Source organism: Crinia signifera, chromosome 1 (assembly GCF_055691185.1).
Source record: "Crinia signifera chromosome 1, ASM5569118v1, whole genome shotgun sequence".
Lineage (NCBI taxonomy): Eukaryota > Metazoa > Chordata > Amphibia > Anura > Myobatrachidae > Crinia > Crinia signifera.
The window spans coordinates 461,078,312-461,150,400 of record NC_139217.1 but is presented as its reverse complement, the minus strand read 5'-3'; the positions used below and the strand labels follow the sequence as shown (position 1 = coordinate 461,150,400).

The following is a 72,089-nucleotide window of genomic DNA, read 5'->3' as shown; positions in this document are numbered from 1 at the left end:
GAGGGTGGGAGGGGGGCATGGGGCGGGGGCTGAATCATTAGCATATGGGAACGCCCAGCGTTTCATGTTAATGCGGCCGTGATGTACATGCGGGGGCTGTACGGACATGCGGGGGGAGGAGGGACATGCGGGGGGAGGACGGACATGCAGGGGGAGACAGATGGCTTAGAAATAGCCTTAAAATCACCCCATGTGTATGGGCCCTAAGTCTTGATATGGAATCCATTGATAACAAAGTATCATATCCTTACATGTGGGCAATGTTATTCCAGTAAGGTCTCCTGCTGCTCCAAAAACAGGAAGTTTTGTTCTTTGTCGTCTTTCCACAGCTTCTGCCGTATTGTCAATCAGCAAAGTGACAATTATGTGGTACTATCAATTCATTCTGAAACGTGGGGAAAAAAGAACAATGGCCTTAATTCAGGTTGGCTCACACCTTAACGCCGCCCCGCCGAACGGCCTCCCCCCGGGCTCCCGAACCCCATGTTTCCTCGCCTGCGGCTGGTTGCAGGACCAATCATTCGATGGTCGCCAACCATCGAATGATTTCTCCTGCCATCGGAAATAAAAGTCAGTCTGAACTGGTGTTTAATTCCCCCGCAGATCGCCGAAGAGGGGGCAGGCGCTGACAGCCGCATCGGCCCACCTGTGTTCCCAGGGGTACGCCCATCAATTTCATGGGGACACCTATAAAAACGCTGGGCGTTACCCTGCTCCAAACTTAGCTGTGGACACCGGGGGACACCGTGGACGTCGTGGGACCATCGGTGCACCACCAAATATTCCAAAATCCAGAAAAATCCCTTATCCAAAATGCTCATGGTCCCGAGAATAAATAGTGTGCCAGGCGCAGCGAGATGGTGTCAGTGTGAACTGTGTCAACAAAAAAGTGAAAAAAACATGTTGACTTAGCAATTGTCGACCTAATGCTTATGTTGAACTTTCATCCATGTCGACCTTAAGCATGTTGACTTATTTCAGATGTCGACCTGACCCATGTCGACCTTAAGTTGGTCCATCCAATGACCCCTACCCCATTTGACAGGCTGTGGAGCAGCTTTGGTGAGTGATAAAAGTAAAGAGAGATAAACTACTGAGCGGGTTATGTCATCGTAAGGCGGAGCCTGAGCCTGCACTGGGAGACGACAGCATCTCCCAGCACTGGAAACGGCATTGCGGTGAACAGGTCCGGGTCAGCTGTTTACACTGCACAGCAAGCCAGGTTGAATCTGTGTTCAACCCTGCTCGCTGCCCAGGTTGAAATGACCCGGAGAGCATTTACACTACCTGCAAACCCGGGATTTTGCGTGTAAAAACCCGGGATATTTAGACTAGTGAAAAGTTTTTTTTTTAGTAAATCTCTCTGTGTATAAAAAAACAAAATGATTTTATTTAGTACTTTATCTCTCTCCTCTTCCCAACATATGCAGAGCAATATCCTTGAGCTATAGATATATTTGCTATTACCGAACAAGGAGTCATATAGGTTAAGAGGCATAAATTGTGGAAACAAACAGTTCTCCCAAACCCATTTGTAGAATGATTTGGCAGAAGAGCTTACAAATCTGCTCTTTGTATGCTGGCTGATTGGGAGACACGGTCCCCTGTGGGTTTTCGACTATGTAAATGTTTATGCCAGGCAATTTGTACTTTCTATTGACATTTAAAACATGACTAATCCTCCCTTTCAGCCCTATTGAGGAGCACACTGACACTTCTGCCCCATTGTGACCGCACTAAGCATTTCCTCCCTGGTTTATTGTAACTTTCTAATGAGCTAGTTGTGAAAGAGAGTAAACAAGGTAATTCTATAAATGTTATGTATGTTTCCATTGTTCCCCTGAACAACACCAGTGGTTTTAGTGTTAGTAAGCAGATACAATTACACCTCGGATTATAAAAGAGAATACTGCACACAAATTAAGACATTTTCTTCCCCTTGGCTCATTAGATGATTTCCTTAGTTGACAGGTCGGAATAGATGGGACAATGACTGTCGTAGAGTGTTCCGAAAATGTTTGGTCGCAGATATCAATGGTCTTAAATGAACACGATGTGTGACATCTGTGTTTATGTATTGGGACAACCCCCAGAGCATCCCCAGGACTTGCTCGAGATATACGTAAGTTATTAGGGGGCCAGATTCTCTAAGCTTCAAAAGTGATAAAATGTAGAGGGATAAACAGCCAGCCAATCAGCTCCTACCTGCCATGTCACAGGCTGTGTTTGAAAAATGTCAGGTAGGAGCTGATTGGCTGGCTGTTTATCCCTCTCTATTTTATCACTTTTGAAGCTTAGAGAATCTGGCCCAGGAACTCTTCTACTCTTTGGTCAAAATGAACAGAAACGAATGTGGACATCTGACTGGCTTTAGAGGAGACGTCCACCTGTCCACACGTGGGTCTGATCGTGTCCCTCCGTTATTAATGTGTAAGCAAATACGTTGATTATCGCTGTAGGCGAATCATACGCAGAGCCTGGAGGGCAGAAGCTGCCAATCATAACAATAACAATCCATGTAATCGCATGTAGCACCGGCATTCCTATGGGTTCAATATATTGTGTCAACATTCATAAATGTCAACGATCAGCATGGCCAGAATGTCGACAATGTTAGTTTGTGGTAAGTCTAACCATAATCCTAACCCCTTCTGGTATCACTGATAATAACCCTACCCCTAACCCTAATGGTAACCCTAACAGTAACCCGAACACTAACCGTAACCCTCCCTCCCCCCACTCACCCCCTTCTCTCTACTCACCCCCTCACCACTGCAGCTTCTTCCGTCGCGCTGACGATCCCGGCTTCCTGGACCTGCTGTCAGTCCCGGCGCTCCCGCTTCTCTTGTTAGAATGTCCCACACAAAATGGCCACCGACTTACAACAGACCATTATTTAGGATGCAAGCGGAGGTCTCCGCTTCCTCTAGCATCCTTAATAACTGTCTGCTGTGACGGGGCGGCCATTTTACAAATTACACTCTAACAGGAGGAGCAGCAGGAGCGTCCGGGACTCGGCATAGATGCGGCTGCGGCGGCCCCATTAACAATAGCTTCCGCGTCGCCCAACGTTACCTAGCGCCTCCAAGCAACCGCAGGGTCTGCGGAGCAATTGTTACACCACTGCTGTCACCCACTACCATGTTGGCTTGTGGTGGAGGAGGGGGGGTCCAAATTATAAATTTTGCACCTGGGCCCACCACCCACAAGTTCTGCCACTGATTTTGTCCATGGTAAAATGTATGATTTCGACATTTTAACCATGGCCAGATAATAAATGTTGACATTCTGGGTCATACTCACAGGACACAGGAGAGCGATGTGAGGTCACTGTGTGCCACTGTGCGCACCTCTCAGAAGTACAGAGGAGCAACATCACTGATTTCCCAATGCACCCTTGCTCTATACATCCAAAAATATAATGGTTGGTCAATTGGCTTCTACCAAAACAAATGACCCTTGTGTATATGGGTACATGGGGTTGGGAACATAGGCCCTTATTCTGATTGACGCGTACTTTTCCGCATACTTTCGGATCGCGTCTTTACGGCGTCTGCGCATGCGTGGAGAACGCAACGCGCATGTGCCACGCCTTGACTCCGTACCTGTTCGGGCAAATCCCGTACAAAACTGTTCACCGCAATCAGTCGGGAAATATGGGCGTATTATGGGCGTCATGCGGAATGACACATGGGCGTAGTTTCAAAGTGGGAAAAACTGGGAGGAAACATGGGCGGACACGGGGGAGTACACTTATGTTGGGGGGCGTACATTCGGATAGCACTCCGAATGCACGCGACCAAAACCGATAGAAATGTGCGGTGTCCAAAAGGCTACTATTGCTTTGCGGACACCACTCGTTCCTGCGGTAGGCGAACGGACCGCCTAATGACTACAAGCATTAACACCTGAACCCAATAGAATCGACTCCTTTACTCATTACTCACTAATAGGACGCTTGTCAGTGCTTTAATTGAAACCATTGCTGCTTCAATTGCTGTAAGGGTTAATGTGTGCAATGCATGTGTTAGGCATGCTTGTAAGGATATATTGGCATCTAATAGATTCCAATTCCAAATATGCATTTTTGTATGAGGATAGGTAATTGAATAAGTGGGTCATGTGATGTATTGCAGAATAGACATAATAGTGGGTTTTTTGGCGTAAATACACCGCTTACGTGCGGTAGCACCGCTTGGCTCCCGTTCGGATGCGGTATTCCCGTGCATACTCTGTAATACTCTGTAATACCGTGCAGAATCGGAGTGTTTCTCCCGCACACGCATGGTTTGTATGTCGTCCGTAAACACGCCCTGTTCTTAAAGAGTGAGTCCGTCCGAATGCGGAGGACACGTGGGCGTTTCTACGGACGATGGCCGCACGCGGCAGAACACCGTGGCGTGCGGGCCGCACCGTAAGAATTCGGGAATATCCGCACCGATCAGAATAAGGGCCATAGTTGTCTAATTAGCAAGAAAAACTGTTGCTTAAAACAAGCGTTTTTGCATCATTGATGTATGACAGTTCTGTAGGAAAGAGTTCCAATAAGATAACACATTTATCATCTCCGTTAATGTCCAACTCCTACAACATCGCACTGTAGAGAGTAAAGCAGGGTACCCAGTGAGATATCTACTTGGATGGGGTGCCAGTATCGGAAAATTCCTATACATTTGCTGATGTCAACAGCAATGAACGATGGTGATGAAATGAACGATGGTGATGAAATGAACGATGGCGATATCCACCATCCTCCTGCACGTACAGATGGTGGATGATATCGCTAACAACCCGTGGGAGCATGCATCATTAATGATATCGTATGTACACAGTCACACTGGTCAATATGCGCTTAAATATCGTTTAAAAAGGTCTTATCGTCCACATCGTTGACTAAATCATCAAGTGTGTTTAACATTGTCTGCTATGCAGGTAGCAGAAAAACATTAAGAAATTCCTTGAAGCCTTGAATGTAAAGAATGTGACGCTCATTGATATATATATGATTGATGTTTTGTACATGATGTCTCAACAAAAAAGTTGTTAAAAAAAAAATTCCTTGAAGGCTTCCTTATATAATGTCATCTGGGAATGGCGTTATATGAGGAAATACCTATTTCAACCAAAAAACTAAAGGACCAGAAGGATCTCGTCCTTTCAATCCTTGCAGCCGCCTGTGGCTCCTCCCTCTATCAATCGGCAGATGCCCTGCCAAGGGGATATGTAACGAATAAACATCCCCTCACATGCCTCCGCTGCAGGAGAAATCATTCGATAGTCGGTAACCATCGAATGTTTTCTCCTGCCTTTGCAAATATTTGCATGTGCCCGAACGAAGATGGCGGTTGGCTGACCTCCTGGGGGTCCTCCATCGGCCAGCCCGTGTACCCATTCCCAGTGGCGTAACAATGGAGGGTGCAGGGGTTGCGGTTGCTATGGGGCCCGGCGGGTGGGGGGCCCGAGGCTAAGCTAGCAATCCTCTGCACCCTTGTAATTTTTTTTAAATAGCGCTGCTGTGCCAGTGTCCCGTGCCCCCAGTGAAGTCCGTTCTGCGGCTTACAGGACTGGAGAATTACAACAGAGCAAAGCGAGCGCTGGAGGAGGCAGTCCACTTTCTAGTCTAGGGACTAGTTAGCACTGGCACGAAATAGAAGAGCGCCTGACCTGTGTGTCACTGTGGAGACAGGCGCAGCAGTGCAGTGACCCGGCGGCATGCAGTGGAAACAAGCGCAACACCGCGGAGAGTGAGACCTGCCGATGTGCATTGACTGACAGGCACAGCAGTGCGGGGTCTCAGCGGTGCGGGGACCCGGTGGTGGGGAGTGGAGACCCGGCAGTTTAACAGGTACAGAGCGGCACCTTTATTAGGGGAGGGGGTACGCAGCAGGACCTTTACTGGGAGGGGGGTGCTGGTTGTTTAGGAGGTACGCAGCAGCACCGTTACCAAAAAGAGGGAGGGGGGAGGTACGCAATCTCTCACTCCGACTCTCTCACCTCTTTATCCTGTCTGTTTTCCATCCCTCTCTCTACCTGCGCTGTCTCTCCCTCCTGTCACCCTCTCTCTCTAGCCCTGTCTTTCCGCAACACTCTCAGTCTTCTCGCCCCCTCTACCCGGCACAAACTCCCTCTCTCTCCCTGATGTCCTCTATCTTTAGCCCTGTCTCATCAAAGCAATCTCCTTTGCCCCGTCTCGTGCAGACACTCTCTCTCCCCATCTCTTGCCGACACTTTCTCTCCCCCTGTCTCTTGCCGACACACTCTCTCCCCCTGTCTCTTGCCGACACTCTCTCACTCCTGCTCGTACTTTTATTCTCCCTCCCTCCTTTTCCAAAAAGCCCTCTCCCCATTTATCTCTCCCCAACACCCTTTGTCTCTTACTCTATCACTCTTTCTTCTGCACCACCCTCCCTCCCAAATATGGGCATTATAGTGGCAATGGGGGGGGGGGGGCTTTCCAATATTTTGCTATGGGGCCCACATCCTTCTAGTTACGCCTCTGCCCATTCCCGTCACCGTCCGCCCCTGGCTCTCCCTCCAGCCCTGTTTCGAATGAACATGAATTAGGCCCAAGGTTAGATGTGGGATTTAAGGGAAGGAATTCTAGACTTTCGTATAGCTAGAAGGCAGAAGGCAGGCGGAATGCAGCATACAGTATGCCTCCTGTAAGGGTCATTAGTGTACAACAATAGATAAAGCTTTAAATACGGATTATCCTATATAAACAATAGACTTACTGCCTTGTGGAACCTGACCAATATAATATTATCACAGGCTTATTAGTATAACAAACACACACAAGAGAATCCAGTTCAGCAACTTACGGAGAACCCAGCTTGGGACAGAGAAGGAGCAAAGAACCTCATTTCCTAATTTCCACGTGAAAAGTAAACAGTACTGTATTAAATGTGGTCATCTGTCTATACAAAGGAAGTGCACAGGTGTATTGTCTAAGTATACGGAACTGTATGCTCTCTCTGTGTCTCTCTCTCTGAGGGTGAGTCTTGTTGGCTCTGTAGGCAGCGAAAATTTCCTCGGTACCATGCAAGGGGATCTGTCCTCTAGCATGTGTCCGCTATTGGGAGAAGACCGTCGAATGATTTTCCCCTGCCTTCAGAAATAAAAGTCAGGCTGTTCTAACTATTAGTTCCTTTGGTGTCCGCCGAAGAGTGAGCGGGCGCTGTCCGATCATTAAAGAATCCCTCCCCCCCCCCCCTCTCTGTCTCTTTCTCTCTCTCTCTCTCTCTCTTGCTTATTTTGGAACAAACATTCGAAGAATTTACCACTACCATTGAAACAGTTTTCTATACAATGTTGCCCTGTGCTCCGATAATATCCTCATTGCTATCATGTCTTAAAGACCAAATGGCTCTACCATTAGGCAGCTTTAGACAGTTGCCTAGGGCGCTGGGTTCTGTGTGTGTGTGTGAGGGGGGGGGGGGGGTGTTGGGGTGGCGCCACCAAGTCTGCCTATCAAAAAATCAAGGATGTCTATAGGGATCCTTATTGTACTTGATGCAGGTGGCGGCTGTGGAACTTCTAAAGCTGGCCATACATCAGAAAGATCGATCTTAAGATCGATTGCGCTCATGATTGTGTACAATTTCCCTTGAAATCCCCGGCAGTCCTTGGTGGTTTTTGGACACACAATCTACACACAATCCATCTTATAATCAGTCATACAATCCATCTGCTGTATGATTGTGTATACAAGATGTGCACACAATCTGCATACAATCCATCATACAATCAGTCATACAATCCATCTGATGATTGATTGTATGATTTGTGTACACAAGATGTGCGCACAATCTGCATACAATCCATCTTACAATCAATTGAGATTGTATGATTGGGTACAATATCTTTCTGATGTATGGCCACCTTAAGACCTCACCACCATACTTAAGCTGGCCATACATCAGAAAGATATTGTACCCAATCATACAATCTCAATTGATTGTAAGATGGATTGTATGCAGATTGTGTGCACATCTTGTGTACACAATCATACAATCACTCATAAGATGGATTGTATGACTGATTGTATGATGGATTGTATGCAGATTGTGTGCACATCTTGTGTACAAAATAATGCAGCAGATGGATTGTATGACTGATTGTATGATGGATTGTGTGTAGATTGTGTGTCCAAAACCACCAAGGACTGCTGGGGATTTCAAGGGGAAATTGTACACAATCATGAGTGCAATCGATCTTAAGATCGATCTTTCTGATGTATGGCCAGCTTTACCCTTGAGGCATACTTCCCTACTTTGCTGCAACCTCTTCCTTGTACTCTGTTGTTGGTGGTAAAGGGGAGGGTGCTGGGGCCTACAGGGAAAGCAGGGGACTTCTGGGGGCTGGGAAGACCTTTGGATTTTGGGCACCTCCCTGCCATTCTTGAATGTTAGGCAAGTATGCCTTAAGCGGTTGGAAAGTGGCATTGGTGGCAGTATGGGGGGTAGGCAATAGGTTGAAAGTTTTGCCTAGGGTGATAAGAAGCCTTACACCAGCCCTGGCAGAATTATGAACTGGAGACGTCACACGCCGCCCCCAATTCGGTGAAAAGCGGCCATCTGGAAAAGAAAGTATAGACTTACCTTTCAGACCGAATGCTGGAAAAAAATCCTTCGGTGGTGAGCGACCATCCCTGCCTAGGGACCGAGAACGCTGTGCAGTACCCCCAAGTTCACATGAGAGCCCCGTGATTTCGCAGCTGGAGCTGGCATTATTATCACAGGGCTCACTAATATTTTTTCCACATTTCTATTTTTAGTAAATTTGTCAGGATTACATCTCCTAAAGGTGAAAATGTGGGAAATGTGATCTGCTTACTAAATAAAAATGCAAATTAAAGGGTTTGGAGAAGTTTTTTCATGAAAAAAACAATGCAAAAAGGGTGTGAAAACACGGGCGAGAGTTAATGCCGGAGTTCAGTGCGAGATGTCTGCCAAAATCGGACGTTAAAAATAAATAAAAAATGAACACATGTGGGACAGGTACGTGGAGGTGTATTTGATGTGGGACAGTTACGTCACATGGAGGTGTACATGATGTGGGACAGGTTCAGTATGTGGAGGTGTATGTGATGCGGGACAGGTACGTGGAGGTGTATGTGATGCAGGACAGGTACGTGGAGGTGTATGTGATGCGGGACAGGTACGTGGAGGTGTATGTGATGCAGGACAGGTACATGGAGGTGTATGTGATGTGGGACAGGTACGTGGAGGTGTATGTGATGTGGGACAGGTACGTGGAGGTGTATGTGATGCGGGACAGGTACGTGGAGGTGTATATGATGTAGGACAGGTACGCAGAGGTGTATATGATGTGGGACAGGTACGTGGAGGTGTATGTGATGCGGGACAGGTACGTGGAGGTGTATGTGATGTGGGACAGGTACGTGGAGGAGTATGTGATGCGGGACAGGTACGTGGAAGTGTATATGATGTAGGACAGGTACGCGGAGGTGTATATGATGTGGGACAGGTACTTGGAGGTGTACTTGACAGGTACCTTGAATGTTGTATTGGTGGAGGGAGTTTTTTGACCTTGTAGATGAGAGAGTTAATGAGTTGAGTCTTTTCTAACCTTAATAAAAAACGAATAAAAGCACTTAAAAATACTCTAAAGACTTTCTTTTTCTGAAAAATGCTTGCTTCCATTTTTCAGACATTAATTTAAAAATGACCATAAATCAGCAATGTGACACCTTTACTCTTAAAAGTTGGATGTATATAGTACATTTCTCTAGTGCTATACATCATCCCCATCTTTATGTTTCATGTTGAGTATGTTTAATAGGTCCATTTTATTCTTGCAATCTAAAATAAAAATTAAAAGTTAAGTTTAAAAAAAATATTTTTTTCAAGCAGTGCCCCCAGAAAAAGAGAGTACTTTTTTCTCTTTCCCTCTAGTACCTTACTAGATCCCCCTGTACATTCTTTATGGCCAATGGCAGCCTTGTATATGGTCCTGGTATCCCAGTTGCCAATGTTTGGGGGCTCAAAATGGTTTTCCCCACTTTTTCCTGCACTTCGCCCAGGTAGCTTTTTGTAGCATAGTCTCACTGCCTCGCTGCCATTTCTCATTGGATCCCGCATTTCTCGGCTGATGTAGTAAACGACAAATATAATCAACAGTGACTCTCTACTAAATCAGTCCTTAAATAGTCGCCGAAATCTAATCTTCTTGCGTTTGGTTACAAGTTACAGAAACCGACAGAGAAATGTAATATGCTTGAAACAATGAACAACATAAGAAACAATGTATCAATACATTTCTACAAATACTGCAGAGATTTCCCTCCCCGGGTCAATGATTACACATCAGCAATAATTACATTTTCCAATTATAAAGACCTTTATTAGACCTAACATTATAAACACATTGTTGCTTCCTTTAATAGGGTACATCGTTTCCCCTAATGCGGGCATCAGGGTTACACTTCAGATGTAATTGTAACTGACAATTAGGTGTTAAATGAGAGGACGTGACCATGTGTGAAATTAAATGATTGACAATAACAGTTTCCTGAGCCAACATTAACCTTTCAATTGGTGTATTTGGCACACGGACAAAAGTGCAGTTTTTCGGCTGACAAAGCCAAAGATTGATGCTTTTCTATTGACAAAACCTGGAATTAACAGAACATTGGTGATTATTATTATTTTATTTATAAGGCGCCACAAGTGTTTCGCAGCGCCATACAAATGAACAGTACAGGGAGACAAAACAAAACATTACAGTAAATAAATAATAAAATAGACTACAGGGAAAAACAACGCCACGGTTTAATACACATTACAGGTTAAGGGGGTTATTCTGGTTGACATGTAGCGTTGCGTGTAATTTTTCGCCCATCCGCCACTTGCAAATGCCCCTGCCCACCTTCGCAGGGCGATTTCACCTACACGGTTGCAAACAGATTTTTTTGCCAAACATCCATTCGTAGCTTATGGGTTGACACCCCCATCATTCTATGGTCACCGCCCATGGAATGATGTGGTTAGTACATGCATAGGGTGCATAGGGTGTAATAGATGTATTATGGCCAGTGGTCAGGACATGTTGGGGTGTAGTGTCCTATGTCTGTATAGGTGTAATAGATGTATTATGTACAGCGGTCAGGACATGTTGGGGTCAATGTTCCCTCTAATTTTACGAAGGCTGTGTGCGGCTAAAGATTTTGGCTGTGCAACTTTGGAATGAAATTTACATTTTTGTGCGTCACTTATATATAACTGGAAAATGACGTTCAGCATATGTGTTAACTTTACTTCAAAATTATATTAAACATTTAAACATTCAAAATAGAGTACACAATGTAGTTAATGGGTGAAACACACATTAATTGAGTCCACAACTGCAAAAAGGACCACTGCTGCTTTGTGCGCTCAGTTGTAATGTCTGTGCGCACACTCATCGAGGTGTGTGCGCGCGCACGTGCGCACAGCTTAGAGGGAACACTGGTTGGGGTGTAGTGTCCTATGTGTGTATAGGGTGTAATAGATGTATTATGGCCAGTGGTCAGGACATGTTGGGGTGTAGTGTCCTATGTCTGTATAGGTGTAATAGATGTATTATGGCCAGTGGTCAGGACATGTTGGGGTGTAGTGTCCTATGTCTGTATAGGTGTAATAGATGTACTGTATTATGGCCAGTGGTCAGGACATGTTGGGGTGTAGTGTCCTATGTCTGTATAGGTGTAATAGATGTATTATGGCCAGTGGTCAGGACATGTTGGGGATGTAGTGTCCTATGTCTGTATAGGGTGTAATAGATGTATTATGGCCAGTGGTCAGGACATGTTGGGGGTGCAGTGTCCTATGTCTGTATAGGGTGTAATAGATGTATTATGGCCAGTGCTCAGGACATGTTGGGAGTGTAGTGTCCTATGTCTGTATAGGGTTTAATAGATGTATTATGGCCAGTGGTCAGGACATGTTGGGGGTGTAGTGTCCTATGTCTGTATAGGGTGTAATAGATGTATTATGACCAGCGGTCAGGACATGTTGGGGGTGTAGTGTCCTATGTCTGTATAGGGTGTAATAGATGTATTATGTACAGTGGTCAGGTCATGTTGGGGTGTAGTGTCCTATGTCTGTATAGGGTGTAATAGATGTATTATGACCAGCGGTCAGGACATGTTGGGGGTGTAGTGTCCTATGTCCTGTATAGGGTGTAATAGATGTATTATGGCCAGCGGTCAGGTCATGTTGGGGTGTAGTGTCCTATGTCTGTATAGGGTGTAATAGATGTATTATGGTCGGCGGTCAGGACATGTTGGGGTGTAGTGTCCTATGTCTGTATAGGGTGTAATAGATGTATTATGGCCGGAGGTCAGGACATGTTGGGGGTGTAGTGTCCTATGTCTGTATAGGGTGTAATAGATGCATTATGGCCAGCGGTCAGGACATGTTGGGGTGTAGTGTCCTATGTCTGTATAGGGTGTAATAGATGTATTATGGCCAGCGGTCAGGACATGTTGGGGTGTAGTGTCCTATGTCTGTATAGTGTGTAATAGATGTATTATGGCCAGCGGTCAGGACATGTTGGGGTGTAGTGTCCTATGTCTGTATAGTGTGTAATAGATGTATTATGGCCAGCGGTCAGGACATGTTGGGGTGTAGTGTCCTATGTCTGTATAGGGTGTAATAGATGTATTATGGCCAGCGGTCAGGACATGTTGGGGTGTAGTGTCCTATGTCTGTATAGTGTGTAATAGATGTATTATGGCCAGCGGTCAGGTCATGTTGGGGTGTTCTGTCCTATGTCTGTATAGGGTGTAATAGATGTATTATGGTCAGCGGTCAGGACATGTTGGGGGTGTAGTGTCCTATGTCTGTATAGTGTGTAATAGATGTATTATGGCCAGCGGTCAGGACATGTTGGGGTGTAGTGTCCTATGTCTGTATAGAGTGTAATAGATGTATTATGGTCATGGCCAGTGGTCAGATCATGGTGGGCAAGTGTGATGTCATGCTGGACAGCATTTGGCTGTTATAGGGAAGTTAGATTTCTAAACTGTGGCGTATAAATAACAGATGAATAATTGTCTATAGAGTTTGTTAGGAAATATCTTATCTTCAAAGTCCCCATACACTGTACCGGTCTCTCTTTTGTCTGCCTGAGAGCCGCCGTTTACAGTAATGGCTCCGGTATCAATTTTCATAATAATTATTCAGAATGAAATCTTCACACTCAGCGACGCAGCTCTTCAAAGGCATTCAGAGTAGATAGGATGACAGCAATGTTGTGCGGTGCAGAGGAAATACTGTACTTTATTAAACCCTTCAAAATAACATGAGCACTTTGAAGAATATTTACAGTCCATGAACAAGTACTATAGAGTTAAAATACTTCCTGCAGAACTGGTGAAGTACAGTGCGACAGATCTCACATGATGTTCTAAAGACAAGGGATAAAAGGCTGTATGAAGTCGTCGGGTATTAAAGCACAAGATGCACATACACACTGTTTGCCCCATGAGGGCGTCCTGAGAGTCATGCTGGAAATGGCAGTAACTGGGGACTACAGCTTGGCAGTCACGTACTGATCAGGGGCGTAACTAACTATTTAGCGCCCCCCCGCCGCACCTAACCTGCCCCCCTTCTTACCCGCGGTCTGCGTCTCGCCCGACTCTCTGTCGGGACCTTCCTGACGTCACGGTCCCGGCCGGCTCCTGCTGCTACAATGAAAACGGACTCTTAGAAAATGGCTGCCCCCATACTGCAGACAGAAAACTGTCCGCAGTATGGGGGCAGCCATTTTCTAATTGTCAGTTTTCATTGCAGCAGGAGCCGGCCGGGACCGTGACGTCAGGAAGGTCCCGACAGAGAGCCGGGCGAGACGCAGACTGCGGGTAACAATAGCCCCGCAGCCCCCCTGGCGGCGCCCCCAATTTCTCTGCGCCCCCCCCCCCCCCCGCCACCGCGGGGGCTGCGGAGCTATAGTTACGCCACTGGTACTGATGGTATTATTCAATATGGGCATTTTCTCTAACCTCAACAACTAAGGGGCTTATTTGTCATTGGTGGATATTGTACCCCAAAAGATATAATAAACATCTATTCATCCCGATCCCAAAAATGTCCGCCACCTTGGAGGAGACAGATGCTAGCAGTCCTACTGGATCTCTAGTGACTGTCAGGGGAGCGCAGTGTGTACAGTGCTACCCAAAGGCGCTGGATTCCAGGAATGCTTAGACACCTGTAACCCCTGGAACAGGCATGCAACCCCCTGTAAATGAGCAAGAAACCCCAGGTAATGAGCATGTAATCCCTGACAATAAACAAAAAACCACTGGTAACGAGCATGGAATCCCTGGCAACAAGCAAGAAACCACCGGCAACAAGCATGTAACCCCCTGGCAACAAGGAAGAAACTCAAGGCAACTAGCATGTGACCCCTGGCAATGAGCATGTAACCCCTGGCAATGAGCAAGAAACCCCTGGCAACAAGCATGTAACACCTGGCATCAAGCATATTACCCCTCGCAACGAGCATGTAACCCCCGACAATGAGAAAGAACCCCCCGGCAACATGCAGGTAAAAAAAAAATCTATATATAGTGCATGTATGGTATGATGGGGGGGCTGGGCGCCAGAAACTTTTTGGCAGGGCGGTGCCACATTTCTAGTTACACCCCTGACATGGTGTCCTTTTCATGTCTGCACCATATTTGGGAAGAAAGCACAAGCAAGATTGCTCAGACGCCATTTTCACAGATTTTGTGCAAGCACAATAGCCCAGACCAGCAAACTATGCCTTACGCCAGGGCTGGGCAACACCGGCCCTCCAGATGTTAGTGAACTACACATCCCAGGATGCTTTGCATTAGTTTTGCTATGTGGCCATGCTGAAACTGATGCAAGGCATGCTGGGATGTGTAGTTCACTTACATCTGGAGGGCCGGTGTTGCCCAGCCCTGCCTTACGCAGTATGCCCTGGTGCATCTCTTATTTGGAGAGCGGGATTCCCCCAGGGGGACGCACACAGAAGCTTCTCATCTGATAAAACAAAGCTGAAATATAAATTGGGTGGAACTAAAAAAAAAAATTTATTTTACTAAAACAGCAAAAAAATATCTTCTATAGTAGCCCCGCACTGGGGAGAACTAAGCAAATCTGTGTTCGATGTTTCTGCTGCTACAGTATAATGGGCACACAAATATATATAAGAAACTGTAAATAATACATAAGCGTATGGGACTATGGGTAAACTACTAAGGTCGACAGGGTTGGGCGGTCGACACAAGCATTATGTCGACAATAGGAAGGTCAACGTGAGTTTTTGCGGAGGTTTTGTCCTGAATGTCGACACTGTCAAAGTGAAACCAGCGATCACCTGCAGAGCAGCAGTGATCTCTAGCTCCCCTCAACTGCGGAACATGTGTACTACAGGTGGGGCAGATGTAAAATGTGCAGAGAGTTACATTTGGGTGGAGTCAGGGCCTTCTTAACCCATGGGCTTACTGGGCAGCTGCCCTAGGGCCCCACAAATCTAGGGGCATTCGAGCAGGGGTCTGCTGGAACCTCAGGAGTTTCTTGCTAGATTGCTGCCCGGCTGCTTTGGTTGCGAATTACACAAAATCAGAGCTGCCGGGAAACGTTCTCTACCGGCTGCAGCCAATCAGTGACTGGCTGTAAGCTGCTAATTGCTGGATGGCGAGAAAGTTATGATTTTTTTTTTACTTAAGTAGGGGCCCCAGTGTACTGCTTGCCTAGTGCCCACAATGCCGTTAAGATGGCCCTGGGTGAGGTGTGATCAAACTGAAATCAGTGTAAAAATAAAGCAGTCAGTATTTACCCTGCACAGAAACGAATAACTCATCCAAATCTAACTCTCTCTGCACATGAGTGTTCTGATATAGGCAATGTTCTCACTTAGGGCCTTATTCAGGCATGGCTCAGTAAGCTGTGAAAATCGCAGCTTACAGAGCACTAGAGAGGTCAACCAGCCGAATACCCACCACCCACCCACCCACCCACCCTGGCAGGGGCTGAATTCGGATCACTGCATGTGATCCTGAATCGGGCCTTTTTACCTCTAAGGACCTGAGATTCGGAACACGGGGTTATTCAAACCTGATGGCACGGCTGCTAATTTTCAGTGCCCTGCTGTCAGGTAATCGCCACCCAGCCAGAGTGAAATCCTGCCCAGTGGAAGTCTGCGAAAAAGGCCTGAATTACCCCACAAAGATTCCACTTTAAACTTAAAGTAAAACCCCTTTCTAAGCTGGTACTATTTAACTTTAATTAGTGTATATTTAGCAACCGCCCCATTCATGACCTCATTCAGCTCCCTCTTTCCTAAACAATCGCTAATTGCCGGCTTGTAACATGTTTTGTTGCAGGACAGTTACTGTTTGAATAACTTCCCCCCCCCCCCCAGCGACTGAGTTGTTAGTTTCTGCCATGATAAACATTTCCTCAACTTTCCATTTCTTTGGCTACAACAGGTTTCGGAGTCACTGACCATTCCCAGTTCATTAACTGATTGACCTCGGCGTTAACACTCCTCATCCAGGGTTGTCTTGGAAACAAAGCTTCCTGTGCGTAATCCAAGATTATCCAGGCCTTTATCCCGCATGTGACCCTTAATTACTTGCTAAATTAGAATGGTTTTCTGAAAATCACAAGAGGAGGTTAATGTGGTCTTCCAGATCTGGTCAAGCTAAGATGACACCGAGTTTGCAGGGAATTCAGATGAACTGATCCCTGAAGGCGTCTGTTTTCAGCGAGAAGACAGAGCGCGCCAGTAGGAGCCAGTAGACCCTCACAAAGGGTCTGTCGCTTACTCTCCAGTGGTCATTATCCCTCTATTACCTAATCTCATCGACATCATTTGCTGCTGTGAATAGCGAAGGGTTAGTTGGGATTGCGTGAATGAGGGCGGTGTGTTGGGGGCGCTGTGTAAATACACAAACAAGGTTTCTCTCAAATCTGCCTCATGCCTCTATTAAATGGACATATATATTAGTGGTGGGCAAGGGTTACAATTTGTAATCGCGGTTAATTGCATGAAATGTTTGCGATTAACTGCGGTTAATCGCACTGATAGGCACATAAGTGCCCAGGGGGGGGGGGGGGGTGTTTACTTGCCAGGGGAGGTTTACTTGCTTGTTGCTAGGGGGGTTTACTTGCTTGTTGCCAGGGGGGTTTACTTGATTGTTGTCAAGGGAGGTTTACTTGCTTGCTTCCAGGGAGGGTTATGTGCGCCATGCTGGAGGGGGGGGGGTTACTTGCTCGTTGCTAGGGGGGTTATGTGCTTCATGCCGGGGGGGGGGGGGTTTACTTGCTCAATGCCAGGGGGGGGGGGGTTACTTGCTCCATGCCAGGTGTTGCAGGTCCACAGCACTCCCAGAATCCACACTTCCGGGTAGCGCTGGGCACTCTGCACTTCCCTGACAGACGCTAGAGGTAAAGGAGCACCTCTAGTGTCTGTCTCCTACACAGCCGCGGCCATATTTGGAGAGGCGCAGGGTCTCCATCTGGACGGAGACTCTGCACTCCTGCAGCACAGCCCCATTTGTTTCCTGGTGCCCAACAGGCCCGTCTCCCGATCCCTGCCTCCGCAGAGCCCCCCCGCTGGCCGCGCCCACGCACTTGGCCCCCTGCGTTAAATATTTTAATTGCAGTTAATGTGCTGACGCGTTAACGTGATATTAAGGAGTGTAGGAGATACACGTTAGGACTAAAGGTGGCCATACATCAGAAAGATATTGTACCCAATCATACAATCTCAACTGATTGCAAGATGGATTGTATGCAGATTGTGTGCACATTGTGTGTCCAAAATCCACCAAGGACTGCCGGGGAATTGAAGGGAAATTGGACACAATCATGAGCGCAATCGATCTTAAGATCGATCTTTCTGATGTATGGCCAGCATAAGGATGCTGGCCTACCCTTTTTTACACACGTCTGGACTAAGAATGCTGGCCTACCCTTATTTTGAATGCGCAATGTCTGCAAAACTTTGGATGTAATTGAATATTTACAAAATTAAGGAGTCCAACTAATGGGACCTATTAACTACTTATATCCTAACCTACTCCTTTTTTACGTAGAATCTTACCCCTGAGGAAGTCATGATGACGAAACACATTGGGTTTGATTTCATCGAACATTGATTGCACGATTCAATTGAATGATATGTCTTTTTCTATTGTTTTTAATTATATTTTTTTACACGTTAAATGTGATAATACCCCAATTGGTTGGAGTAATTGTTTTTACCATTTTGAAAACGGTCTTAAGACCAAAACAAGTCGATTGTGCCCTAGGTGATTGACCAGCCAAAACCAAAAAATGTTTTTACATTTTTTTTTCTATTAATGTTTACCTATCTGTGGAAGAATTCATGAATATTGCACATCTTCATTCATTCTGAACTTTCCCCGGATTGGAAAATAATATTGTTATACTTATCTATTAAAAGAACTTTTTACAACTCGACCTGATCTAAAAAAATTTAGTTGGACAACTTTGGGAGTATAAACTAAAGTGTGACCCCAGTGGCGGGGAGGTGCAGAGAAAGTGTGGGCGCCGGGGGGTCTGTGGGGCTATAGTTACCCGCTGCTTTCTGCCGCTACCTGGCCTGCCGTCACGGTCCCGTCTCTCCCGGCACCGGCTCCTGCTGCTATAATGAAAAGTGACACTTAGAAAATGGCTGCCTCCATACTGCAGACAGTTGTTCAGGATGCTAGAGGAGGCGGCGGCCTCCTCTAGCATCCTTAAAAACTGTCTGCAGTATGGAGGCAGATAGATTAGACATTAGATAGTTACGCCACTGTGACCCATAAAAGGTACCGCTATATGTGTGGAACCCTACAGCTTGCAGTAAGTGAGGTATGCCTACTAACATTAAGTTGGACACAAAGGTGGGAACTTTTATTCAGGAATTTACCCACAAAAGAAACCTTTACAGCACTTCCCATATTCCTCTAGGGGTCAGCCGGGTACGTCCTCAACCCCCTCTCACTTTTTACTGTAAATTAACTAAGGAAAAGAATGCTATATATTTAACTATCTACAGCATCACATTAATAAGGCATGTACACTGGGTTATTTTGCTTGTATTAAGTTTACATATGTAAATATTCATCATAATTAGATAAAGCTGCACATTGGATATTTTATTTATTTATTCTTTATACCAACTATTACATCACCACGTACAATGATGGGGGATGATGAAACCCAGAAGTTCTCCTAAGGTGGAACGAGGGCTGTATAAGCCCAAGTGTAGTTAAGAGACTGCGAATTTGAGCTTGGTTTAATAAAGTTGTTTAAAAATGACTAGGCATAGAAGGAGGGGTTATTCAGGGCGGGAAGCCCCACCAATGGGAGTCCTGGGGGGTGGCACCCTGGAGCAAGGGTATATAAACAGGGTAGTAAGCTATAACAGCCCTCCTTGATTTTTGATCTGTGAGGGATCTGTATCATCAGAGATAAGTGCAGCGCTGCTAAATAACTGTACCTTTGATATGTCTGGGCGTCCTAAAAGATCAGCTCCGCCGCCCCGCTGGCTGGCGGATGCGGCCCGTCCACTCAGCCATGTCCCTGGTCGCAGGGGCGGTGGAGTTGGCGGTCAGGCGTCTTATAGTGTGGGGGCCGGGGGATCGCGGCCTACCTCGCCGGCCGCGAGCGGAGGTTCGGGGGTTAACCAGCAGGTCTGCAGGGAGATGGTTGCTCTCCCCCCTGATAACACAAGCGAGGGAGAGGTGCCTGGCTCCGGCGTGCGGGTATCTCCAGGCTCCGGCGACAGAGCGCCGGGTCGGGCAGTGCTGGCGGGGGGCGGGGAGCCTGGACAGGCGATCCCGCTCCCTTCCGTGCCCGCGCACAGCAGCGTCACTGACGGGGCGGCATTGGGGGCAGCGGCGGGCGCCGGTTTTTGCTCTCAGGCGGCGTCCACTGACGTAGTTGTGGAGCCGCCGCAGGGAGAGGGGGGACCCGCAATGCACGCTGGGACCTCCGTTCGGCGGAACGGAGGTGACACCAGCGACAGGGAACACATGCAGCCGGGGCTAGGGGGGGGGAGTGGGCCCCCCCCCCCCCTGGCGATGACCGCCCTGGGGCTGAGGTTAACGTGGTAACAGAGGCAGGGAGGGGGACAGGTGCCCCCAATGTTAATACACCGGCTGGTAACACACAAGGGGGCGTGGGAGAAAGGCAGCAAGGCAGGGGGTCAAGCCCTCTCATGCACATCACAGGAGGCCCCCCAGCTGGTGGTAGCAGGGACAGTGGATACAGACACTGGGATAGGCAGATGATATATGAAGTAAGGGGTGCAGGCAGGCCGGGGGAAATTCGCCAGCAGCTGGGTGAGCCTTTTTATGATCACCATCTGATGGGACAGCGAGGGCAGACACAACACGGTGTTTTTACTCCCTGGGCTCAGGGATACGGCCCGCAGAATCAACCTCTAATGCCTCCAGGCCCTTATTTTAACAATACACCAGGGGGCCTGGTCAATCCATTCCCGCAACTTTTTAATTGGGGTCAGCAGGGGCAGGGGCAGTGGCCCAATCAGACACAAACTGGTGGGAGTTACGGCGGGTCCCAATACCCGTACTGGGGATCGGGGCCCGGCCATCCCATGAACCAGGGGATGCATCAATACGGCCACTTTCCACCGCAAGGGCCCTACAATATTCCACACTATCCTATGCAGACATACGGGGGCTGGGCCCCCCCGTCACGGGAGAGCCCCTCAAGGGGTCAGGGTCTTCCATTTAGGCAAGGTGAAGGGGCGGGGGAGTTTCAGAGAGAAAGGGCTCCTTCGGTTGACGCACATGTAGCGTCAGACACACAGGAAAGGCGATCGCAGGCGGTGTCAATATCCAGCCAGTCCATTAATGATAGTTGTGTTGTTTCAGTTTCGGAGGCACGTTCCACATCACCGCGATTGCGGAGGGAAGATACGTCGGGCGAAACACCAGCAGTGGCGACTACAGTGCAAATTACGACAGGGGAAGTCACGCCAGCCTCCCAGTCGGCCAGGAAGGAGGCCGAAACACCCGCGAGGGAAAAGATAACTGGGTCGGAAGCGACTGCCAACGAAGGGGGTGACGCACCTCAGAAGGATGTTGGCGACGAGGAGGATTCCTCTTCTGGTGAGTCAGCATCTTCTGCTTCATCAGGCGATAGTGACGAGTCGGGCGCTGAGAAAAGGCCGCGCAAGCTTGCCAAGCTGGTAGCTAAGCAAGTAGCCAAGGAGGTTAGGGGCAAGAAACGCAGGCGTAAGGGTAGTCCCGTAGCGACAGGGGAAACACCCGGGGATGCATCGCATTGTTCCAACACAGCAGTAGCCAGGGGGCTTAGAAAAGGGGTCAAGGAAAAGATTAGAAAGGGCAAATTTATTGACCTTTTCACAATCACTACAGAGATGAAGAAGGATTTTGACAAAGTCAAAAAAGATTCGCCCAGTGGCGAAGCCTCCTTCAAAGGGTTCCATAATTGGTTGAAGGGTTTCCTGGCATTTGCATCATCTTACCTCACCATTAGGCCGACAGAATACCTGAACGTCATTAGTTACCTTCATCTCATTAATGAGACTTTTATGAATTATAAAGGTCCGGCTTGGAGGGAATATGATGAAAAATTCCGGCTTTGTCATGAGGGTAAACACATTATGCCGATGGGTTCTAAACACGTTGAGATCTGGTGGGAGGTGATAGTAAAGAGTCAACCCATGACAGAGTCAGCAGGGAAAAAGTCCTTTCAAGGTGGGAAAGCGTCTGGGAAGTCTGGGGGGAAAGGGCGATGTTTCGCCTTTAACGATGGAAAATGTGACAAGGGTGCAAAATGCCGGTTCAAGCACGAGTGCAAGATATGTGGAGCAGGGCACCCGGCTAAATCATGCAGAAGCGGCAAAGCAGCTAGTGCGGGAGAAGGCGCATCTGGCGCTAAGTAAGGCGGACACTCCCATTAATTTGCAACAGTTGGAACACTATTTAAGAGGATACCCGAATAAATTAGATGTTAAGTTTTTGTTAGAGGGTTTCTCTTTTGGTTTCCGCCTCCCTATCCCCGATAATTTCTTTACTTCCACAAATAAGAACCTTAAATCAGCCAGGGAATTGCCGGGAGTGGTTAAGGAAAAGGTGCAGCTGGAGGTTAGGCTGGGCAGGATGGTGGGGCCTTTTGAGGTTCCCCCTATTCCGGAGCTGTGCATCTCCCCCCTAGGGGTAGTGCCAAAGAAGGACCCGGGAAAGTTTCGGCTAATACAGCACCTTTCTTACCCCCCCGGCAATTTCGTGAACGACGCCATTCCAGTTGAATTGGCGAGCGTGCGCTATCAGTTGTTTGACGAAGTATTGGGTTTAGTTAAAAGTTTTGGCCCAGGGGCACTGATGGCCAAGATAGACATAGAGTCGGCCTTCCGGCTCCTCCCTCTGCATCCTGATTCTTTTAGGTTTATGGGTTTCAAGCTGGAAGGGGCGTTCTATATTGACAGGTGCCTGCCCATGGGCTGCTCGATTTCCTGTTCATACTTTGAGAGATTCAGCACGTTTTTGCAATGGTGCATTCAAAATGAGTCAAGATCCAAGGGGGTTGCTCATTATCTTGACGACTTTCTCATTGTAGGAACAGGGGGCGAGGCGGCATGTGGGGAGACGTTGGGCGTGGCGTTACGGGTTTTTGAGTCATTGGGTGTGCCCATAGCCCATGAGAAGACAGAAGGGCCTGTAACAGTCCTGTCCTACCTAGGTATTGAAATTGATACGGGGGCAGGGTGCTGCAGGCTCCCAGCAGATAAGGTGCAGAGACTTCAGGGTTTCATTCAGGACTGCAGGGCCCGGAACAGGGTACAGCTGCGGACCGTCCAGTCCTTGCTAGGTTCCTTTAACTTTGCTTGTAGGGTTATTCCTATGGGTAGGGTTTTCTGTAGGAAACTGGAAAGGGCCACAGCCGGAGTTAGGAACCCTCACCATTCAATTCGCCTGGGTAGGGAAATTAAGGATGATTTGAGTGTCTGGCAAGAATTCTTGCGTCACTTTAATCATAATCTGATTTGGCAAGCTGAAGCTGCCTCGAATGGGGAGCTGCAGCTGTTTACAGACGCAGCAGGGTCATTAGGTTTTGGAGCTTACTTTGAGGGAGAATGGTGTTGTGAGAGATGGCCTCAATCTTGGATAGACAGGGGATTCACAGGAAACATGTTATTGTTGGAACTGTTCCCCATCATTGTGGCTGTGGTACTATGGGCAGGACAGCTAGCGAACAGGAGCATAGTTTTCTGGTGCGATAACCTGGGGGTTGTGCATTCAGTTAACAATCAAAGGGCTTCGTCTCCAGAGGCACTAAGATTGTTGCGGCACCTTATTCTAGTTTGCTTGAAGAACAACATCACCTTCAGGGCCAGACATGTACCAGGCGTCGAAAACGATATCGCAGACGCTTTGTCGCGATTTCAGTTTACTAGGTTCCGGGAATTAGCGCCAGCAGCAGCGGAGATAGGTCTAAGCTGTCCCAAATCTGTCTGGCAGGTAGTAGAGCCGGCATGACAGAGCTAGCGTGCCGGTCATTAGCGCCTGCTACCCGCAGATCTTATGGAAAGGCATGGGAGGATTGGTGTAAATATCAGCAGCAGCCGGAATCCAGGGGTAAGTCAGTGGATGACTGCCTCCTAGCCTTTGTATGGGAACAATTTAATAACGGACGGTCCAAGTCGGCTATGGCGGCGGCTTTGGCCGGGATAGCATTTCACAGCAAATTGCGCAGGGTGCCAGACCCTACTAAATCATTTATCATCAGTAAAGCAATGAGGGGTTGGTCGCGCGTGCAGCCGGTCCAACCGGATAATAGGCGGCCCTTGGATGAAACCAAGTTAGAAGAACTATTGGCTGTGTTAGCTAATGTTGCAGATAATGGAGCGGAGGTAGCGCTGTTTAGGGTGGCTTTCGCTTGGGCTTTTCACGGAGCCTTCAGAGTCAGCGAGTTAACAGCGCGTAATAAAAGGGTTAGCTCGGGGATTCTCAAGGATGATGTGGTGGTAAGCAAGGAGCAGGTGCTGTGCAGGCTAAGGAGGTCAAAAACTGACCAGCAAGGCAGGGGCACCTGGATTACGCTAAAGCCACATGTTAACAAAATCATTTGCCCGGTTGCGCTAACTCAAGAATATGCCTCTGTAAGGCCTAGCGAGGCTGTTCAATTTTTGGCGCACGCTAACGGGTCACCGCTCACAAAATTTCAATTTGCTGCAGTTATGAAGAAGGGCTTAGCGGCAATAGGGCTATGTCCAGACGATTTTGGAACCCATTCATTCCGAATCGGCGCAGCCACTTCAGCAGCGGTGGCAGGTTTGCCACCTGAGGCTGTCAAAGCAGTTGGCAGATGGAAGTCAGACAGCTTTAAGAAATATGTGAGAATTAATATGCTTTAATGTAGAGCGTTTAGAATTTTAAGTATTAGTTTAAGTATAGTATGCGCCTGTTGCGCGGGTCCAAAAACGTTAAGTTTACAAACGGTTGGGGAACGATTAGCGTTCCGTAATCGGAGGTGTGGAGTGAATTTTTTGATTTTTCCTCCAGAATGCGCTTAATTCAATCTGGCCCACCCTCACAGGCCTTTCTGGTGGTTTTTTAAGTTTTTCAACTCCACTTGGACCCTAGCCTTATGTCATTTAAAGTTTTGAATTAATAGAGTATAAGTTTGAATACTAACCCCTAGGTTTTTTCCTTCCTTTGCAGCCCCATCCCCTCCCTTTGGTCCCTTGGGGGTAGTTTGGATAGTAGGGCACTCCTACATATTCTGGGCAGAGAAACATTTGGTAGCTAGAAGTTCGCCCGTGCTGGCCACTGCAAAAGCAGTAAGATGGATTGGAATAAGGGGCCTTCTATGGAAGAACTTGACAGGCCTTTTAGAGAGAGAATCCAGCAAAGGGGACAGGCCCGATGTTTTGATAATACATCTGGGAGGGAATGACTTAGCAAAAACCACCGGCATAGCTTTGAGAATTAGGATGGAGAAGGATTTATCAGCTTTGTTGAAGAGTTGGCAGGGTCTACGGCTGGTATGGTCAGATATCATTCCCCGGTTCTGCTGGAGAGGAGCTCAGAACGTGGAAGCAATAGAAAGGGCAAGGAGAAAGCTAAATCACGCCTTAAGCAGGTTTGTGGTGTGTAAAGGGGGAGTGGCTGTTAGGCACCCCGAGATTACAAGAGAACACCCGGACCTATACAGGCCTGACGGGGTGCACTTATCTGAGGAAGGAATGGCCATCTTTTTGAGGGGAATCCTTAAGAGATTAGGCTAGCAGTTATTTGAGCGAATAGATTTGTTAGGGGATGGCGGGGCAATTGGCACTGAAGGATGAGTGGTTAGGGTGCCACTTGCTGTGGCGGGTCGGCACCCTCGACCAGGATTCTAGAAGGGCGTCAGGTGGTCCCTGCGCGGTATTACCCCTCGCCTTGCCAGGAGGGCGGACGAGCCTCGACTCAACGCGGTGGGCGATGAACATTTAGGCGAAGATGTTCACGTCAGGCCTTAGAGGCGGGGGGATGTCCGCGCAGGGCGGGCTGTGCCTTTGGTAAGGGGTGTTTAAGAGGTTGGGAGCGACCTGGTCGTTGCCCGGAGTAACACCCCTGAACGGTCTTCGGTCTCAGGTGCCTGGTCCTTGCCATCCCCTTTAAAGGGGTTATACCAGTTTTCTCTTGGTCTTAAATAAATAACTATGACCGTTTAAACTGAGCTATTGGTGTTGCGTCTTTATTTTAGATAAGTTGTGTCAGTGTGAAGTTATTTCTAGGCCAAGGTATGATAAGGTTAGATTCACAAGCAACATAATTCGCTAGGCTACTTAGGTGGAACGAGGGCTGTATAAGCCCAAGTGTAGTTAAGAGACTGCGAATTTGAGCTTGGTTAAATAAAGTTGTTTAAAAATGACTAGGCATAGAAGGAGGGGTTATTCAGGGCGGGAAGCCCCACCAATGGGAGTCCTGGGGGGTGGCACCCTGGAGCAAGGGTATATAAACAGGGTAGTAAGCTATAACAGCCCTCCTTGATTTTTGATCCCCACCCTCCCTTCCCTTACACTTTAAGGCTTCGCCTTCAAAAATTCGATCTAATTGGCAAGTTAGAATTGGCGGGTCGGCACCCTCGACCAGGATTCTAGAAGGGCGTCAGGTGGTCCCTGCGCGGTATTACCCCTCGCCTTGCCAGGAGGGCGGACGAGCCTCGACTCAACGCGGTGGGCGATGAACATTTAGGCGAAGATGTTCACGTCAGGCCTTAGAGGCGGGGGGATGTCCGCGCAGGGCGGGCTGTGCCTTTGGTAAGGGGTGTTTAAGAGGTTGGGAGCGACCTGGTCGTTGCCCGGAGTAACACCCCTGAACGGTCTTCGGTCTCAGGTGCCTGGTCCTTGCCATCCCCTTTAAAGGGGTTATACCAGTTTTCTCTTGGTCTTAAATAAATAACTATGACCGTTTAAACTGAGCTATTGGTGTTGCGTCTTTATTTTAGATAAGTTGTGTCAGTGTGAAGTTATTTCTAGGCCAAGGTATGATAAGGTTAGATTCACAAGCAACATAATTCGCTAGGCTACTTAAGGGATTCCAGCAAATAAAAGAAACTGCGACAGGAACACACCATCTTCATGCCGTGTAAGTTGGGGTACGCCCATCATTGCTTCACTTGTTCTCAAAGATGCCATGATGTGTTTTGTATTTATGCCTATCTGGTGAGTGAGGTATGCTGTGGATTGCAGTATTCACCTTCTTACCTCAGATCACTTTATACACACACCTACACATTGGATGTTATATTTTTCTTCCCCATTTCACGTTTTCACATTGGGAGCATCTTCTGCATTGATGAAATCCCATACTTGATGAGTGGACATCTCATGTGCAGCATAAAGAAACCTTTATGAGCTTCAAAAACCTCTCATCTACCGGGTGCCGGATGACAGACAGACAGTTGGGATTCCGACAGGGGCTTTGTTGCACTCCCGCCGCTGTCTGAGTCCGGGCAGTCGGAATACCGACTGTCGGTGTGCTATACCACACCTTATCTAGCGTGAGTAGGGGTACGCCCATAATTCTTCATTTTTATTGTTCAAGGTGGAAACTTTGTTTAATAATGCTGAACACTAAAACTGTTTTTTTATTTAAACTTTATTTTGAGAAATCACCACTTGAAAACATCAATGTGGGCAGGAAGTGGAATATGTGTCACAAAAGAAACATCTGATAAAAAACGTTACCATCTATGCGCCTTCGAGTAGTATTCCCCACTCCTATCTATGTTTCCGTATTAACTGTGACATACAGTATACTGTATGAGGGTATGGAGACTATGATTACTGTAAGGGGTAGGTTAGGGGGTTCAAGGGGATTGGCTGTGAGTTCTCCCCTCAGAGTTAGATTTGTGATGGGACAATGAGGATACGTGTTATGGAACAAGGTGTTTCGTGTGTGGGAACAGATGCATCGTACATTATAATATTGTGGGAGCAGTAATGTATTGTTAGAAAGGAAACATGATTTAAGGATAGATAAGCAGAGGCTAGTTGGACTCTGGGATGATAATCACTAGTTGTGTTATCTGTATTGTTTTATTGCTCTGCTAGATTGTTATAAGATAGTAAATGCCAAGATAATGTTGCTGGGATAGAATCCAGGATACGCACAAGTGCAAATACAAGCGATACACTTTAAATCCCCTTTTACACCAAAAACCCTGGTCGGACCCTGGTCTTTGAATGCTGGAGTATCCAGGGTCTGACCCTGCTTTATACCCCATTTACACAGCACTTTGACCTGGGTCGGACCTGGGTCTGCACCATTTACACTGAACCTGGGTCAGCCCTGCCTTAAATAATATTTTATATATATATTTATAGAAAAATATATATATATATATAGAAATATATATATATATATATATATATATATATATATATAGAAATATATAATATATAGAAATATAATATATATATATATATATATATATATATATATCAGGGCTGACCCAGGTTAAGTGTTTTTTTTTTTTTTTTTTTAAGGTGCTGGGGGTGCCGGAGGGTACCTGTCCTGCCTGCTGTGCTTGGTGTACCCGGGGGTACCGGGGGGTGCTGAAGGTACCTGTCCTGTCTGCGGTCGGATCTCAGCGGAGAAGATGATGTGCGCCGTTGCTGTACCACCCCCCCCCCCCCCCCTCCCCGGCAGACGGTCCCTGCGGCGTGCGGCGTATGGAGTGTCAGTGGTGGGGGTCCCTCTGGCGCATGGGAACTAGTACTAGTTCCTATGCGCTGGAGGGACCGCCGATACTGACACTCCATACGCCGCAGGGACCGGCTGCCGGATGGGGGGGGGGGGGTGATACAGCAGCGGCGCACATCATCTTCTCCGCTGAGATCCGACCGCAGGCAGGACAGGTACCCCCAGCACCCCTAGCACCCCCGTACCCCCAGCACAGCAGGCTGACAGGTACCCCCCTCTCCTCAGCAGCCGCAGGGACCCCCCTCCTCCCGCAGCAGCTGGGAACATCTTCCCCAGCGCTGCACGCTGTGGACCCGCTGCGGGTGCCTGCACCCGCAGCGGGACCATTTACACCGACATTTACACGGGTCCTATCCGTGTTCTACCCAGGTCAGGACCTGGGTAGAGGACCCGTGTAAATGGAAACGGATACCCCCCATTTACACCGCCGCGGATCCGGGTCTGACCCGCCGCTGACCCGGATTTTTCGGCGGTGTAAAAGGGGTATAACATTACTGTATAAGTAAAATATATCACTTTACACATATAGATATGCAGGGGCGGATCCAGGATAAAATGACAGGGGGGCACCATGATAAAAGAAGGTTTAGGTGGGGGAGGGGCGGTGTTAGTGGTGCCAGTGTACATGCTAAGAGAGCGGCAGAGAGAGGGTGGGAATGGGATTAAAAAGAGGCCCTGGCATTTAAAGTACGCAGGCTCCCCATGGCGACAAAATTGAAGGATGCAGTTGTGCGCGCGCCGAAGGCGCGCTCCGGAAAAGGGGTGTGGCCACTCAACAAGGGGCGTGTCTACACATTATGCAACAAAATACTAGACCCCACTATACTTGCCCATTACACATGATGCCAAATGGAATGAGCAAAAATTCACATAAAAACACATGGATTGAGCCAAAATTCACATAATGCCAAATGGATTGTGTCAAAATTCACATAATGCCACACAGATTGAGCCAAATTCAAAAAATGCCACACGGAATGAGCCAAAATTCACATAATGCCACTAGGATTGAGCCAAAATTCACATAATGCCACACGCATTGAGCCAGAATTCACATAATGCCACACAGATTAAGCCAAAATTCACAATACGCTTCATAAACAGGGACATTGTCCACCAAAGGCTCGCATTAAACATTTACACCATAATGTCCATTACACGTTAAGTTACATGCCATTATGTCCATTATGTATTATGCCAAACACCATAATGCCTAATAAAAATTATGCTACATAAGTGCTGCTTATCTACATGCTCATTGCCAAGGGTTCCATGCTCATTGCCAGAGGTTCCATGCTCGTTGCCATGTGGGATTACATGCTCATTGCCAAGGGAGAATACATGCTCGCGGTAAATGGGGGACAGCCGCCGCCAGGCAGAAGTGATAGCCACTGATAGTGGCAGAGCCTGGCTGTATTCAGAGCACTGCAGGTCCCGGCTATTTGAAATAATACCCCTTTCACACCAGAAAATGCATTCCCAGGTTGGCCCCCTTTACACCAGCCTAGTCCCTGCATTTTCTGGTGTGAGGGGGAGAGAAAACCACCCCTCCCCCTCTTTAACCAGTTATCTCATTTAACCGGCTATATCTTCGGAACCAACTGACCCATTTACATGAGACAAGTATCATATTGATTTGAGTGGGCTTTGAATGATTTTGGTCCAGTGAAACTGAAACGTTTGGTTCCAGAGTAACCTGCCCTCAAAGAACATGAACAGCCATGAAATTACATTTCAAAAATAAAAAATTGGTTTACATGCAATATCTCTGGAACCGATTGACCGATATGGACTATCAACCACAAGCTTCTGTGATGCCAGAAAGGGAACTGGCAGCCGTCGGAACTAGGTGGGGGTCGGAATTGCCGGGTCCCATATTATCCTATGGGGAAAAAACGTTACAGCTTTGCCAGGCGATATCTTTGGTTCCCGAGGGGCTAGAGACACTGGGCTGGGCTCGTTGGAAAGTCCTGGTCCTCAGCTACAAAATGAAATGACAGGGGGGGCACGTGCCCAGGTGCCCCCCCCCCCCTGAATCCGCCACTGTAGATATGAGCTGTGATTTTGGGGTCTTACTTCCTAGATACAGGGAAGAATTCTCCCCTCAGAGAAGTTGCAGTAATGTATGGGGTATACATTACTGCAACTTCTCTGAGGGGAGAAGTCGCAGCCAATCCCCTTGAACCCCCCTAACCTACCCCTTCCACATCCTCCCCTCCAGCATCCTAACCCTTCTTTCCTGCAGCCTAATCGTAACCTTCCCTCCCACAGCCTAACTTTAACCCCCCCCCCCCCTCCTACAGCCTAACTGTCATGCCCGTGGGTTTTGTGGACCTAGTTGTGACCGTGGAGGTGGTGAAAAAATGAAAGATAAATATATATAGGCGCTTACAGGCACAGGGTTGGAGTAGTAGACTGTTACAGAAGCTGGCGGCTGGAATCCAAGTATGGGAAAACAAATCAAGGAACGCCTCCTGGGCAAAGCAAACCTGGGTCTTATATGTGCCCAGTAAAAAGTCAATAAAATAAAAAATAATAATCCTTGGACTGGATAACGGAAACTGGAATTGCCTTCCTGGCAAATAACTAACTAACAACTAATAACTGAGCTGGTTACTGTGACAAGTTGATAACAGGACAGCGGAGATTCTTGGAGCTGAATAGTGGAGTTGCTGACTGAGACAGGATAGTAGGATGCGGCCTGGTCAGAGCTCACAGTATGGATAGCGACAAGATGTCCGGAACCGGCAGGGAAACGTGCGCTGTGGCAGATGAGGTACTAAGAAGCCGAACAGGGTCTACTGAGCAGGGTTTAGGAAGCCGGGCAGCGGCAGATGACAAGGTACCAGCTGGTAGATAGCTCAGGAACCAGGAATCACAGTATACAGGAGTGACCGGTAACAGACATCTCTGGACACGGATGTTGTGGGAAGCAATGTCTGGTCTTGAATGCAGGATATTTATCTCTTCTGCCTTGCAATGATTGGCTGACAGCTAGGAGGGTAATCCAAAATTCGTGGCATGGATACAGAAGATTTATGGCAGAACTAAACAGATGTGGGACCAGGAAATAGGGCACTGAAGGGTTACTGGAGATCTCTTGGTGCAGGCTGAATTCACTCAGGTGTTTAATCAGTCGGTAATGCTCAGAACAACACTGACTGTCTGGCAGCATGGATGCAGTTTGAATTTAGCAGAGACAGAAGATCACAAGTCAGGTAGACTGAAATAAGCAGATCTGTGACACTAACCCTCCCCTTCTGCAGCCTAACCCTTCCTTCCTGCAGCCTAACCCTAATCTCTTCTCCCGCAACCTAACCCTAACCCTCCCGCAGCCTAATCCTAACCTTCCCTATCACAGCCTAACCCTTCCTTCCTACAGCCTAACCCTAATCTCCCCTCCTGCAGCCTAACCCTAACCACCCTCTCCCACAGCCTAACCCTAATCCCCCCTCCTGATCCTAACCTCCCTTTCCACAATCTAACCCTCCCATCCCACAGTCTAATCCTAACCCTCCACCTTCCACAGTTTAACACTTACCTTTCCCTCCTGCAGCCTAACCCTTACCCTTCCCTCCTGCAGCCTAACCCTTACCCATCCCTCCTGCAGCCTAACCCTAACCTCCCCTCCTGCAGCCTAACCCTCGTCTCCTGCAGCCTTTCCCTCCCTTTCCCACAGACTAATCCTTCCCTAACCCATCCAACTTTCGCATCTTAACCCTTACCCTTCCCTCCTGCAGCCTAACTCTCCCTTCCCGCAGCCTAAGCCTTCCCTCCCGCAGCCTAACCCTCCCCTCCTGCTGCCTGACCCTAACCTCCCCCTCCGAAATCTAACCCTCTCATCCCACAGCCTAATCCTAACCTTCCATCTTCCACAGCTTAACCCTTACCTTTCCCTCCAGCAGCCTAACCTCTACCCTTCCCTCCTGCAGCCTAACCCTAACCTCTCCTCCTGCAGCCTAACCCTCCTCTCCTGCAGCCTAACCCTCCTCTCCTGCAGCCTAACCCTCCTCTCCTGCAGCCTTTCCCTCCCATTCCCACAGACTAATCCTAACTATCCAACTTCCGCATCCTAACCCTTACCCTTCCCTCGTGCAGCCTAACTTTCCCTTCCCGCAGCCTCCCCTCCCGCAGCCTAACCCTCCCCTCCTGCTGCCTGACCCTAACCTTCCCTTCTGCAGCCTAACCCTCCCTTCCCACAGCCTAACCTTCCCTTACCACAGCCTAACCCTTTCCCCCCTTCCCGCAGCCTTCCCTTAACCTCCTCTCCCACAGCCTAACCTTCCCTTCCAGCTGCCTGACCTTAACCTCCCCCTCTTGCACCCTAAAGGTACCCATACCATAGACGATATACATACAATTTGGCCCATTTTAATGCGATAGCAGCGATCAATCGCATAAAAAGCATCCAAATTGCATGTTTTTGACAGCAGTTGCTTGTCAGAGCAGCTGCAGAAGAAATCTGCAATATCGCATCAAGCCAGGAAGGCTTGGCTGGGGACACGTGCAATATGCAGGGCAACACTAGAGCCGCCCTGCAGAACTCATAGCACTAGAGTACTCAGACCCTACTAAGCATGCGCAGATGTATGGAGAAAATGCTGTGGCGGACACTTTTCCGGTGGTGTCTGTAGCGGCAGCAGTGCGTTGCTGTAGGATCTGAGCCTTAGAACGTAGACCGTAGTGCCAGTGGCGTAGCTAGGTTTTGGGCGCCCCCCGCCGTTAATGGGGGGGCACCTCCCCCCTCCCCGCCGGCCTTATTATAAAGTATCCCCCCCCACCCGCATCTACTCCTCTCCCATTAATACATGTATTGGTATTGGCTTGTCCCCAGTCCCGCGTATGTCCTTATTATGTATCATAGAGCATGCAGGGCTTTAACCAGTCCATGTTCTAGAGCTGGAGCCTGGCCAGACGTAGATGCAGCAGTGTGAGGCTGGGTTTCCTCCCATAGCCCGCAGCTAAGAATTTATCCTAGATCTGGTGTTATGTTAATGGAACCAGTCCCGAGCTGGTAGATCTGGAGCACGGCCAGCAGCTGTCTCTAATCCCCAGAGACAGTTGCAGGATTTACAGGTGTTAGTGTTACTGTAAATGCCGTATTTGTCTTCAAACTACACAGTACTCTTACTGTATTAAATGCAATTCTCAATTAATTAATTATGCATTTGTGGCTGCTTATGGGTTGTCTGTAAAGTGCTGACAGGGAAACGTTACTTCTTTATGTGAAGATCTGTCTTCAAGATGGAAGCTGCTCCTCGCACTGTTTATCACAGCAGCCACCATTAGTATTTTATTGGCACTTCCACCAGCCCTACGCATGGCGCGAGGGTTCCTTTTAAATCAGGGCTCACCAAACCGGTCCTGGAGATCTACCAGCGGTCTACGTTTTCCAGATCACCTAGCTTGTGCACAGCTGTAGTCATTACTAACTGTCACATGTCCCAGATCACCTCGCTGGTGCACAGCTGTAGTCATTACTAACTGTCACATGTCCCAGATCACCTCGCTGGTGCACAGCTGTAGTCATTACTAACTGTCACATGTCCCAGATCACCTCGCTGCTGCACAGCTGTAGTCATTACTAACTGTCACATGTCCCAGATCACCTCGCTGGTGCACAGCTGTAGTCATTACTAACTGTCACATTTCCCAGAACACCTAGCTGGTGCACAGCTGTAGTCATTGCTGTCACATGTCCCAGATCACCTAGCTGGTGCACAGCTGTAGTCATTACTAACTGTCACATATCCCAGATCCACTAGCTGGTGCACAGCTGTAGTCATTACTAACTGTCACATGTCCCAGATCACCTAACTGGTGCACAGCTGTAGTCATTGCTGTCACATGTCCCAGATCACCTAGCTGGTGCACAGCTGCAGTTATTCCTACTATAGGGTTGCCTACCCTCCCAGAATGGCCGGGAGTCTCCTGAAACTCCCACTGCGCCCCTGATTGCGGCGTCTTCCCCCGACCTTGGCATTTAAATGCCCCCAATCCGCGGGTCTCAGAGGAGGGGGCGGAGTTAAAATGTCACAATCGCATCATTTTAGCCCCCTCCCCCTCCACAGAGATCCGTGAATTTGATTATTTTACATCCTGGGGGCGGGACTTGATGTTACACTCAAGCCCCGCCCCCAAACTGCTGCTGAAAGTCTTCTCCCGGAGAGGAGAACCTAAAAGAGGGCAACCCTGCTGCAGATCCACAGGTGGCCTGAGAGACATAAACTGTTGGTAGATCTTGAGGACAGGTTTGGCCACCCTTGTTTTAAATCAAGCGTCCCTTCCCTGTACACACCACTACACCCACCCACAACACTCCATACCTCCCAACTTTTCATGTTAAGAAATAGCGCCCGAAAAGGGGGCGTGGCGTATGCAAATGAGGGCGCGGCTTATGCTAATTAGCCGCGACCTCATTTTCATACGAGAATAGACGCTGTGCGCATGCGCACAGCGTCTATTCTACTACATTGGGGGGTCTCCCAACTGCCACCCCCCGCAGCGGGACAATGCCTGCCGCGGGTGGGACGTCGGAACAGGACCCGAAAATCGGGACTGTCCCGACGGAATCGTGACAGTTGGGAGGTATGACACTCCCATAACGCACCCACAAGTCAGAACAGTTTTGCACTGTTGCTATTGTGTTCTTCATCCTCCCACTCATCACCTGACTGTCCTTACTGTGCTACTTCTTCCCAAATTTGCCTTTTATTCCCCCCCAGTGCAAACACGCTGGGGGCCGAACCAATTATAATCAGGCCCTATGTCCCCAGTAGCAAAAAGTTTATCTGAAGTAGCGGGGTAACAAAGCGATCCATGCCAAATGGCCATTGATGATTCTATGACCGATGTAAAATACTTTTACCATCAATGGGGGAGAACTGCATGGTTGATAAGCAACTGAATATTTGTACGGGACACAAAGCTTAGCTTCATCCCTCAATGCTGTGCTAAGGCCTGCCCCCAGGATCTGATTGGCCAGCAGCCATGTGTATAGGAAAGCAGAGATGACCATTGGTGGGGTGAAACCATTGATGGTTTCCGTGCGGGTGGTTGTACACCATCGATGTTATTCATGAATGCTAAAATAGATGGTGACCATTGATGCATACTTCCCAACATTCAGAGACAGAGAGGCGGGTCAGCTCTCGTGCACTAGGTGCATGCCGCTTTTTTTGGTGCAGGGCTATCAAAAAGGGGGCGTTTCATAGAACACAACGCTGCCGTGAGGCCACGCCCTGTTTTTGCCTCTGCGGGGGCATGCTCAGCAGCTCCGCCCCAAGCCCCTCTGGCTGCAAGAATAGACGCATGCGCACAGTGTCTATTCACAGACTCCCAACTGCCCCCCCCCCCGCATGCCGCGGGACACTGACGGCCACGGGAGGGATGCGGGAATGTCCCAAAAAAACAGGACGTTCCCGTGATAAGCGAGAGGTGGCTACCCCTGGTATAAGTGATATGAGGTGCAGTCTAATGGCCGTGAGGAGAAGCATCGGCCCACCTGCTCTGACTGGTGGGAAAGTAGACTGAAAGAGAATATTATACATGTGAGATGTCACGTTCATTTACATATAGAACCACCCTCATATAAGTTGATATATAAAATCTGATTGGTTGATATTAGCAAAGCTCCCGAGCGCCACCTACAGCGACCCCTGTGGCTGGAGGACCGAACTGCTGCCAGCTGCTAGTACTGAGTCAGCAGCGTGGCTGGCCCCGCCCACCGGAGCCGTCCGCCTCCAATCAGCGAGCGCCCTGTTGGCTCTGCAGGTTCTGCCCGCCTCCACTACGTCAGCATCGTCCAAGATGGCGGCGTCCATTCACCGGGAGCATCTTCTGCTGGCGCTGTGCTCGCTTCTCCTCGTCTGCTCTCTGCGCGGTGCACGGGCGGAGGAGGAGGAGCAGCAGCCAAAGCCGGCTCATCGCAGGTTCGAGTATAAGTACAGCTTCAAGGGGCCCTACCTGGTGCAAGCTGACGGCTCCGTCCCGTTCTGGACTCACACTGGCAGTAAGTATGGGGGCAGTGGTGATGGTCGTACCTCTAGGGGGGCACAGACCCGTTTTTGTGTCACTTTGATATACTCTGTCCCTCACACACACATATTCAACTGTCATTGTGACACTTGCTGGCGCCCTGACAGGACTTCTGGGACTTGTAGTTCCACAACAGCTGGTGAGGATACAGGAGGGGGCATTATAATCCCTCTATGGACAGTGGCATCAAACTCATGGCCCTCCAGCTGTTGTGGAACTACACTTCCCAGCATGCCCTGCCACAGTTTTAGCACTCCATTAAATAAAATCTGTGACAGGGCATGCTGGGACGTGTAGTTCCACATCAGCTGGAGGGCCATGAGTTTGACACCACTGCTCTGTGACGTCTGTCTAATTTACCTCCAACAAGGTCCCAGCACTTGTAAATTACTAAATCTAAATCCAATATTGCTTCTGCTTTTCCCACTTATCTCCAGTGTCTGTGACTGATCAGGTTGGAAAAACAGATGTGGGCATCTAAATTCCGCAGTATAGGAGGCCACACACGCACCGATGCGGGCGGTGCGATGCTGTACGATGGGGTGCGCGCTCCCGCGGCACCTCATCGTACAGTACAAAAAGTATGTGCTGCACATACTTTTTGTACTAGCCTTTTCTAGCATAGCATCGCATGCACATCGTATGCACAAGGCATACGATGCGATGCTATGTGTGCTAGTTAAGCCCACAACGCACGCTGGGATCGGTGCGTGTGTGGGCTGCATAAGGTTGCTCCTGCTTTTCCCACTTATCGGCTTAGGAATGATATACCAGTGGAGGGGGTGCTGGTGATCAGAAACCCAACCCTGGCATTATGGTATTGAGAATCCCAACAGGTGCTCCCAAAGCCATTTAACCTAGATACCAGATCCCTGAGAACGCTCAGCATGCAGCGCTGCATAGCTATGTGCTGCTGAGCGATCTATCAGGCCCAGTGTTCTCCGCTGAGAACACTGGCCCAGACTCCAGAGATTAACTAGATTTATCCAGTGTGCTGGATATTAATAGTCAGGGCGATATATCGTGTGCTAAAGCTGTGCCCCTACATACAGAGGGGTGTGGTACGGGACTCCTGACAGTCATTATCCTGATGTCGGGATCCCGACTGCCCGGAGTCAGACAGCATGGTGAGCGCAAAAAAGCCCCTTGCGGGCACGGTGGCTCGATACGCGAGCCACCTATTCTATTCTCCCTCTATGGGAGTCGTGGACCTCCACGAGGGAAAATAGCAGGTGGCCGTCGGGCACCCGGCTGTCAACGTTTTGACAGTCGGCATCCCGACGTCGGGTAAATGACTGTCGGGAACCCGTCCAGCACCCCATACAGAGTGATGTAGGTACATTTTTAAGCGATCTAGAGAGATCGCTTAGAAAAGGCCTTTAAATCGCTATGTGGGTAGGCCCCATTACTCTATCTAACCCTCCCTTCCAGCAGCCTAACCATAACCTTCCCCCTCCCTTTAGTTCCTATCCCCCCTTCCTGCAGCCTATCCCTAACCTTTCCCACCCTGCAGCCAAACCCCATGTCCCCCGTGCCTAAACCTAACCCCCCCCCCCCCCCACTTCCCCAGCCTGGCCCTAACCCACCCCAGCATACTTATGTTCCCAATGCATCCTGATCTGTGTCGATGTGCCGGTGTTTTAACGGTAGTCAGAATGCCGGCGTCGGTATACTGAACACCAGTCTCTTCACACACTGGGATGCTGCCTACATCACTGCTTATCAGTTATGCTCCCCATACACTAGGGCGATATTGCATGCGATCCTTCAATCTGGATGGCATCTGTGCGAATGGGTCCCCCGACACGATGCATGGGCCCGACAGTCGAATGTTGCATCAATGGATGCAACATAATATTTTCCAAATTGCAGGGGCGATTTTTAACCACATGCAATCGCTGGTATGCAATCAGTGGGCGGGGGAGCGTAGGGAGCTGTTTGGGGAGAGGCAGCTGGCAGAGTCCGTTGGAGTAGCGAAGTACTGTGAAGGAGCGCTAGCGGGTGTCAGCGGCATAATTTGAAAAAAAAACGTTTAAAACACTGGGTGGCCCTCTGATTGGCTGAGCTCTCTCAGCCAATCAGAGGGCAGTTCTGGTATTTGAATTTTTTTTTCGTCAAATGTCAGTGGTGCTGCCACCCGCTAGCGCTCCTACACAGCGCTATGCTACTCCGCTGCCTACCCTCTTCCAGTATCCGATGTGCCATAGTAGAGGGCATGCGACATCGGGTGCTGGAAGAGGGCACTTTTTGCATCATAAGATGCGATGGGACATCACACTTCGATGCATGGCCAGCATTACAGTGTTTGGGTCATTTTGACGTTTAATATGCTTTTAAAATCAATCAATCCCTGTTCATGTTGGTAAATTACAGGCGGACAGTGATCGCACTTCACCCAAGCTCTCTGGTTAGGCTGCTTCCTACATGCTTCCCACTCACAACATCTGGGTCTGCTTTGATTTTATTATAAGTTTGAAAGAAACTGCCTTTAAGCAAGTTATACCCCGTTCTCACTGCAGCCAAATTCCCGGGTCTAACATGTAGACCCGGGAATTTTCCTTTTAACACGGGATTTTTGGCAGTGTGAATGGGTCCCATACCCGGATCTCAGACACGGGTAAAACCCTTCTTTTTACCCGTGTCTGAGATCCGGGTATGCAGACACGGGTTGACCCGTTCACACTGCCGAAAAGCCTGTGTTAAAAGGCAAATTCACGGGTAGAACTTCTTCACCCGGGAATTTGCCTTGCAGTGAGAACGGGGGTCCAGCGCGGCAGTCCCCGGCATTTCAATGCCGGGGAAAAGCCGTGTATTTCTCACTCGCAGTGAGAACACGGTATTAGGCGGTTTTCCGGTTGTGAGCCGCTATCCCACTACCCTTAAACTCTTTGGTAAGGAATTAGTTATTTTTAGTGCAAAATGCTCCGGTCACATCCTGCCCCTGTTCAGCTTGTACAAGCAGGTGTAGACTATAATCATGCTATGCCTACACTTTCTGTTAATCTTCTGCTGTTCCAACTTGTTCCTCACTTGCTGCCACCTTGCTGAGCTAGTTTTTAAAAGGTTTATTAAGAGCACACTTAAAGATTGCAGTTGCCTTCAGGTTGGAAAAGCTTTTGTTTGCTGTGATGGCACTGCGGTAAAGAGTCAGGTTGACAGATATGAGACTGGGCCAGTTATGTACACTGTGTTTACCAGGAAAGTGCCGCTGGAGTGAGAACACAGTCTGTATTGACTTTATCTCTGCAGATCTTTCACTATAATCACTTGTGGACTTTGACGTCCACTCATAACTGTTTACGGGCCAGGTAGCTGTCTGCTCCTAGCTGAGCAGTACGCTGCCTAGTGTTTACACAGTAGCCCTTCGCTTGTAACACGGTCAGACTTGTGGCAGTAAGTAAATAGTTTGCTGCATTCTAACTGCAATTAATCTGCAGCGTGTCATTTATGAGTAGTTACATTCTTACATTTTGTTATTTAAATTGAGGATTTAAAAAAAAAAAAATTAGTTGCAGGAGTTCATCGCAGCACGGCCTAGCTCAACAGTACTGCGAACCGTACACATGCGCAGTCTAACGATAATCGCCCGCTGTGGTCCAATCAGGCCCATTGTATGGAGTACCAGGGACATGGAGGGTAAGCCCCACCATGCAGCACGTCTGTGATTCACTTTGAGGTTCCGGTATTGGGACTTTCTAAATTTGCTTAGAGAACATTAGATGAACACAGTAATCCCACAGTAATTTCTGGTTTGGAATCGATTTGTTTTGCAGTCTCTACAACAGTGGTGTCAAACTTATGGCCCTCCAGCTGTTGTGGAACTACACATCCCAGCATGCTCTGCCACAGTTTTAACAATCCATTATATAAAATCTCATTTCTGTGAGAAGGTACACTGATATAAATGTGACCAGAGAGTCACTATATACCACTGGCATGCAAATGGATGTAGAAGTCCTCCATTCACATGCCATTCGAACATACGTACAAATGGTGTGCCGGCATACCACCATTCGCGGGATGGGTTCTGGTTGAATTGCAAGGATGCGAATCAACCAGACTAACCCCCAGTCCTGTCCTTGTCTTTATGTTATGGCCCCTACACAGGGAGGGTAGGGGCCATAGTGCGTCCCTATTTCCCAGCGATTAATATTCGGCATGCTGAATATTAATCAGTCGGGGCCAGTGTACTCGCCGGAGATCCCTGGCAATTGCTCAGCACCCATCGCTGACACATCGTTGTGTGCTAAACTATCTAGCATTGCCCAGCAAAATTCCCTGTGTAGGCCCCTTAAGAATAGTCTTTAGTGGCATAGCCAGGTTACAGCATGACTACGACACGTAGTAGTTTCAGTACCCCCCCCCCACCACCCCCCTTCCTCTCCCATGACTGACAAATGTGCTAGTGCTGATGTGTCCCTGCAGGTGCTGCAGCTGTGACTGTGTCCTAATGTTTGGACTGTGTATCTTTGAACTGGCTCGATAAACAGAAAATAGACTCTACATGTGGTCTGTTACAGAAACCTGTAGAACTTGTTTTAACCAAGGACCCTGATTATTTTTTACATTTTTTTTTTTATTTTTTTTATTAGAAAAGCAAAAATTGTGATTAGCAGTCGGAATGAAGGTGCTATTATGACGTTGCCATTGGTTAGAGTTCTCATTTAAATTTTATACAATGTAGAACGGGCATAAGTGCTGAATTAAGAGTAAGGGGTAAATGTATGAAGCTCTGAGAAGTATCTCAGCCAATCAGCAGAAATATGTAACTTGACAGTTAAGAGCTGATTGGCTGGTGCATTACCACCTTGCACATAATGTTCTGATCGATACCACTTCTCCAAGCTTCGTACATTTACCCATAAATTACCATATTCTTGAAGAAAATTTTTTTTTTCAGAGCAATTATTTCTTTCATTTCAATAATACATTTTTATTAATGTGTGATTCTTTCACTACGGAAATATGTGCATTTTTTTTTTTTTTTTTTTTTCATCTGATACACCAAAAATGGATTATTGGTGGATGTGCAATGTGGGAAGGGTGTAAGATAAGTTGGCTTTCCAATGAACTACATTGTTATTTATGATAGAAGCATCCTCCTAGTCCCATCGAGCCTAGATGTTGATTTGACTGTTTGCATCCATTGATATTGGATCTATAGGCACCCACACACTGCTAGAAATCATACAGAAAACCAATCCTACATAGACCGTAACAGGGGCAGGCAGGTCAGCTGAGAAGTCTCTGCAAAGGAGAACATGTCCGTCACTAAATTCATTCACACATAACAATTTCCCATGTCGACAATGTCAAAGTTAACCTTTCAGGGTCGACCTGATTACTGTCATCCCTTTGATCCACTCCCCTCTGATTTATTAGTGATAAGTTGCGTCCTCTTGAGCATTGGCTCCACCCCCATCCAACATTTTTGATAATGAAACACGACTTTTGTTTTTAGGTGCAATTCCCAGCGCCGATCAAATCCGAATAACCACATCCTTGAAAAGTCAGAAAGGATCCGTCTGGACAAAGTCAGCCCCGAGCTTTGATAATTGGGAAGTGGAAGTGACGTTTCGGGTAACGGGACGGGGCAGGATCGGTGCTGATGGGCTGGTATGTATGCTGGCTGATTCTATATAGAGCAGGGCATCCCCTGACTGCTTCTAGTCTCTCCTGCACCTATAGCATTCATAGTGCGTATGTAATGCGCTCTGTTCTACACTCACAGGCTATATGGTTCACGTCAGTCCAAGGCCTGGACGGTGAGGTGTACGGCGCTGCAGACTTGTGGAACGGTGTCGGGATTTTCTTCGACTCATTTGACAACGATGGGAAGGTTTGTTTGCTTTGAATCTTGCACTTTGTTTGATTTTTTATCTTTTTTATGTTCCAAGGTACACACGGAGGCAGCCGTGGGTATTTATCTGCTACAGATTTCATTAGACCAGTTCATAGCAAATATCCTTTATACAGCGCTTACAAAGCTTAGTAATGCCTGGAATCTGGCGATGCCTTAAGGTGCCCACACACTTGAAAGATCTGCGATCATAAGATGTGCGCATAAATTAGCCTTCAAATCTTTTGCCTGTCCTGGACAACACATTTCAGGCAAGTGCACATCTTTACCAAAGATTTCTCTTAAGATCCCGTGTGCGATCCTATGGATCTTTTGTTAAATCTTCTGATCTTTCGTGCAGCACGTAAGATCAGAAGATTTAGCAAAAGATCCACGGGAGCACGCATCGGACCGAAAATTGGCCGATTTTTTTGATTATTTTTTTACCGATTATCGGTAAACATCGGACGGTATATCGTCCGATTTATCGGAAATCGTCCAATCAGCCAAAAAATCGTTCTAGTGTGTGGGCACCTTTACATTTACTTTACCAATTCATCTATAGGAGAGCTGTATCAAACCTTATAAAGTGGAGAGGTTTCCCATAGCAACCGGCTTCTGTCATTTATCTAGGTCATTCTATGAAATGACAGTTGGAGAACTTGCCCGTAGCAACCAACGTCTACTTTTCTTTTTCAAAGATTTGATGCATCAGTCTCTATGAGGAGAGACTGATCAGGGTTGAGTTCAATTGTGAGCAATGGTCAGAAATGATGTTCAGTTCTCCCTTATGCCGCATAGCAGCTAATTAGCCGTTTTCTCTACCGCGATGTATGCATCTGACCATTGTGGGGGCACGGAGCTGGGGATGCGATCTCTCAGCTGATCATAGTCACATCACCCAACCTACACAGGTTTACAAACCCAAAAACACAGATCCAGAAAATGTGGTGCTCTGTATGCAGAGGGCCATCTAGTGCCAAGATAAATACAAAGGCAAAAATGAGCAGCTTTCTCAGTGTCTTTGAGTTTGAAACCAGCGATTTACAGTACAAGACGATGCAGGAAAAGTACATGGTAAATAAACATTACTGCATCAGGAGACATGACACAGAAATAAGCACCAGGGTGGCTGAAACCGAGGGCTAGGTGCCGGCATATGGAGCAGAAGATAGTATAGTATGGAAAAGCACAAGAGGGCCTTGCTCGGGTGAAACAAGTTTAGCGAGCAATAAACTTCATAGACCCATCGTCCAATTTTGGATTACCGCTGAATGCGCAACTCCAGATACACATGGTATCAATTTTTTTTTTTTTAAATGGTACTTACCCATCTGGTGGCCTCATTTCCATGTATGTGGGAGGTGGTGACCAGGTTACATTACTAAACTCACTGCTGCTGCAGGAGTTCAGATCCTAACACTGGGACGGTAGACCCTGGTATGGAAGGTGAGTAATAACAGACATCGGGCGAGATGTATCAAGCTTCAAAAAGTGATAATAGGGAGAGTGATAAACAGCCAGCCAATCAGCTCCTACCTGTCAAACCCAGCCTGTAATATGGCAGGGAGGAGCTGATTGGCTGTCTGTTTATCACTCTCCATTTTATCACTTTTTGGAGCTAGATACATCTGGCCCTAATAAAGCTAAGTGAAAACTTCCATTTGCTTAATTAGTCCCCCGGACCGGCTGCCAGAGCGAGTCCTGCTGATCTTTCCTAAAAAAAAAAAAGATTCTAAGAAAAAAACAAAAAATCAGACTTGTTATCCAATTCAATAGCAAAACCTCATGGGTGCGGGGGAAAAAACCTTGCGCCCTCAATGGAATTCCCCCTGTTAGAATGAAATTGAGAACATGACACACGTGAGAGGTCTTGTTATCTTTTTAGTTTTAAATACGTTGTCATTTTTCAATGCTGTAATTTATTTTTATCTTTTTATTTAGAAAAACAATCCCACCATTCTGATTGTGGGGAATAATGGCAAACTGCACTATGACCACCAGAGGTAAGTGTATTGTCCTCTCTGCTTAAGTGCTTTGTGTTAGATCAGTGGTTCCCAACCTTTTTTCTCTCCCGTACCCCTTGATTAGGCTTTTCATTGATAAGTACCCCCTCCTCTCATTTTGAAATATGGACAGTACTTATCGGTATGCGGATCCGTATGCATGTCCTTATATTAAGGAGGAGCGGAGGAGTAGTATACAGCAAGGAATCGTGCCCTTCTGTGTCTAGACACTGGTTGTGTATTATCTCCAGGATTCCCGCTAACACCAGTAGGATTAATGCTGCTGCTTCCTCCACCTTTGTCAGTGCTGGGCAGATGACTGCTGATGTCTGAGGGCAGCATGGGAAGCTCCCAGTGGATTGCTGGTCAGGCATATGACACAACATGGTTTGTCTCCATGGCAATGGGTCTTCTTCAGCCATCAAAAGACCTTTTCATCATCCGCCATTACCAATATTATTTTCAAGTACCCCCAACTGGTCTGCAGAGTACCCCCAGGTTGGGAACCACTGTGTTAGATGAATGAAGCAGTAACAAGTGTGGCTATGTATAATTTTATAAATGCTTCAATGCTGATTGGTTGCCATGGGCAATGTCTTCACTTGCTCACTTTCTTTTTTCACTGCTTCATACGTCGTCGTTCATCCCCCCCCCCCCCCCCCTCTTTATTCTCAGCATTCCAATGAAAGATGTACTGTGGCTGCGATCTGACACAAAGCTGTGTTACAGTCCTCATATCATGCACAGTCAGAGGGGCTTCTATTCGTAGTGTTTGTCTTACTAATAGATGGCCTTTAGGGGTTAATCACTGAATTACTATTAGCCTGCCCCTGCTGTAGCCCCTTCCTCATTCCATACTCTAGTAGTGGTGCCTTTTTAGTGACTGTAGGGAGGCGCTCAGTAATGTCCGTCTGTGAAACCAGCTCTAACCAGCAGTATGGATCTACATATACGTTTGTGTATACTTCCCATCTGGAGTCCCATCGTGTGATCACCTGTAACGTGAATACAATGAGGCTGGTGTTTTAAATAAAAAAAGGTTCTTCTTGTAGATTCAATTCTAAAAGGACGACTAACAAATAAGATTGGCAGGAGTGTGCTGGGAGAGTACTGGGGAAGAGAAGTGAAACCATGGCCATTTTTTCTTTTTTAATATATGGACTGGTGAGCTAGGCAATATTTTTGTACATACCTCTGTTCAAATGAAGATGAGACCATTGCAGAGGTTCCATAACATATAGGTCCTGATGTATTGCGGTTGCGAGCTTGCGGGGGGCCGGCAGAACTTTTTAAAAGGGGCAGACATTTAGTGCATGGTTTTGCCCCTTTTAAAAAAATATATGTCATTATTTGTATTTGTGGCTTTGGGTTTGTGGTAAAAATAATGGTGTCTGTTAACCTTTTTGTCTTCAGCGATGGTTCAACGCTAGCGCTGTCCTCCTGCCAGAGAGACTTCCGTAACAAGCCATACCCCGTCCGGGCAAAGATTACGTACTATCAGAAGACTCTGACGGTAAGTGTGTGGCATTGGTGATAGCGGGGGCTACTGTTGGTATAGTTGGCACATCCTTTATGTTTCCGTTATTACGTCTAGGTGATGATTAACAATGGCTTCACACCTGACCGGGACGACTACGAGTTCTGCGCCAAAGTGAATAACATGGTTCTGCCCCAGCAAGGTTTCTTCGGGATATCTGCAGCCACTGGAGGACTCGCAGGTTAAAGTTTCCTCTATGTCACAGTTTGTCTGTAGACTCCGATTAGGGTCCTAGGTACCAACCACACCGCCCATTGGTCCCTCTGATTTGCCTGCAGTATAACTCCTGACTTTTTATTCCTTGGCATACCTTCCATCGTTGTGAATCCCCCAGGCGGGACCCTGCGCTTGCCGAAGGAGCACTCCTGGAATTTAGGGGCGTGGCCTACACATTACATAACTCCTACTCCTGTGATTAACACCCACCCCCCCCCCCCCATTTTGCCTGGCTAGCTTCTGTTGTGAGACTGGTAAACCACAGACTGATAGTTATTAGATGAAGAAAGGAGCAGGATCCCCCAGCAGCACAGAGTGTGTCAGGAGTGAAGCAATGTGTCAGCGAGGATGGGACTGGAAGCCACAGAATGAGAGTTACACAGATGAAGGAGCAGGGTCCCCCAGCAGCACAGAGTATATCAGGACATTATGTATTAGCGAGGACAGGGCGCAGACAGCATTATGTTGCGAGGAGAGGAAGGCGCAGAGTTGACTGCTATGACATTGAAATGATCGGAAGCTTGTATATGTACGTACGTCTGACATTGTGTCTTCCTATTACAGATGACCACGATGTGCTGTCTTTTCTCACTTTTCAACTGACTGAGCCTGGCAAAGATGAAGTGAGTAACTGGTCGCGATCATGAATATAGCCCTCAGTATATCTGTATATCCAGCTCCTCGTCTTCTGTGCCGCTACAGGTGTATGTACTAGTATGGCCAATGCGTGTAATGAAATGTGTATCTTGCCCTGTGTATCTTCCACATAAGCTTCTACAGCCAATGTAAATGGCAACGCTGTGTAAGGAACATTGCCTGCTGTTCCCTTCAGTTTTATGAATGTTTGACCATCTTATTAAGGGCACTGGGGCTCATTCATGATTAGTGCTGGAACGTGCAATTTCAGAGTGGCGCACCCACCACTGCTTTTTGCATAATGGTCGGTGTCTGCTTTTGGTGGATTTGTACGAAAAGATTACAAATTTTAAATTTGGGAACCAGTAAATAAGAATAACAGTTCCCTTGTATTCCAGCTTAGTTTGTCTTAAGCCTGCATTTGCGATTGCAGTTCAGGATGAAAAGCGACCATCGGTCGTCATGATGTTCACCTGCGACTGCAAGCCTTAGTTGGTGGCATGTCTCAGATCACCTAGCTGGTGCACAGCTGCAGTCATTACCAACTGTCACATGTCCCAGATCACCTAGCTGGTGCACAGCTGCAGTCATTACCAACTGTCACATGTCCCAGATCACCTAGCTGGTGCACAGCTGCAGTCATTACCAACAGTCACATGTCCCAGATCACCTAGCTGGTGCACAGCTGAGGTCATTACCAACTGTCACATGTCCCAGATCACCTAGCTGGTGCACAGCTGGTTGCTATGGGCAAAATCCTATCTTCCGTAGAACTCCCATCTTCGTAAATGTACCCACTTGACTACTTCCCACCAGTAGGGGGTTAGATTTTACTTTCTCCCAGCCACTGGCTTCTTTCCTTGCTAAAGTAATCGCTTTGCCACCTAAACAGGAGGCTGAGGTCCCCCAATGGCATTTGTACCGGTAACTAACTAAAACCTTCTTTTCATTCCAATTTAAATCATAAGTGATCACCTTAGCTGGTACGCTAATACATCTGCCATGCGCTTCCATCCACATTATTCTACCATCTGCAGACTAGAAACCACAATAAGAGCACGGACGTATGTTTTAGTTCTATCTAGGCCTAGACTGTCAGTTGTAATGCGCCAGTCGCTGCTCTGTGGCTGCTGTGTGTATACACACTACTTGCATTGTATGGGAATGTGACACGGATGTCTCTCAGCCCGCAGTAGATGGGGAGATTCCCAAGGAAGAAAAAGACAAGTACCAGGAGGAGTTTGACAACTTTCAGCAACAACTCGATAAGAGGAAAGATGACTACAATAAAGACCACCCAGAGCTGGCGGAACACCCAGGCATGTATTCACATAGCACTGTGCTGTACTAGCAATATATTCTGTGTATTCCCTGTGCTCTAGAATGGGGCGGAAGTGCTATACTGCATCCTATCCTAAGGTAGACCCGACATAGACATTACAGAAGTAGTCAATCACAGCTAAGACTGAACAAGACCGATGCTGTCAGATACGGGAGATTCAATTTAAACTATTTACTTGATTCCTATGTGGGATATTTAAAGGGTTACACAGACCGTTTTATTTGTGTCCCTCTGGAATTCATAAGGTTAGCGTCATTTAGCGTGCTTTGCAACTGTAGTGAATCGGGTGCGTTGGGGAGGGGCTGCCTCTTGAATGAGAGACTCGCGGATGTCGCATTGATATCTTGCCTTCGTATCTTTAATGCCTCTTTCTGATGGTTCCTCCTGTTGCATGCGGGTGCCTGATGTAATATAGGTGGATCACCGATAAAAGGTGTGGGTGTTCCAGGGGTGGGAGCTCACTGTAGTAACCAGGAGAATGCGGTAGAGGGGTATTATGTAATCTACCCTTCATACGTGGACAGGCCATTAATCCTTATATGTCCTCACCAGTTAGTATATCCACTTGCCATGACCGCTACAAAATTCTGCTCAGAGTCTCTGTAGTTTGGCCCTTTTTTTTTCTGTAGGTGCGGAAGCTCCATTTAAACCACATGGTTACTGTTTGTAATGAATGCTGCAATCACTTGCCCACAGCAACCAATCAGATTCTGTCTATCATTTATGGGCAACGTAACCTTTTTTTTTATTTTGAGTAAAGATACCCCTTAGTGTAACTTGGGGGCTGAGGTTGGGAAACTCTGCAGTAAGCGTTTGATTTCCGCTTTCAAGCATATTTGAGATGAGAAATTTGCTTGAGCTGAGCCAGTCTGTCCGGAAGCTCCATCGTTTGAGGCAGTAGGAGATCTCGCCCATACGTTCTGGCAGCGAACCAAGGGGGCAATTCACACTTACTCGCTCGGGTCCGAATTTGCTCCCCCGGCTGATGTTTGGTGTTTGTGAACGTCTTCGGCAAGTTTCACACTCGCCGGTGGAGTTAGCAACAGGATGGGCAGGAAAGGGGACCGACATGGGACCACCCAGCGTTCAGCACGGCGGCGTTTACCTGTTTCAGCAGGTCTAAATTGGGCCCCCAAGTTCCATTCATTGAGCTCCCGGGTGTATACACGTCCAGTAACCCCGCTCACCTGTAATCCTCTCTCCGTTATTTCCTTAGTGGACGACATGTTTGAGTCTGTAAACGACCGGGAGCTGCGGCAGATCTTTGAAGGCCAGAACCGCATCCACCTTGAGATCAAGCAGCTGAACAGACAGCTGGATATGATCCTGGACGAGCAGAGGAGATACGTGAACGCAGTGACTGATGAGATGGCCAAGAGGGGAGGTGGCGAGCAGGGCAGCCAGGTACAGCCCTCTTCCCTGTGTCTTCCCACTGATATACACAGAGTTCCGGAGTTCGCCTGTTTGTCTGTATGGAACATGGAACTTGTTAACGTTGGCTCCTTTACATACACAGCATAGTTTTATTGTGGCTTCCGGTTCCGGTCTGGATATTAAAATTAACCTAAGTTACTTCAGTTTGGTGGCAGATATTTATTTATTTGCTCCTGTTATGCTTTAGATCAGTGGTTCTCAACCTCTGTCCTCTAGTACCCCCAACAGTTCACATTTTCCGGGTCACCCGGCAGGTGCACTCATTACTCACTGACACATTTTAATAGATCCACAGGTGGAGCTAATAATTTCACTTCTGTGAGGAGACCTGGAAAACATGCACTGTTGCACTTGAGGACCAAGGTTGAGAACCACTGCTTTAGGGGGTTATCCTGTCCGCAGCGGGGCTTCACCACTGTTAATGGGTTCACCTGGGGCTACCCTATAAGCCCCGATGGCGGTGACACTTCTCCCCGATCCCCGCTGTTATTAGATATTATGCAAGCAAAGTATAATCCCCGATACACAGCCACTGGGACCTGTGATATCACATGGGACTGGAGACTTCTGGTAGATCTCCTCCCTGCTTCTGTCATTGAGAGTCTGGCTGTAACATTCTGCAAAGACCTGGGTTCTATAGTTCAGTCCGGTGTAGCGTATTAGCTTGTGTGTAATATCCGGTCCTTTCCTCCCCCAGGCTCCTGCACAGGAACTGGAGAAACTATTCAATAGTCAGAAGGAAGTCTTCAAGCAAGTTAGTGAAATGAGGTAAGAACATTCCCTTCCTACTTACGATGAATCCAGCTCCTACGCCGGAGCCGCCCTTTTTAGTGACTTCCATTCAGTGCCATCATTGAGGTATGAGGCACCGTGTAATAAATGGGGAGTGTGACTTTTACATCCTGACTGCTTCTGCTCAAAAAAAGGCTAATGGAGTAAGATTTACTGGGCAAGTGGGAGACCCAACAGTGTATATGGCCATCTCCTGTGTAACTCTGGCCAGTTCAGACTTGGACTGGTTTCTGTAGCTCTGAGTGCAATGCTAGGCGACTATCTTGCACAACAAATACAAGAAAACGGCCTGGTAGGAATATCGTTAGTAGGTAGCCATGTTTGTTTGGTATTGGGCCTGACTGAGACCTTATCGCTGATGTGCAATGTTGCAGTTGACTGCGTTTAGATAGCTGCTTGACAGACAGAAAAAAAATGCCTCATGCAAATCTGCCAATGAATTGCTAAACTATCACAGATCGCTGTCCACCTGCTAATCCGCACGCAATTCCCGAAGCATCAAATTATTATTTTTTTGGTACTTGTGTAGTTTCACGGCGCCACTAGATCGCATGCGATTTGCATCCGATATCGCATGCGTTTTACTATCCATTTCATCACCCCACTATCCAAGTGGGCATAGAGTTGTTTTTATATAGCGTGGCGAGCGGACACGGATGTTGTTTCGAAGCAACTGACGATATTGCATGCAATTCCATCAAATACATTCCGTGTCCCCTCGCTGCGCTCACCACGCTATATAAAATCAACTCTATGCCAACTTGGATGGTGGGGTAATGAAATGGATAGTAAAACGCACGCGATCTACTGGCGCCGTGGAACTACACAAGTACCTTTTTTTTTTTTTTTTCAGTCTTTGGAAACGTCAGTTATTTTGTCTAACTCTGCGACTGGCTGATCGAGGCCGGCGCTGATGTCAGAGACCCTCCCTAAAAACACCTAGGCACACCTGCATTTCTTTTCCTGACCATCCCACAAAATGGCCGCCCCCAAACGCCGACTTCCTGTCAGTCAACCTCCGTGAGCTTTGCGTTTACAATCCATACCCGAATTCTCTCTCCATTCGCACTCATGCATATGTTATGTGTACGGTGCTCATGCACAGTGCGCATTCTATGCATCGACAATTGCTAGATTAGCAATTTCGCTGATCAACAATCAACTCTGGATAAGGCCCATTCTGCAGTATGTGAATGACTACAGGACGCCTGCTGCAAATGGATTTGTTGCACCCAGTACAGGCTGGATATAGGCGCAGATACTGATGATCACTATATTGGCTATTTATGGAAATAGTGTGCAGCATAATCTTTAAATTGAGAGGCAACTTGCCAGGAGGCTCCCCAAGGACTTCCAAAATGGCAGTAACCTGACAAATGTGTGACATCACACACAAAGAAGGCAGGGCAGCATAGAACACCGGGAACGCTAGTTACAGCTTCAACAGATGCTTGAAAGGGGATGTGCTGTCTGGAAAAGCCTCCACTATGGGCTGCTTGGGGGCTATGTCATTTTGACCCTGTCGCCTATGCTTTTGGCTTTTTGTTCATTTTAAAGGCGTATCTTTCTCATTCAAAATAGATCAACAGACCTTTTTATCTGTCATATTTATGCTTTATTAATAATTTGTAAGGTGCCACATATGAATACACACATGTAATCTATTGAAGGCTGTGGGATAGTTTGACTGGGCATGGCAAGGATTCCAGAAATCGATAACACCATGGAAGAAGTCTTGGGTATGTTGGTGGGTGGAAAAGAAGGTACCTGAATGGGTCGCAGGTGTAATGTAGATCTAATAGGTTGAGACTGAGAGTATTTTGAGGTTGATGAAGTAAGAAGGGTGGTGTTGAGGTATGTGGGAGGGATTGTAAATTATTTGTGTGGTGGAAATGGGGAGCCAGTGTAAAGGTGGCCATACACACGCAGATTTAGCTTCAGATCTGGCTGGTTGGAACAAAAACATGGTTATGGATGAGAGCAAATGACAGTTGACCATTTGCTTGGAAATGCTGGATAACTGCCACCTGTCACTCATCCATAACCTTGTTTTTTGTTCCAACCAGCCAGATCTGAAGATAAATCTTACTAGTGTATGGGCACCTTAAGGGTTTCCAGAGTAGATCCATAAGATCGATCTACCTGCCATATAGAAGAAGGAGTAGAAGAGGCGAGAGGGGTACGAAACTGGAAAAGGTTGCAGTAGTCAAGGTGAGAGAAGAGAAAACTGGTTACGTCTTCTGGGCAGCATATTTTGGGTCCAGGAATTGGTGATGTATGGACCCGGATTGAGGTGTGCTGTGAAAGTACCACAGCTGAGTTGACCAACCTGGGGTATAAGAAGGGTTAAACCCGGGACAACCTCTGTAGAATGTGTGACCTGGATTTAGTGTGAAAGCGCTGCACCAACTTTGAGGAACCCCAGCATATACTGGGAAGGGTGAATGTCTAAGGAATGGGTTGATGCTTCGAAAACAAATGCCTAAAGAACTGTGTTGGGAAGGCCAATAGTCCAAAGGGTGTTTGGGACAAGGGTGTAGCAGAGAGGCCCAGGAGGACGGAGATGCAGGCCTTAGATGTAGATCATTGGGGTGGAACAGGGTTGTAGGGCCTGTCTCTATCCCTACACACCACTTCCATGTGGCAGTGTAATCTATAATACTCCCAGCTCGTCCGGTGTCCCCCCATTGGACAAGGCTGTATCTAAGTAGGTCAGCTGTGCTCAGGGAAGATTATGATAGTTTTGTTTTGCCGGCCAGCTTTTGCTTTTTTAATATTCTTTCCAAATCTTTATTCCAAGTCAGCAAATTAGATTTACCAGTTAAAGTCTCAAGCTTTGGCCCTGTTTAATATTTACTTAAACTCTGCTTAATATGCTGGGTCCGGATTAGAGCGGAGTTCCCGGGCGTTCTTGGAGAAATGAGCAGCTTCTTCAGCGCTTGTTGTTGCTCATATTCATCTTCCAGGGGAGAATTATTTAAGTCATTTCCTTGCGCGGATTTGTGGATTTCTGATTAGGAACGTCCTGTTTTCATGTGTTGCTTAAGATTTAATAATAGCCGTTAATATCTAATATGCTTCTCTGAGGATTTGTGCTTTATGATTAAATCCTGGCGTGAAGCCTAATATTGCTTTCAGAGATGTCTCCTAAGCCTTTTCTGGTCCTTGTTTCCGATTTATTTTTATTTTTTGCCAAAATACAAGATGCGAGGTTTGGCTTTTGATGCATAAGAGACTTTATATGGACACTTATGTGAGAACCGGGGCGACTCGTGTAAATTAATAAAACGGGCAGTGTGGGGGCAGCATGTACCTAAGGGAGTTCCTAATAAGGGTTGGGTGGCCCGGCCAGTTTCCATAATGGGGGGCCGTGTGGCCCAGTCAGCATAAGTCGAGACATGCCCAGTATTTTCAAAACTTGTATTTAATCACTTAAATTCCAAAAGACATTTTAATGTACCTCCCCCCCAAATGAAGGCTGATTAATTCACCTGTGCACGATTAAATCAATCCAGAAAATGTGACCTGTTTTGTGTTAAGTAGTTAAGAACCCCTGATCTAAAGATTTCTATTTGCAGAGAAACACTTGCCTGGTTCTGATTAAATTGGGTTGGATAGCAACATTGGTGCAGTGGTTAGCATTGCTGCCTCACGGCACGAGTTCTTGGTAGCTTCCCTAACTGGGTGGTATATTCTCCCCTTGCTTGCGTGGGTTTCGTCCAGGTACATTCGTCCAATGTATATTTGGGGTGTGGGAGTTTCCTCCCACACCCCAAATATACATTGGTAAATTATTTGTCTTTATACATGTAGCCATAATACGCCATAAGGTGTGAGGTGCCTGGCGTGAGGTTTCTTTTAATGCTGAAAATGCGTCTTCGTTACAACGCGATGCATCTAGGACACACTAGGTGACTGTGCTGATTAATGTGATAGAACACTTGTATATGTGTGACTGAGTCTCTAAAGAGCGGAACAGAAGTACTAGATTGTAGTGTGCGATGGAGTCTGAAAGCGGAGCAGAACAGAAGTAGTACTATATTGTATAATGTGTGACTGTAGTACTTCTGTTCTGCTCTGTATAGGCTCATTGTATAATGTGTGACTTAGTCTCTACGGAGCAGAGCAGAAGTACTACATTGTATTGTGTGTTGTGTGTGTGACTGAGTCTTTACAGAGCTGTTCAGAAGTACTATATTGTATAATGTGTGACTGTAGTACTTCTGTTCTGCTCTGTATAGACTCATTGTATAATGTGTGACTGAGTCTCTACAGAGCAGAAGTTCTACATTGTATAGTGTGTGACTGAGTCTTTACAGAGCTGTACAGAAGTACTACATTGTATAATGTGTGACTGTAGTACTTCTGTTCTGCTCTGTATAGACTCATTGTATAATGTGTGACCGAGTCTCTACAGAGCAGAAGTGCTATATTGTATAGTGTGTGTGTGTGTGTGTGTGTGTGACTGAGTCTTTACAGAGCTGTTCAGAAGTACTATATTGTATAATGTGTGACTGTAGTACTTCTGTTCTGCTCTGTATAGACTCATTGTATAATGTGTGACTGAGTCTCTACGGAGCAGAAGTGCTATATTGTATAGTGTGTGACGAGTCTTTACAGCGCTGTACAGAAGTACTAAATTGAAGCAATATGTATATTGGTGTGCGACTGAGTCTATGAATCCTGTACTAGTGTCCTGTATCCCATTACTCAGCAGTGTCTCCTCATGCTTCCTAGTCATAGCAACGAAGACCTTTTCGACAAAAAAAAAAAGACGCTCCACGCTAGAGTCTCACGCGACCTTTGTGTTGCATTCTGATGCTATATGCATAGTACGCTGTGGGCCTGACCAGATGTGGTAGTGCGATCACTGCTGCATAGGGACCCCCATTGTTCCCTCATATCCTCTGTCTGATGCTGTAGTACAGCTGATATATCCGTATCACCGTACAGGCGGCTGCCCACCCTAAGCAAGTCTCCTGAGAGGTGATGTGTGGCGCAAAAAGGGCCCCTGTACAAAGTCACATCTGTAGGTCTTTATATTCCGGATGTATTTACAGGCCATAATTGCCACCCCCTAGTAGTAAACTTGTGATCACACCTAGGTGGCCCCCATATCCTATAGAAGAGAGAGAGAGAGAGAGTGTGTGTGTGTGTGTGTGTGTGTGTGTGTGTGTGTGCGTGCGTGCGCGCTGTGTTCTGCTCTCACAGTACATAGTTGGTTGGTAACAGCACGGAAGCTCCTGCACGTCGCATCTCCTGCATATGGTTTGTTGTCTGCTTCGCCCGCTTAGAAACACGGACCATCTGCAATTTGTGACGTCCCCGTGCTGTTTATTACAGAGAATAAGCTCCTCAGGACTAAATTCCGTTACTGCGTCCACTGTCCCATTGTGTCTTTTGCCAGAAGTAGAAAAGGGATTAAAAATGCACATGATAAATATTCCCCCTTACAGACCTTAATCTTCTTTGCATCAGCAGAAGGAGAGCCCCAGAACCGTGCGGCTGAGTCCTACAAGCATATTGATTAAGCAGTGTGCCCGTGTGCGCTTATCTTATCACGTTACAGATCCGCTACCTAAACACCCGCTAGATTTGTAATTAGATTTTTCTATTGTAACAGCACGGATAACAAAAAAACCCAGAGGCTGGAGTATTTGCAGCGACTGCCAAGGCACATATGCGAAATGAGTTTCTCTTATGGTAAATGTAATCTTGGGCCTCAGCCCTAAATCTTTCCTTATCCTTAAGCCTCTTCCTTTTCTTGCACAACTGTATTAATTCCTTTTTTGGAAAGCTTTGCGTTTCTGGATGGGGTATGACACTCCCTTTGTATAATAAACAAGGCAAACTAGTTCTGTTTATTCATTTATTTTTCAAGTAGGACAAACTCTCTCTATACGATCCGCATTTCTCCCTTGCAAACGATCTAGCACACACTGAACAATAGCATTCAGTGATGTCACCTGGCAGAACATGTTGTCGTAGAAGATCTAGGCAGATGTGAATACATGTTCAGGTGGGTTCTGGGATAAACGATTGACCATATTTAGGTCAACAATAGTGGTAAACGGCATCTAGTTAGATGCCTAATTTTGGTACGTCACTGCACTGTATAGTTAGACAGTGACGGGAGATCGACACCTGTGATTGGTCGGCGGGAAGGTGTTCGATAGTAGCACGGTTGACATGAGTTTTTCATGGTTTTCAAGGCTCGCAGCTTCGGGCATGGTGCACTGTTACGCATGGCACTATATTATAATCTAACTCTATGTCCACTTGGATAGTAAAGTATGAACCAAGTGGACCTGCACCAAAAAAACTCTGAAAAACTTGTGTCAAACTTGTTACTGTCAAACACGTTCCCGTCTAGCTATACGCCTTCGACCACTAGTGGTAGACCAAGGAATTGTCGCCCTAAACATGATCGGTCCGCTGTCCAAATACGATTTAGATGACGGGGGGGGGGGGGGGGGGTTGGTTAAGACTAATGGTAGGTACACACTAGATCAGGGGTCCTCAAACTATTTTGCTCTGATATGCCATAACCCATCACATCACACGTGTAGTCAGCAGACAGCACATACATGGCAGCATTGTGGGGGCACAGAGTGATGGGATGAGTCTACTGTACCATAACCCATCACATCACACGTGTAGTCAGCAGGCAGCACATACATGGCAGCATTGTGGGGGCACAGAGTGATGGGAGGAGTCTAATATACCATAACCCATCACATCACATGTGTAGTCAGCAGACAGCACATACATGGCAGCATTGTGGGGGCACAGAGTGATGGGAGGAGTCTGATATACCATAACCCATCACATCACACGTGTAGTCAGCAGACAGCACATACATGGCAGCATTGTGGAGGCACAAAACGATGTGAGGAATCTAATATACCATAACCTATCATGTCACCTGTGTAGTCAGCAGACAGCGCATACATGGCAGCATTGTGGAGGCACAGAGTGATGGGAGGAGTCTGATATACCATAACCCATCACATCACATGTGTAGTCAGCAGACAGCACATACATGGCAGCATTGTGGGGGCACAGAGTGATTAGAGGAGTCTAATATGCCATAACCCATCACATCACACGTGTAGTCAGCAGACAGCACATACATGGCAGCATTGTGGGGGCACAGAGTGATTAGAGGAGTCTAATATACCTTAACCCATCACATCACACGTGTAGTCAGCGGACAGCACATACATGGCAGCATTGTGAAGGCACAGAGTGATGGGAGGAGTCTAATATACCATAACCCATCACATCACACGTGTAGTCAGCAGACAGCACATATACGGCAGCATTGTGGAGGCAGAGAGTGATGGGAGGAGTCTGATATTCCATAACCCATCACATCACACGTGTAGTCAGCGGACAGCACATACATGGCAGCATTGTGGAGGCAGAGAGTGATGGGAGGAGTCGGATATTCCATAACCATCACATCACACGTGTAGTCAGCAGACAGCTTTGAAAACCCATGCAGTCCCTGTTACCTGCGTGGGGTGTCTCTGTCTGCTGTGGTGTTTCTAGCACAGGTCTGGATAGCATATCAGTGCTGATATACAGACCACACTGCTAGAAGCACCACAGCAGACAGCGACACCCCAGGCAGGGAAGGGGAACTGCATGAGTTTTCAAAGATGGCGGGTGCTAGCATGAACTCTGCGCATAGTGTGTACCCAGCTGTCATTTGCCAAACGCATCCTTCTAAAATTACAGCTTGAAGCTGATTGGCTGGTACTTTATCTCTCTTGAAGGCTTATACATCTGGTGCAAAAATGTTTAAATGCCATAGACTATTGAATCAGTGGTCTCTGTTGTATTGGCTGCATTTCTGATGGCGCTGATCTCTTGAGGTTTCAAAGCCTCATCAAACAGAGATGAACAATAAGGAAACCAAAAGACCGATCTACAGAAGATGTTGAGGGGGAGATGTATTAAAAAAAAAAAAACATCTTTCGTTCTTTAAATATGCGTTCCTGCTTCTCTGCAAAATTGCAGACAAGTTCACTTTAGCCACAAGATCTCCATTCGATTACATTTCCCGGGTACCAAGAACCAGTCCTTGAGGCCTCAGGTTGTCGGGATTCCATTGTTGCCATATCTAGTGATTTTGGGATTCTGGTGCTGGGATTTTGACTGCCGTCATGCTGACCACATTCCCCCTTTTGTACTGGTTAATTTTTCTGTCAATCAAATTTGGTGATTCCGGTCCCCCAACTGAATGCCAAGCAATTTTTCAAGCAATTTGGCCTTATTGGACATCAGACAATGTTGCAAATATGGGTCCCTCTTCCGATTTTTATTTATCGTAGGGTTTAAAGATCTTACCTGGTTAATACACTAAAAGTATTTTTACAGTGTCTCTCTGGAATGTTTCCCTCAAAAAACCAAGGACTGTTCCTCCCTCTGCATGCTGCGGTTTGGTGATTGTTTTCCCGCTGTCCCTGCTTTCTGATCGAGTTTTGCATGTGTTTATTAAAAGAAGCAGGCGACCTACAGCTTCCCACTAACTCCTCTGTCTTTGAGAGCCATGAACCTGGTTTGGTAGATCCTCTAGCTCCAGGGTGGCCAAACTGGTCCTTGAGAGCTACCAACAGTCCATGTTTTCCAGGCAACCTGTAGAAAGTGTCAGTTAGGAATGAATACAGCACATGTTTGAAATGTGACCGTAATGACTACACCTGTGCCCCATCTAGGGGGTCTGCAATACGTGAACTGTTGGTAGATTTCAAGGACTGGTTTGGCCAGCCCAGCTCTAGCTTGCTTCATGCAAAACTCTCGTTGGGTGACCTGGTCATTCATTCATTCACGTGACTTCCACTTTCCTCCTCTCTGAGCCAGTGCTCCTCAATCCAGTCCTGGTTACCCATTACCAGCATGCTATCCAGTTGTCCTTTTAGGAGACAGGGGAGATAAGATGGGTCTTTGTGTAATGAATACATCTATCTGTAAAGGGTGCAGGACCTCTGTTGGGGCTGCTAGGTGACCTTGCATCTTAGTCCTATCTACCCAACCTACTAAGCGTATATAACAGAATTATCATACCTCTGATAAATCCTTTTCATTGGGACTGCAGAGGGAACACAGAATGGTCATTGCTGTACAGCGGTCAGAGTGCAATGAATTAGGAAAAATTAAATGTAAGCAATTTAAAGGTTTTTAGACATTGTGGAGACCCTATATTGGACCCCTGTGCTGTATAGAATGCTGCCTATATATGGGTTAATGGCCCCTCTTTCTTGTTGCTCAGGAACTCGATGAGCGAGACGCTACGCCTGGTATCTGGGAATCAGCACTTGGGCTCCGCCGGCTACGAGACCACACAACACTTCAATGACATCAAAGAACATCTTCACGTGGTGAAGAGGGACATCGAGCATCTGGTGCAGAAGAACCTGGTAACCACCTGACTGCTCAGTGCCCTGCAGATAAGATACAGATGACTTCTAGAACATGCAGTAGCAAGCATTTCCCAGGCTTAGAACTTGCTTATTGTGCAGAATGTGAAGATATATATAATAGAACATCTTCAGCTGAATGTATTGTAAAATGGAAAAATTACTTATTTTAAATCCATTGGTTAGATTGTAATGCCACCCCAGGGGCGGAGGCAGTGCGAGTTGCTTTCCAAACTCAGATGTGTTGTTTTTTTTGTTTTTGTTTTTTGTTTTTTTTTTTTTTGTTTTTTTTTTCAAAGGGGCAATACCTTACAAGGAAAAATGCCTCTCACGGGGGAATCCAATTAACCCTCAAAAGTCTGGCGAATCCCTGCTCAGCGTATGAAAAAAAAAAACCCTGAAAGCAGCCTTTTTTTTCTATGACGAGTTAGTGTGCGATACGAAATCTAAATGATTACTTGAAGCCCAAATGAATGGTTCTATACTGTAGACTCCTCTCTGAGCCGCCACCACCACCACCTGTATTTACTACATTCTCTTGGTGCTGATCAAACACTTTGATTTTATTTTAGCCACATGAAAAACAGAAATGTCCAGAAGTCCCGGTCACTTCCTGTCTGTCTACAACGCATTTCTTTATCATTGTAGCCGTGCAGAGCATATTTTTTATCGGTTACATGATGTACAGGTGAGTAATGCCGCAATCTTTCACCACTCAGAGGAGGGGGGAGGGGATTTTGTTCTAATGGTGAGGATGGTCTGTTCAATGTGGAGGGGAGTATTCTATTTTAGATGGTGAAGATGCGATGGGGTTTTTTTTGTTTGTTTTTTTTAGGTGGGGAGCATGGTCAGAGCAATTGGGGGTGTTGTATTCTAGATGGGGAGGATGGTCTGAGCAATGGGGTGGGGGGTTATTGTATTCTACGTTGTGAGAACGGTTGGAAGAATAGGGGGTATTGTATTTTAGATAGTAATAAAACAAAAATTATCCTTAAAAAAAGTAGTTGTTGCTTTATTAGTGTTTAGGGAACTAATATTTATTTTATTTATATGAATTCTCATGTTTCTAGGTCTTCTTCTTCTTCTTCTTCTTTTTTTTTTTTTTTTTTTTTTTTTTTAGAATGTTAAAACTTTTGGGAATGGTTCATTCCTGCTTAACCTCAGCAAGTGCTGCTGTGGTACTTTTTATGGGATTGCAGGCAGTCAGGGGGAGTGTTAGGTTTAGGCACTAGAGGGAGATGTAGAGTTGGCTGGTGGGGGGGGGGGTATAGGATGCAGTGTATCACTAATGGAGGGGGGGTTGGGGTTAGGGTGCAGGGAGGGAGGCAAGTATACTGTCCAGACTCCTGTCGGCATTCCCTTTATTGGAATGCTGACATTGGGATCTGAAACGAGCTGTATTCCTTTTACCCCTGCTATACACAGTATGGCTTCTGCACAGATATTTCAATGTCTTACATTCCTATAGTATTACTGTATGTGTTATATTTATAATGACACTGTACTGACCGTCTGTTTTGGGTTTTGTTTTTTAGAAGTCAGCAAGAAGCAGCAGCTAAAAAGTTCTTTTGATGATACTTGAGCTCAGCGGAATCCCCCCAGTACGCCTGGAGTATGTTTGTACCAGAGGGACTTTTAAGTATGGCTTGGCTAGAATAAATTATTGAATTCCTGGGAAATGAGGACTTTTGGTCATGTACGGTTATACAGATGAGGACGAGACAAAGAGCGATTTTCATATTGTCTGTTTTTTTTTTTAAGAGAAATTCCCTAAGCCAGACCCACACCTGGTTACGTTCACATTTGTTTGCTTTCTCTACATAAGCTCTCGTTATTAGGGACACTTTGAGGAGGCCTGTTCCACACCCATTGGCTTTCTGGGTGTCCTTCCTGAATTAATCTGCCGGATCTCTTGATTTTGTGATAACATTTTGGATGTAAAAAAAACCCACTGAAGGATGTTTAATATTCCAGTATTACTAAAGGGAAGACCTTTATATAAAGCGTTCCTCAGATGACCTTTACTTGTTGGCTTCTCTGCGCCCTTCTGCAACTTTAACTTTTCTCGTAGATTATGTCTATATGCTATTGGGCAAGCTGCTTACACCTGTCCTGGGACCTAATACCGCTACCTGGTGACCTAGAGGTGTAACTAAAGCAAAAATTGAGAGAACAAATATATGTATTTAGTAAAAGTTGTCTGAGGGCGCGCAAAAACCAATAGGTCGGTTATCTCTATGGAAGACCACTTTTACCGATGTGGTATATACGGCACAATTCTGCGGTAAGCTGTCACCCTACGGCAATTTTATATCACACTTGTACATGTCGGACTAATAAAAGCTAATTTCTAGAATACATTTGTTCCTAAGAACCTTGTTGTGTCGGAGGCACCTCTGGAACCTTAACAATGTGAACTGTATATAGTGAAAACCTTGTCAAGTATTCTATGTCTGATTTAGGTGGACCTTGATACTATAGACACATAAGGCAAAGCTAGCACAGATACCAGCACAATCCCTAGCAAATTAGGGCTTCAGGTACTGTTATGCATTTGAATGTGATCATAGAGAATAATACAGTGTGCTACATATTTTTGTCCCTTTTTTTATTATAAATTTGTCTGATGCCTGGACATTTTTGTACGTATTCGTGCTAGAAATACAAACTCGCGTCTCCAAAGTCGGTCATCAACACATTGTACTGGGTACACCGGAGCAGCTGTGGGCTGTTCTCTACACTGCGTTTTACTGTAACAGCTTAGAACATCTTCTCTGTTGGGTACATTGTTCTCCGTCATTCTGAGAGTCCTTTGCTTTGTTAGTTTCTGCCCTCACACTCGCTGCTTTACGTGTCCGCTGGTTCTTTCATCGAGTAACCATTGTGCAATCAGACATGCTGAAAGTTTTAGTCCTATAACTTCGGAAGATCGGTCACTGGAGATTTGTGCAGTGTCTGCATGCACCTCCCTGGATATCGAAGCTGTGTCGGGCAGGAAAGTTTGTGGCAGCGGTTTGGATCCTTGTGACCTCCTCTGAATCTGTCGGCAATTCACGTCCTGCGTGCCACAGCTGGGCTGCATCCGTAGTACTTCTTAGTACCGAAGTTTGGTTCAAATTGCTGCCTGCAGAAGCGTCTCCTTTAGAAACCCGTGTCTCTTTAACCATTTTGCTGCCTTAATATACGTTTCAGCTGCAGAACATGCATTTTAGGAATCAAACTCGACAACCATTTGTATCTCTGATCGTTTCCCCGCCCCCTCACTGGAATCCCTGTTGTATACATACAAACAATCTTGATCGGCGATATCCGGAAGGTTTATACTTCGTCACTTCCTTGTACTGTCTCCTGGCCACAGTTTTTAAAAAACTCAGAAGTCATCTAATGGTGGCCACTGGTGAGCAATCTGCGCAACTTACATTTTGTAATCCTGTTTCGTCTCACTGCTTATTTGCCAGATATGACTTCTGTTAGCCAACGGTTGACTGCATTTGGACTGTATAAAAATGAATGTTTGAAACCAATACTGCCAAAAAAAAAAAACAGTATTTCATATAATAGATGCAATATATTTTTTATTTGTTTGAAATGTTTAATTGGAAATCTGTAATTTTAGATGATTTTCCTGCTTGTGAATGTCTGGCATAGAAAAAAAAATGCAACCAGTGTTATAGAGCTGTCCACCATCGTCGTCCAATTTATTGCCGTGAAGAAGGCAATATCGTTTCTAACTGATAATAAATTTGAATAAAAATTTGTTTCTGGGTTTAAATGTCGAACATACGAAATGTGATTTACTTGTATGAACCGTGGTAGAATCCAGAAGATGGTACTAATGGAATGTATAGGACCCTGTGCCAGTTTCGTTAATGTACTGGATAATTCACTGTAGCAGCCCAATTTTGTATTTGTCAAGTATTCTGTATTAAATTAGATTTATAATTTTTTCCGTCCATGCCAGGGTTTCTTTAATGGCGGTTTTTACACTTTTGGGTGTTTTTACTTTCCAGATGAGTATACAAGATGCTGACCAACTGCAAGCAGATAGGTGTCCTGTGCCTTGAGTAGGGTAATAGTAAATCATAAAAAATATGTTACTAGACCAGAAGGTATAATGCACCACCTGAGAGGTGATACAGGACAATAGACTAAATATGGTATTAGTGTGGTGCATAGGAAGTACTCTGGTCTAATTTTCCCGGTACCTGGTAATTTGCCTTTCAACACGTGTTTTTTTTCAGTGGGAATGGGTCAACCCAGGTCTCCCACCCTGCTTTTTAACCGTGTTGACCTGTTTGCAATGCATAAAAACCTGTGTTGAAAGGCAAGTTATTGGGTAGAACTGCTTAACTCAGGAATTTGCCTAGCAGTGTGCAAGGGGTCCGGCACTGCAGTCCCCGGCATATAAATTCCAGGGAAAAGCAGTGTGTCCATGGTGTATACAGATGGGGCCACTCCCAGCAAGACTATCGCCATGCAATAAGTCCACCAAGAATGAGGCGTGTGCACTTGCGGATCTGTTACAGTGTCTTATATAGCGCAGCAGATTCTGTTACAGTGTCTTATATAGCGCAGCAGATTCCGTTACAGTGTCTTATATAGCGCGGCAGATTCCGTTACAGTGTCTTATATAGCGCGGCAGATTCCGTTACAGTGTCTTATATAGCGCGGCAGATTCCGTTACAGTGTCTTATATAGCGCGGCAGATTCCGTTACAGTGTCTTATACAGCGCGGCAGATTCCGTTACAGTGTCTTATATAGCGCGGCAGATTCCGTTACAGTGTCTTATATAGCGCGGCAGATTCCGTTACAGTGTCTTATATAGCGCGGCAGATTCCGTTACAGTGTCTTATATAGCGCAGCAGATTCCGTTACAGCGTCTTATATAGCGCAGCAGATTCCGTTACAGCGTCTTATATAGCGCAGCAGATTCCGTTACAGCGTCTTATATAGCGCAGCAGATTCCGTTACAGCGTCTTATATAGCGCAGCAGATTCCGTTACAGCGTCTTATATAGCGCAGCAGATTCCGTTACAGCGTCTTATATAGCGCAGCAGATTCCGTTACAGCGTCTTATATAGCGCAGCAGATTCCGTTACAGTGTCTTATATAGCGCAGCAGATTCCGTTAGTGTCTTATATAGCGCAGCAGATTCCGTTAGTGTCTTATATAGCGCAGCAGATTCCGTTACATCGTCTTATATAGCGCAGCAGATTCCGTTACAGCGTCTTATATAGCGCAGCAGAGTCCGTTACAGCGTCTTATATAGCGCAGCAGAGTCCGTTACAGCGTCTTATATAGCGCAGCAGATTCCGTTAGAGCGTCTTATATAGCGCAGCAGATTCCGTTAGAGCGTCTTATATAGCGCAGCAGATTCCGTTACAGTGTCGTATATAGTGCAGCAGATTCCGTTAGAGCGTCTTATATAGCGCAGCAGATTCCGTTACAGTGTCGTATATAGCGCAGCAGATTCCGTTACAGCGTCTTATATAGCGCAGCAGATTCCGTTACAGCGTCTTATATAGCGCAGCAGATTCCGTTACAGCGTCTTATATAGCGCAGCAGATTCCGTTACAGCGTCTTATATAGCGCAGCAGATTCCGTTACAGCGTCTTATATAGCGCCGCAGATTCTGTTAGTGTCGTATATAGCGCAGCAGATTCCGTTACAGTTTCTTATATAGCGCAGCAGATTCCGTTAGAGCGTCTTATATAGCGCAGCAGATTCCGTTACAGTGTCGTATATAGCGCAGCAGATTCCGTTACAGTGTCTTATATAGCGCAGCAGATTCCGTTACAGCGTCTTATATAGCGCAGCAGATTCCGTTACAGCGTCTTATATAGCGCAGCAGATTCCGTTACAGCGTCTTATATAGCGCAGCAGATTCCGTTACAGCGTCTTATATAGCGCAGCAGATTCCGTTACAGCGTCTTATATAGCGCAGCAGATTCTGTTAGTGTCGTATATAGCGCAGCAGATTCCGTTAGAGCGTCTTATATAGCGCAGCAGATTCCGTTACAGTGTCGTATATAGCGCAGCAGATTCCGTTACAGTGTCTTATATAGCGCAGCAGATTCCGTTACAGCGTCTTATATAGCGCAGCAGATTCCGTTACAGCGTCTTATATAGCGCAGCAGATTCCGTTACAGCGTCTTATATAGCGCAGCAGATTCCGTTACAGCGTCTTATATAGCGCAGCAGATTCCGTTACAGCGTCTTATATAGCGCAGCAGATTCCGTTACAGCGTCTTATATAGCGCAGCAGATTCCGTTACAGCGTCTTATATAGCGCAGCAGATTCCGTTACAGCGTCTTATATAGCGCAGCAGATTCCGTTACAGCGTCTTATATAGCGCAGCAGATTCCGTTAGAGCGTCTTATATAGCGCAGCAGATTCCGTTAGAGCGTCTTATATAGCGCAGCAGATTCCGTTAGAGCGTCTTATATAGCGCAGCAGATTCCGTTAGAGCGTCTTATATAGCGCAGCAGATTCCGTTAGAGCGTCTTATATAGCGCAGCAGATTCCGTTAGAGCGTCTTATATAGCGCAGCAGATTCCGTTAGAGCGTCTTATATAGCGCAGCAGATTCCGTTAGAGCGTCTTATATAGCGCAGCAGATTCCGTTAGAGCGTCTTATATAGCGCAGCAGATTCCGTTAGAGCGTCTTATATAGCGCAGCAGATTCCGTTAGAGCGTCTTATATAGCGCAGCAGATTCCGTTAGAGCGTCTTATATAGCGCAGCAGATTCCGTTACAGCGTCGTATATAGCGCAGCAGATTCCGTTACAGCGTCGTATATAGCGCAGCAGATTCCGTTACAGTGTCTTATATATCGCAGCAGATTCCATTGCACTTTTTTTTTTTTCCTGTGGTTGAGGAGGGGGAGTGGGGAGTTGGGTTTATTTGGCCATCCACAGGACATTGGTCACAAAGACCGGTAGACAAGATGGCAGCGTCCTTTTACATTTGCGCAAGCCTTGGTGACTTTCTCATACGTGATCAGAGTACAAGTGGTGCAATACTGTTGCTGTCTGACTATAGTTGGTTCCATTCCCCATCTATAGATTATATTAATGAGCTAGAATTTAATGAACGCTGACCTCAAATAGTTTGCTAGACCTTAACTTGTAGCAAATGTATAATCTGCTATGGGAACCACAATCTGTTATTCTGTGTTCTGCAGAATAATTTATCTTGTCCATAGCAGGTGATAAGATAACTGTCCCTCCGTTTCCATGTACTGTCCCATGTGTAGGTTTTCACATGATTCTCTTCCAGGCCGTACGGATACAATCATTATACCCATTTCCCAATAATCGGGTCATCCGGATGTATCACTGACAATCCGGGTTGGCCGAATTGGGATCTACCAACAGTCCTTGGTTTCCAGGCCCCCTGTGGATCTGTAGAATCTGGCAGTTCGGAAAGAATACATCACATGTTTGAAAATGTGACAGTTAGTAATGACTGCACCTGTGCACCAGCTAGGGGGGGGTCTGGAAAACGTGACCTGTTGATAGATCTTGAGGACCGGTTTGGCCACCTCTAGGGGCAGATTTATTAAGCTTGGTGAAGTGATAAAGTGTCTGGTTTTTATCACCGGCCAATCAGCTCCTACCTGTGAAGTTACAGGCTTGGTTTGAAAAATGACAGTTAGGAATTGATTGGACGGTGATGAAAACCAGACACTTTATCACTTCACCAAGCTTAATAAATCTACCCCCTAGTCTCGATAGACCATCAGTAGGTCAACAATGACAAGAGGTTTTCACAAGCAAAAGGTTGACCTGTTTTTCATGTTTTTTTTCAAAGTTCGTTTGACTTTTTAATGCTTTACCATTCACGTGGACTGGGAACTGTAAAGTGTGCCGAAGGCAGCAAGGCACCTGACCGCTAGCATGGCAAGCGTGTGCTACATTTACACTGCCCGATCGGCTGGTACTAACATTACAAGTGGGCGGGCACATCCACTGAGCTGTCAATGAACGGCGGCTCCCTGCGCGGCTGTACGGGCGGTTGGCGGATCACCCGTACGCACAGCACAATGCACCGATATATCTCTAGATATATTGGGCATTGGCTGTGTTGCAGAGCCGACACTGGCCGATGTTGCATTGTTCAATCGACCATCCGATATATCAGCCACTGTGTATGCACCATTACAGTCCTGGTTTTAGTGAAACTCAAGGTTGTACACACATAGATATATCAAATTAACTGAGGTACTAATTAAGTCACCTGTGCAAAGGTAAGGCTAGCCTTACAACCTGGCCTGCTAGTGTACTCTACCTTGAGGACTGTGGTTGAGGACCTCTGTCCGAACGTGTACCAACCCCACTGCTTACTTCTGCAGCTCTACAATCTGTAATCCTGTTGTGTTACAAGAAAATTGTGTGAGACATAATATCCCGTCTCCGTTACACGGTAAAGCCGTGGTTTAATCATTCCCGTTCACGACTAAATCTCTTTAAAAAGTGTTTTCATAAGGAAAGTTAATTTCTTTGAAATGATTACTGATGATCTAGGATTACAGTATATCTCCAACATCCTGGGAACGGCGAGTAATTTAATTAGAGATCAACTAATGCAAATGATGGTATTAAGCCCCCGAAGTGCCGCCTCTTCTGCGGACTCTAAATATAGAAAGCCTTGTCCTAGAGATCTGTGATTAAGCTGATTGCAGTACTGGCCTAGCACCGTTACCTTATTGTTATTGGTTGCTGACGTGAAAGAGGTGACATGCAGACAATCCATTACTGGAATTGTTCTATATGGGATGCAGAAAGATAAATTACAGTTGATCTCCTATAAAAACAGTGATTCTGGTTCACTCGCACAGGCAAATGCCTTCTCAAATGGTCAAAACCATGCTGCACCGCAGGTGGGGCAGATGTAACGTGCAGAGAGGATTTGGGTAAATTATTTTGTTTCTGTGCAGGGTAAATACTGACTGTATTGTTTTTACACAGCAATATAAATCTCACGGTATTCTTTACCTAGCACATGCGCCCACGATTTTGATCGCGGGCATTGAATGCACTAAAAATCGGGTGCGACGCGATGCCCGCGATTTCCCATAGGGAACAATGTTAAATGTCTCAATTGACCCTATTTTCATGTTCAATGCCTCAATTGACCTGATTTTTCCATAGGAAACAATGTTAAATGGCCCACAGAGGCCAAATAGGCACCCTGAAGTGTGAAACGCCACCCCACGATCAACGTGAACCCGAAGCGTGGCGAGCGCAGCGGTACGCGTCCTATGACCTTTTCATACCCCCACTATCCACGTCAGCATGGAGTTGTGAATAGAATAGTGTGGCGAACGCAGCGAGCCACCGAGCCCGAAGCGTGGCGAGCGGACGCGGATACCTTCACAGGTAAACGCGTCCCTTCGCGGGCTTCACAGGTATCTGCGTCCCCTCGCCACGCTTCGGGCTCGCTGCGCTCGCCACACTATTCTATTCTCAACTCCACGCCGACGTGGATAGTGGGGGTATGAAAAGGTCGTAGGACGCGTACCGCTGCGCTCGCCACGCTTCGGGTTCACGTTGATCGTGGGGTGGCGTTAACAATTGTGGGGGCCATTTCACACTTCAGGGTGCCTATTTGGCCTCTGTGGGCCATTTAACATTGTTTCCTATGGAAAAATCGGGTCAATTGAGGCATTGAACAGGAAAATCCGGTCAATTGAGATATTTAACATTGTTCCCTATGGGAAATCGCGGGCATCGCGTCGGTCGCGTCGCACCCGATTTTTTAGTGCATTCAATGCCCGCGATGGGCGCCGTGATAAGTAAAGAGTACCAATCTCACTTTGCAGTGCACATGGTTTTGTCCATTTGAGAAGGAATTTGCCTTTGCGAGTGAACCAAAATAAGGTCCTCTGTCTCCACAGCGCCCTCTCTCCATAACCAGCAAGTTTGAAACAGATTAGTATCCCTGCAAACATTGCTTTCACTTTCTGATCTGACATCTTTTAGCACGCAAAGGAGTAATTTGGTCTGTCGCGTGGCCTCTAGTGTTCACTGGGGGTACTTCACCTCATAGAGGTGAGGAGTAGTAAGCCTTTTATATATTTATATAGATAGATAGAGCACAGGTGTAGCAAACCAGATTAATAACAATGACTGCTCAGTATTTTTACAAATAAATGTTATTGAGATAAAATTAGATCTTACAATGCGCAAAAAGAAATGCAGCCCAATACAGTAGAGTCTACACCAAAAAAAATCTTACATAAAACGGTTAATATTGACTATATAGCGCTTTGACATTTATTATTTATTTATTTATTTACAGTCTCTTATATAGCGCAGCAAATTCCATTACGCTTTACAAAAGAAGACGGTGATACAATCACCTGGGTAGTTACAAACCTACATGGAGGTAGGAGGGCCCTGCTCGCAAGCTTACAATCTATAGGGATAATAGGAGGGATACATAAGGATAGGATTCCATAGCATGGCAGTCCCGGCAGATTACAGGACGGTCCTGGTGGGATGCAATTAGAGGTAGAAACAATTATACTTCCCTGTAATTCTCTCTTCCTTACTTCCCTGATTGATTGTGTTTCAGTTTCGTATACATAAGGAGAAAAGGAAACACAGAGGGCCAAAGGTATCAAGCATGGGTCTTCAAACTGTGGCCCTCCAGATGTTGTGAAACTACAATTCCCAGCATGCCTTGCCACAGTTTTAACACTCCGTTATAGGAAACCTGTGGCAAGGCATGCTGGGATTTGTAGTTTCACCACATCTGGAGGGCCGCAGTTTGAGGACCCATGCTCCAGATGTTGTGGAACTACATGTCCCAGCATGCCCTGACAGTTTTTGTATGCTCTTATAGGAAAAAATGTGGCAATGCATGCTGGGACATGTAGTTTCACAACATCTGGAGGGCCACAGTTTGAAGACCCATGGTATCAAGCTTCAAAAAGTGAGAGAGTGATAAATGACGATCCACTCGTGGTCGTCTGCAACTTTGCGGATCAGGGATCAGGTCAGAATCAGGCTCTTCGTCTTCACTACTGAAGACAATGGGTTTGATTCAGACCAATTCGTTATGTGTGGAATTGGTCCCCGATGTTCGGGGTTTGCGTATGCGGATCCCTTACTAGGATATCACTACCAGACACCCCCAGGCAGATCTACATCTACAGTCACCTGAAGGAGGATGCTCTGATTGGAATCCATTTGCCCCAAATCCACCATTGGTCATTGAGGGTCCCAGCTTCTCAAGGTAGACTTTGGACCCAAACCAGTTTCCCTAGTAACCTCACAGATTCCTCCAGCGGCACCTCATCTGCATACCGGGTAAATAGAGAGGACCTGTGACTCCCTCCCCATCCCCACTTCACCTTAAGCAGTGGAATTGAACATAACAGCTGTGGTAAAGTGCACTTACCCGATTGGACCAACGTATAAAGGCCCAGGCCCCGTGGCCCCACCATCCATCCTGTCAGTGAGATTTTTTTTTCTCAATTTTTATTAATTCCTAATAATGTTTAATATATGTATGTCAATGTCATTATAATAATTATTGTATGTTTTTAAGAGCAAACATTTGTATTTTACATCCCATGGTGTTCAGTAGTAATCATTCCTCCTCAAATCAGCGCTGTGCCACTACATTTTCTTGCTTTTTCTACATAGTGGGACTAGCTACCCCACTTTAGCACAGCAGCTGGGACTTCAACCCACACCAGCGCCTGTCTGTCCCTCAGTGGACAACCATTGATTATATTGTGGCCGGAGGACTTTAATTCAAAAGTCCCCTGGCTGTGGTGGTTTGGGCCCATTGCTAGTTGCCAAAATACCCCTACTCCTTTTGTCCCCCATATTTTGGGAACCAGGAATGGGCCAAGAGCCTGGTGCTGGTTATAGAAATACAGGGGGACACCAGCTCCCCCCCCCCCCCCCCCCCCCTGTATTTCTGCAACCAGGACCGGTTCAATGAGCCGGGGCTGGTTATAGCCGGGCAGGAAACCACATGCTGTTTTTATTTATGTAAATATGCTGATCACATAGAACCCTGTGGCCATACATGGGCCGAGTTCTATGGATGGTGTATTCATTTGTACAGCCAAATTCAACTGCTTGTAAATTTGCTGGGCAACGGGTCCTGGCCGTATTTCACATCGGATGGGTGCGAATATCTAAGTACAGTTTTATCTATCTATCTATCTATCTATGCTAAATAAATAAGAAGTAAAATCTGATTGGCTGCGATGGGCAACACCCCATCTTCAATAGAACTCCCATCTTAGTAAATGTATCCCCTACAGGTCCAGAGACCAGCAGAACACTTATCCCATAAAATACATTTACTAGAAATCACTGGAGGTCATTGTTGTGGGAATATACAGAACATACTCAACAGTTCCTCCGCTGTCCGATATGTCTCCACCATCTCCAAGTGCTGGCCTGCTTAATCTTTGTGGCTCATACCAATTCACCTAGCTGGTGCACAGCTGTAGTTATTACTAACTGTCACATGTCCAGGGTTACCTAGCTGGTGCACAGCTGTAGTCATTACTGTCACATGTCCCAGACCACCTAGCTGGTGCACAGGTGTAATCATTACTAACTGTC

General features: G+C 46.7%; 1 protein-coding gene across 1 annotated transcript; it reads left to right on the top strand.

Annotated features, from left to right (window-relative positions):
- The first annotated feature begins 36,009 nt into the window (after positions 1 to 36,009).
- Positions 36,010 to 63,440, top strand: LMAN1 (lectin, mannose binding 1). Its single transcript, XM_083155276.1, has 13 exons — positions 36,010 to 36,242; positions 41,730 to 41,884; positions 42,000 to 42,107; positions 44,052 to 44,113; positions 45,527 to 45,626; positions 45,708 to 45,831; positions 46,431 to 46,489; positions 47,689 to 47,821; positions 49,061 to 49,248; positions 49,976 to 50,046; positions 59,348 to 59,495; positions 60,068 to 60,183; positions 61,031 to 63,440. The coding sequence occupies exons 1-13, from the start codon at positions 36,041 to 36,043 to the stop codon at positions 61,065 to 61,067; spliced, it is 1,503 nt and encodes a 500-aa protein (XP_083011402.1). The 5' UTR covers positions 36,010 to 36,040; the 3' UTR covers positions 61,068 to 63,440.
- Positions 63,441 to 72,089: the final 8,649 nt, after the last annotated feature.

Excerpts from the sequence above, each read along its gene's own strand:
- LMAN1 (XM_083155276.1), top strand. The coding sequence starts at position 36,041 with ATGGCGGCGTCCATTCACCGGGAGCATCTTCTGCTGGCGCTGTGCTCG. Across the intron at positions 41,885-41,999 it reads GGATCGGTGCTGATGGGCTG|GCTATATGGTTCACGTCAGT; the intron begins GTATGTATGCTG and ends CTACACTCACAG. Across the intron at positions 45,832-46,430 it reads AGCCACTGGAGGACTCGCAG|ATGACCACGATGTGCTGTCT; the intron begins GTTAAAGTTTCC and ends TTCCTATTACAG.